Here is a 72089-nt window from a genome sequence, read left to right as displayed (position 1 = left end):
ATTGTATTTTTTTTAATGCTGGTCCTAACCCATTAAAATTGATTTCATGCCCAATGGGTTGTAACCAGAAGTCTGAAAAGCACTGCCATAGAATACTCGACACCAGTGGTTCTCAGCCCTGGCTGAACATAATTTCTGGAAGCTTTTTTAAAAATACCAATACCTGGGCCCTGCCCCAGACCAACTGAATTCAAATCTGGTGGTGAAGTCTGAGCACTGATGTTTTATTAAAGTTCACCTTGTGATTCTAATGAGCACTGAAGGTTAGCAATCACTACTCTATGTAATGGGAAATATTCTTTTAAAATGATAACTACAGTTTTCACCATATAGGTAATATGTGCACCTACTGAAAAAATTTAAATTCATATTTATAAAATAAAATCTAAGTCTCTGACTTCACTCCTCACCCCTCATTTTTGCTGTCTAGAGGTAAATATTATAAATAGCTTTTTGTGTATCCTCCCCCAAATTGTTGGGCATATACAGGAATCTACATCATTTTCATAAGTTTTGTGTTTCCAGAGAACTTTAATACTACGTTGACAAGCTATAAAAATTCCTGTTGGTATTTTGATGAGGATTACATTGAATTTATGGATTGATTTACAGTAAACTGATGTGTTTACCTTCTTGAATCTTTTTATTCAAGAATATGACATATCTTTTCATTTGTTCAATTTTTTAACATCCTTTAAGAAAGTATTAGTTTTTTTAATGTCTATGTCTTACACATTTTTTATCAAGTTTATACCTAATGTCCTATCTTTTTTATGCTATTATAAATGAGATAACTTGCCTCATTCTATTTTATAGCTAAATACTGTTTATTGAAATGCTACTGAATGTGGGTATTAATTTTGAAACAAGTCCACCTAGCTGAATTATCATCTATCGCTAATAGAATTTCCCTCAATTATTTTACATTTTCTATACAAACAATGACATAGTCTGAGTATAGTAATAATTTGTCTCCTCAGTTGAAGTATTGACACCGTATATTTTTCTCTTATCTAATTGCATTGAGTGGTACTTTCAAAACAATGAATTTTAATTTGGGATGATTCCAGAAAGTTATATCTATTATATAAATGACTTAAAGCTAAGAATTATGTACATAATATATAGGCATGTTAAGACTGAGGAAAAAAAATACAGAGAACTTGGTAAAATCACTTTCAATAATTTTCTTCAGTTCCTTTTTTCTTTAAAAGTCTGTCGGGGCACTTGGGTGGCTCAGTTGGTTAAGCGTCAAACTCTTGATTTCGACTCAGGTCATGATGTCAGGGTCATGAGATCAAGCCCCGTGTGGGGCTCTGCACTGGGTGTGGAGCCTGCTTGGGATTCTCTCCCTCTGCCCCTCTTCCCCCCACCTCTAAATAATAATAATTATTATTATTATTATAAATAATAAATAATCTGTCAATTTGGGGCAGAAGACATGAATGGACACTTTTCCAAAGAAAACATCCAGATGGCTAATAGACACATGAAAAGATGCTCAACATCACTCATCATCAGGGAAATCCAAATCAAAACCATGATGAGATACCACCTCACACCTGTCAGAATAACTAAAATTAACAACACAGGAAACAACAGATGTTGGCGAGGATGTGGAGAAAGGGGAACCCTCTTACACTGCTGGTGGAAATGCAAACTGGGGCAGCCACTCTGGAAAACAGTACGGAGGTTCCTCAAAAAGTTAAAAATAGAGCTACCTTATGACCCAGCAATTGCACTACTGGGTATTGACTCCAAAGATACAAAAATACAGATTTAAAGGGGTACAATGAAGCGTACACTGCAATGTTTACAGCAGTGTTATCAACAATAGCCAAACTGTGGAAAGAACCCAAATGTCCATCGACTGATGAATGGATAAAGGAGATGTGGTAATGAAATCTTGCCATTCTCAATGATATGGATGGAGCTAGAGTGTATTAGCTTAGTGAAATAAGTTAGTCAAAGAAAAACAAATACCCTATGATTTCACTCATATGTGGAATTTAAGAAACAGATGATCATATGGGAGGGGGGAAAAGAAAAAAAAAGAAAAAAGAGAGAGGGAAACAAACCATAAGAGACTCCAAAAGATAGAGAACAAACTAAGGGGTGATAGAGGGAGGTGAGTGAGGAATAGGCTAGGTGGGTAATGGGTATTAAGGAAGGTACTTGTCATGATGGGCACTGGGTATTGTATGTAAGTGATGAATCACTGAATTCTACTCCTGAAACCAACATTTCACTGTATGTTAACTAGAAATTAAATAAAAATTTGAAAAGAAAAAGATAATTTATAAAAAGTCTGTCAATTTTCATTTCTGCAAAGAAGACATCCAAATGGCCAACAGACACATGAAAAAGTACTCAACATCACTCAGCATCAGGGAAATACAAATCAAAATCTCAATGAGATACTACTTCACACCAGTCAGAATGGCTAAAATTAACAAGTCAGGAAACGACAGATGTTGGCAAGGATGCAGAGAAAGAACCCTCCTACACTGTTGGTGGGAATGCAAGCTGGTGCAGCCACTCTGGAAAACAGTATGGAGGTTCCTCAAAAAGTTGAAAATAGAGCTACCATACGATGCAGCAATTGCACTACTGGGTATTTACCCCAAAGATACAAATGTAGGGATCCAAAGGGGAACATACACCCCAATGTTTATAGCAGCGATGTCCACAATAGCCAAACTATGGAAAGAGCCTAGATGTCCATCAACAGATGAATGGATAAAGAAGAAGTAGTATATATATATACAATGGAATATTATGCAGCCATCAAAAAACCCCGAAATCTTGCCATTTGCAACAATGTGGATGGAACTAGAGGGTATTATGTTAAGCGAAATAAGTCAATCAGAAAAAAAACAATTATCTTATGATCTCACTGATATGAGGAATTTGAGAAACAAGACAGAGGATCATAGAAGAGGGAGGGAAAAATGAAACAAGATGAAACCAGAGAGGGAGACAAAGCATAAGAGACTTTTTTTTTTTAAAGATTTTACTTATTTATTTGATAGAAAGAGAGAGAGCACAAGTAGGGGGAGCAGCAGGTAGAGGGAGAGGGAGAAGCAGGCTCCCCGCTGAGCAGAGAGCCCAATGCGGGACTCGGTCCCAGGACCCTGGGATCAGGACCTGAGCCGAAGGCAGATGCTTAACCAACTGAGCCACCCAGGTGTCCCAGCATAAGAGACTCTTAATCTCAGGAAACAAACTAAGGGTTACTGGAGTGGTGGGGGTGGGAGGGATGGGGTGGCTGGGTGATAGACATTGGGGAGGGTATGTGCTATGGTGAGCGCTGTGAATTGTGTAAGACTGATGAATCACAGACCTGTACCCCTGAAACAAATAATACATTATATGTTAATTTAAAAAAAGGGGGAAAAAAGTGCCAATTTTAAAGAAAAATGTTATTCTTTCATATTTGTTAATATCAAAGTTAAGATTTCATCATGGATATTCATAACAGAATAGCCCATGTCTTTTTTATTATCATTATCATGTTTGGTTTCACTGTGTTGCAACTTTATAGTAATAATTTAGGAGCCATTACTCTTTTTTAGGCTTTGGAATAATTTTAAAAGAGTTTAAAATATCCCTTGGAAAAAAATAAAGTATCCCTTGAATTTGATTTATATAATTCACCTGAAAATATCTTGTCTTGATGCTTTTTTAGCTTTTGATAAGTTCCTCATATTTTTCCATGGTAATTTACCTGTTTTAACAGAGCTTCCAGATAAAATGTAGGACATCGAATTAAATCTGAATTTCAGAAAAACAACCAATAATTTTTTAGTATAATATTGCATGAGACATACTAAAAAAATCTTATTTATCTGAAATGCAAATTTAACTGGGGTGGGGGCCCTATATTTCTGTTTGTTGAATCTGATGACCCTAGTTAAAAATCCTGTTGTCGTGTGAACTTTGGTAATATTTTCCTAGAAAGTTTTATTTTTCACTTCGGTTTTCAGAAGGATCAACATAACTTTGAGCAAAGTGATCTCCTGAAATATTTCCTCATTTCTAATTTTATGTTTTCTCCTATTTTTTTATTGGTGCAATTAGTGGCTTATTCTGTTGGTTAAATGAAAAGCAGCTCTTGGAATTATTATCAGTTCTCCTGCTTTTCTAATTAATAAATTAGAAGTGTTTATATGTTAATGTCTATGGATTCCTTCCTCATCCATTCTTTGACTAATTTTGCCATTCCTTGACTAGGAGAGATCAGGCTGGAGAGGAAATTCTGGAATTCCCAGACAGTAGCTCCTACTACTCTGAGTAGGTAGGGGATGAGAATAGGTGGGATCCTGAAATGCCAACATTTATACCCCTAGTAGAAAAGAATGAAGTCAAAAGGAAGCCTGAGAAGTAGTCAGTTGAACCAGACAAGAGCCAGAGAAGATTAAATCTTAACCACTCTAAGCTTCAGCTTACTCACTCATAAAATGGGAATAATGGTATCTGCCTTATCATCTTACTGTGTACAACATTCCCTACACATAGTAGGTGTTCAGGTATGATTATTGACAGCCAGTCCCTCCACAGTGGGGCTGCATCTTCTGGTGCCCAGGTCCAAGTTGGAGTCCCGGTCATTTGTCCTCACCCTCCTGGGGTCAGACCCTGTTCTTGTTTGTTGTTTTCAGGGGCCCTCTGACTGCACTCTGCCCCTGACATTCCATCATCATGTCTTAAGGACCCGCTACCTTTGAATCTAGAGAAGTCACCACTGCACTCAGCACCCTGCTCTTGGCCGTCTACACATTTCTCTCCAGAACCTGCTCTCCCCGCAGCTCTTTTTCATCTGCTGTCCTCTCTTCTTGACTCAAGGCTTCCCTTTTCCTTTGGTCTTTCGACTCAGCACAACTACTGAGCCTCTAAAGGACTCTGCCAGGAGCCTGGCCCCACAGCTAGAAGATAAGTATGTCCCAGGGCTGTGATGCCCAGCATGCTGACTGTAGCTAACACCGCCGTGTCATACACAGCAAGGTGGTTAAAAGAAATCCTATGAGTTCTCATCACAAGGAGAACACTGTTTTTCTTTTTTTCTTTCTTTTTTTCATATTCTGTCTATATGAGAAGATGGATGTCAGCTGAACCTACTGCGGTCATCACTTCACACTCTATGTAGATCACACCGTCATGCTGTGTGCCTTAAACTTACACAGTGATGTCCGTCGATTATTTCTCAAGAAAACTGGGGGGAAACCCAAATATCCAGAGTATTGGCCACATAAACGGCTGCTGTGCCTCAAGAAACTTGCTCCCCAGAACTTTTAGACCTTGTGCCTCTTCCCTTTTCCCTGTTATGTGGATGATGCATTCAACCCACAATTGTGGATGCTACTTGCAGTTTGATATTGCTTTTGTTTCTATATTATCATCCAGTATAGAGTTTACATTTAATTGTTAAAATTAAAAATTAGTTTAAGTGTAATTAAAGTGAAATTAAAATAATTCCATTTCTCACAGTAGCCACCCCTCCAGGGCTCAGTAGCCCCCACGGCTAGTGGCTGCCATCTCTCCAGCATGGCTTACAGAACACTTCCGTCCCCGCAGCAAGTGCTACTGGGCAGTGCTGCCCTAAGCTATCACTTGGCACATGGAGTCACGGACTTTGCCCAGTCAGCCTTGGAAAGGCAGAATCGGGCAGATTAACCCCTGGGTCCTGCTCTTCTCATTTCCAGGAGCCACATCAGTTCACTGCTACTGGAGATTAGAAAAACCCAAAGCTGTCAACGCAGAAAACAAGATATTTGATTCAAAATATTTCCCTGTGGAGAGGAAGAAATCATGGGGTGTCAGCTGGACTGTGTTTCCAGAATCGCCTCTACATTTTTATTTTATTTTTTGTTGTTTTTGAAGATTTTATTTATTTATTTATTTGACACAGAGAGAGACACGGTGAGAGCAGGAACACAAGCAGGGGGAGTGGGAGAGGGAGAAGCAGGCCTCCTGCCGAGCAGGGAGCCCCCATGCGGGGCTCGATCTCAGGATCCTGGGATCATGACCTGAGCCGAAGGCACCCAGGTGCCCCTGGCCTCTGCATTTTTAAAGAGAAAACAAAAGAGGCAATAATTCCTGTTTTCCATTCCGTTTCTTCCGGGTCTTGGAGCTGAGGAAGCAGGTGTAAGAACAATGCTCTTGTCGCTGCATCCAGCCCGCCCCCCAGCTTCCAGGTGAAAGAGAGGACGGTCACCTTGTCCCTGCCAAGATACTTGCTTCACGTTCTACGGACCAAATGTCCGGGGCGGGGCAGCGCGGACTCGCGGCGGGGGCTGGAGCCGGCGGGGGCCGCCGACCGACCGGTCCGCCCCTTCCCCTCGGCCTTGGCTCTCCGCTCCTTTCTCACGCAAACAGAAAGCTGGCCAAGCTCCTTCCCTGCACCCGAACTTCTTCGCCGGCTCTTGTTTCCCGGAGCCCGCGCCCAGCGCATCACTGCACAGCGGGGAGCGCAGCCCGGCAACTGCCTGCCCTTCACGAAAACAAAAGTAGCCAAGTCCCTGGCTTCGCATGGGACACAGCCTCCCCCCCACACCCCTACCCCGGTTCCTCAGGCCTGAGCAGGGCAGAGTCCTGGGGGAAGTCAGAGACGGGACCTCCCGGGGTCTCGGGGTCGTCGCCGGCAGCTCAGCGGCTGCCACTGCTGCTCAGGGTCGTAATGAGACGGTCACACGTCTCACTCATCAAGGCCTCAGTTCCCACGGAAACGCGGGGCGCCCGGTCCTTTTCCCGTCCTCACCGTCCGGATGCGGAAACCTGCGCGGGGAGGTCAGTTCACCTGCTCCGGGTCACACAGGCAGCAAGCGGGATCTAAACCCAGGTATTCGCGGCCTGCCGGGCCCACTCTTAACCACTGTGCTCGGGCCTGGCAACGAAGTGGTGCTCCAGAAACCCCGAGAGAAGCAGTCAAACAAACGGGCGGCCTCCTCCCCTTCTGCATTTCCCATGTTTTCTAATGACCGGGCCCAGCTGCAGTGCTAACAAAGCCCATGGCGGCCAGTCAGCCTGGCACAGAGAGACTCCGTAAAGACAGCTCTGTCACACCGCACTCCCAGCTTCACCCTGAGGTGGGACACAGTGTGGAAAGCGTGGTCCAAAGCCTCATGCGCCTCGGGGCCATGAAGTCACACTGATGAGTGGCCAGTGCTTTCCGAAGAGATACCCCTGTCCACTCCTCTGTTTCGCCAATACTGGTTGAGGACCCAGGATGTGCTGGGTAAGGCGCTGGGCGTTATGGGTAACCGACATCCATTTCCAGGTGACCAGGGGCTGGCGCTGAGCCTTATGTCAGCCCCCTGCATGCCTTGTATGGGCTTACTCTGTGGGCATCCCTCTGATGGCTCCTCTTGACACCATCTCTTCGGATGACTTTCCCAGGTCAGACCACATGGAGCTCAGCAGCAGTGACAGTGAATTGTACAGGGCTGGTGCTCCACGAACCATTCCTGAATGACTGAATGACTAAGTGATCGGAAATATTTCGGTTGCCTCCTGTAAACAATAACGTCCCAGGGTTTTTGGTAGCAGCTGCTCTGGAATCCATCACCATCCATTTCCCACCCCCAGTAAGATGGGCCTGAGCCTCTGGCTCCTGGCTTTGAGAACTGCACTGCAGGGTTTCTCATTTGCAGGCTCCCTCCCCCACATTAGAGACAGAGAGCCAAGGGCATCGAAGTCCATCTTTGAAGGGCTGAGCATGCCGTCGGTTGTGGGCCCAAGCTGCAGGGGCATGACCCCACAGCTTTAGAGATTATGTGACATCTGGGTCCCTGAGCCTGCTGAATCTGTGCTCTACCTGAAGGCCACCCTGCCTCCTCCAGGCCAGTGTCTGCTGGCACTGGGCAGTCTGAAAGTCATAGCCCATGATGGTTTCCAGCCATGGGATCCCCCAGCGAGGCTTTTCCTGCCCGGGCAGGGCTGGTTTGCTGAGCCTGTTAGGAGCCTTCATGTAGTGTTCTTGTAAACCCAGCATGCGGGCATCCTTCACACTGGCCCCCAGGGAATCCCACCTTGGCACATAGCTGAAATGGCTGCCGATGACTTTTCTGTTGAAACTCAACCATCCATGAGACATTTTAGAACATAAAAATACAAAACAATTTTGTATGTGAAAAGCAATAACAAAATTAACCCTGGGAAAACATACTAGCTTTCAAATACAACTTCGTAGGGGTTATGATATATAAATACGTCTTCAAAATGAGTAAGATGATGACTAATATGACATAGAGTATTGGCCAAAGGACATAAATAACAAAAGTAAAATTACACATTGTCATAAGAGAAAATATTCAGTATCAGTAATCAGATAATGTCAAAAGTTCATATAAGGCCAGACTATATTTTGACACAGAAACGTCTGTAAAATGATGCATAAGCCATGGGATCAGTGGACAGTGAAACAGACAGGTTCACATTTTGTTCTCTCTCCCACAGAAGGTCAAACCTCTCGAACGATCTGTTGAACCACTTGTCTTTCTTTTCTGCCCGCGTAACACATAACACCCAGCAATATGGCACCCTCTCCATACCTCAGAGAATCTGTGCTACCAAAGATGATCAGTGAGTTCCCTGTAGTTAAAACCAATGCAGACTCTTTGGTCATCATTCTGCCTCACTTACCAGCTGCATTGTGCACTGATAACCAGCCCCTCACTTGTATACCATCATGCCCTCTGCCTCTTCCAGCCATTCCCTTGTACCTCCCTCCTCTTTGGGCTTCTGGTCCACTGCCTTGAGTCTGCTGACCTCCCCACCACTCTGACCCTAGAGAATCTCACTGGACCATCTTATCGACCTGGATGGCAGGCTGTGTCTGAGGCATGCGCTGCAGTAAGGCTGATCGTTTGTCACCCCTTCGAACAAAATATTCTCTAAACAATTGCTTGACGTTTACTTAAGGGAAAGCATGCATGGCCCACACCAAAAAGCCAAAAGGCCTACAGCTGGTCAGACACCCTCTTCAGAAAGCAGACTATTATCTGCTGGTCCTTGAGGATTTACCACCTCACCCCATCTGGCTTATCCGAATATTCCTCCCTGATGAGGGTCCTTGCAAATATAATTGTTACTTTCTTGTCGGAGAGACTTAGCCATCTTTCAAGGCTGGAGTCCTGGCCTCCTCATTCCATCTCTGTGGATCAATGACTCTTGAATGTATTGTCTTCAACCTAGAGTTCCTCCAGACCTATGGATATGAGCGCTCACTTTGTTTCCACTTGTAGTTCTTCTTCACGTTTTGGATGTTCAAAACCAAAGCCAGGACACCCAGTCCCTGCCCTCTGTACCCCTCCAGCCAGATCCTCTGCCCATGCCCCCTTTCTGCCCAGCTGGCACCGCCACCCACCGAATTGTAGACATCCAACAAACTCAAGAGCTTCCATCGACTCTGCACTCATCTGCTTTCCCTGTATCTAATTGGTGATTAAATTCTTTTGATTGCATTCCCTAAATAACCTGGAAACTATCCCTTCTACTCTCACTGCCATTTCCCTATTTAAAGGACAATTTTCTCACCTAGACTACTTCTGTAGCCTCCCCACTGACCTCCCTGTCTCCGGGCTCTTCCCACCTTCCATATGCTCTCCACTTGGCAGTGCAAGTGACCTTTATACAATGCAGATTTGATCACTTCCCTCTCCTACTGAAGACATTTCAATGGCTCTTTATTATCCCCAAGATAATGACCAAGATCCTCAAATGCCTCAGAAGAGTCGTATAATTCTTGTTGGTCCCTCTAGACTTGTGTCTCTGACACCTTATAACTCAGCATTATTGTGCTTCTTTCGATAATCTTCAGTAACTTGCATGTGCCTGTACCGTCTCCAAAAATCTTTGTGCATTCTATTTCTGCTGCCAAAATAGTCTTCTTCATCCTTGCTGTCCCCGGGCCTCAGCTTGGACGCCACTCCTTCAGCAAGCCTCCTGGCCCCCAGTGGCTCCGTTAGGAGCTGGTTCTATTGTCCAGCAGCACAGGGACCCCCCAGGTCCTGACACATGGGGCACCATGTTATAAGCACTTCCTACCTTTCTCTGTCCCCTGGGAGCATATGAGCTCTCTGAGGGTTCTGGCTGGTCCTTCCTCCTTCCCTGATAGTCCCAGAGCCTGGGACAGAGCCAGGCACTGCCACTGACCAGTATGCACTGAAAGAATAAAAGGACTATGTCACAAACTTCTAAAATGTGCATGTCCTTCTGAGAATCTATCCTGATAATCACAAATATGGTTTCTGATTTCTGGACAAATATGCTTGTTTAAAAATTACTTATGATAGAAAAAACACTAGTAATAACAAATGTACAATGGAGGAAGAATGGTCAAGTTAATGGTGATGAATCTACGTGAAAAAATGCTAAGTAGCCATATTATATTTCTTGTCATATAATATTAAGGGAAGAAAATGTAGAATGCAAAATTGTGTATTGCAATTTAGTAAAAAGTAGATTTAGTGCAGGAAAAGATAGGAAAGGAATTAGGCAATATGGTAATAAGTTATACCTCTAAGTGATGGGACTGTGGGTCATTTACAGTTTTTCTATGTCTTTTTCTATATTTTCCAAATTTTCTTTTTTTAAAAAAAGATTTTATTTATTTGTCAGAGAGCGAGAGAGAGCACAAACCGGGGGGAGCGGCAGGCAGAGGGAGAAGCAGGCTTCCCGCTGAGCAAGGAGCCTGATGCAGGGCTCGATCCTAGGATCCTGGGATCATGACCTGAACTGAAGGCAGACGCTTAACGACTGAGCCACCCAGGTGTCCCTGTTTTCCAAATTTTCTTAATTGAATGTTTATTAGCAATACTCTTCTAATTGGAAATACACGTGGGTATGCTCGTGGGCACCATCAAAAGCATATCCCCTCGGACTTCCCAGCATAGAAAGATCCAGCTCAGTTGGTAGGACTCTGGGTCCCACTTTGGGAATGACTCTGCCAGGGACAAGCTATGGTGCTCCAACAGGATGTGTCCATCACACCAAAATTCTGCCAAGCACCTCCTCTGGCTTCCTTATTAACTTCCAAGGCCCCTATCAATATTTTATTCTGCCCCTCTGTACCTGACCACCCAAGGCCTCTGTTCCTCATCACAGAAACTTCTTCCCTCTTTCCAGCAGCCTCATCCAACATGCAAGCCGAAGTGCCTCCAAGTTTTTGGATTGGTCCTGAACCAAAAGTGCCTTCCTATCAGATCTTTACCTTGTATGTACACGGTTTGCAGACAACCTTTTGCCCTGAACCCAGTGAGCACCTGGCTGTATGGGGACTAGGGGAAGGTAAACTCTGAGAGCCGAAAAGCACCTTCAGATTACCTTTATCAACTCCCTATTTTGCAAACAAGGACACAAAGGTCACACACAACAAGAAAGAGCAAAGCTTAAACCAGATCATGTGCCTGGGTTACATCTGCTGACATATTATGTAATGGTTTCACATGGTCTCTAAGTTTTATATATATATTTTTTGAAACATCTGATTCTTTGAAGATCTGAAACTTTAACATGCGGATGAACTATGTGTCATTAACCCTGGGTGGGCCTGAGAGAGAAATGGAGCACGGGGGGCAGTGATGTTCCACTCCACAGAGAGACTCATGAAAATGATATGCATGGGAAGGCTGAAAACCAGACACAGTGAGTTACTTGGGGAACCCTGGAGAGGTGCCCGGACATTCCCAGTGAGTTCTGCTGGGTACGGGTACTCTGGGGCACCAGCCTTCCTCTTGCTCTCCAACTCTGCCTCCACCATTGTGGACCCTAAAACCAGCAGTCACGCTTCCACCCCTGCTGAGGGGCAGACTGCTGACCACAGCTGGTACCCTGTAAGGCCCGCCGGGAGTGTGCTGATGTCCACTGTGGAAAGGCGCCTCCCAAGCTGAAGGTGAGTCCCTATCTTGCTGGCCTGAGCTCCAGTCCTTCCTCTTTGAAGGCCCTGGCTCTTTCATTGTCATCTGTTCTTGCACTGTAGTCTGCTCTCCTCATGAAAGCAACATGAGTCTGTGGGACCTGCCCGATTCAGAATCACCCGCCCCTCCGAAGCCTGCCTGGTGACCTCCATCAGTGTGTCCTGCTCAACTATTCCTTCTCTCTGCCTGCATTTTTCTTAGTCAGGGCTCTCCCTGGTTGTTAATCCAGAGACCCTTTATAGCTGTAGCCTGCCCCAGGACTCCAGTTCCAGACATGTCTACAGCCTGAGTCGATTCAAACAAGAATGCTTGCTGTGTCATTATACTATGATGAGTCAAAAATTCTGAGTAGAGGGCGCCTGGGTGGCTCAGTTGGTTAAGCGACTGCCTTCGGCTCAGGTCATGATCCTGGAGTCCCTGGATCGAGTCCCGCATTGGGCTCCCTGCTCGGCAGGGAGCCTGCTTCTGCCTCTGACCCTCCCCCCTCTCATGTGCTCTCTCTCTCATTCTCTCTGTCTCAAATAAATAAATAAAATCTTTAACCAACTGAGCCACCCAGGCGCCCATAAATAAAATCCTTAAAAAAAAAATTCTGAGTGGATGAGTGTCCTCAGCATCACCCCCCACCAAGTTCACCTTCTCCACCTGCCCTCTAGGGAGATTCTGTTTTCACCAGCTCCATCCATAACTTTGTGTGATGCAGAATAAGGAGGGGTGGGGGGGAGAAGAGGCACCCAGGTTGGAATTGGGAAGAATTTACTGCTGGTTGAGAAAAAGAAACTTAGGAAGAGTTACTGCGGGCAATTTGAGTTATTTAAAAATTTGTTTGTCTCATGATGTGTTTCTTCTGTCGGGTAATCTCTCTTGTACTAGATCATGTGTAAATCATGTGGATCATAGCTTCAATAAGGCTGCATATTATTTTTGTGAAAAATACTAGTGAATATGGCAAATGGTTTATCCCTGGTCTTTTTCCCCAAAATTTATCTATGTCAAAGAATGCACAGTAATATGCCATGTCTACCAATACTTGTATTTGGGGCAACATATTAGAAACTAGGATAAAACAAATAACCTTCTTTAAAAAAATCCTAACCCTTTTGCATGTTAACCATCTTAAAGATGCTACTGAATATAGCCAAGAATGGGAACTCCAAGGCCGGCTCTCTGAGCCAGCAGGTAATTCACTGTGGTCTTGCTCTTCTCACCAACCAAGAAGATCAAAGTCACTAAAGTATCATATAGGGATTTATATTTTCCAAATGATTTCTTATGTATTAGCGAATCTGGATGTTCAGAACCACCTGGGATGACATGGAATGTAACTTTACCCCGATTAGAAGATGATAAAACTGAAGTTCACAAAGGCGTTAAGGAGCTTGCTCAAGGTCATGTGGCCAGAAGGAGCAGCTGCTGCTGATGGAAAAAATTGTCCAGAATCCAGATGAGCCAAATATCCCTGAAACCCTGATGAGATTCAGTTGAATGATTCAAAGACTACTGTCAGAGAGTGGGAGTACTTATTAGTTGATTGTTAGCAGGAAAGAAGCTATTTAGATTATGATAGATGTTCAGCCCTGAAAATGAAAGAAATCAGGTTGCTGTTCATTTAACGACTTCATACAGCGATTCTGTGATACTTAGGACTCCCTAGGTCCCATGCTGACAGCTCCACCATCCCAAAGACATGGGAAAGTGTTTGAATCACTCAGGTAACATGGGGTCTTGACAATGATTCATAATGGTGGAGCGAGATTTCAGAACTTCTCAAGCAGGCTGGAGGAGGAGGCTGAAAATTCTCAAGCCAGGAACTTTGCAAAGTTGCTGACAATAGACTTTAGACCAAAGTCATTTGAATCTGCATGGACAAGGAGAGGAAAAACTATTCTAAAAATTTCTCTAGTTGATTGGTACAAGAATATACCAAAACCATGCCGGTGAGTGTGGTATCCCATGCTCTGTGCCGGGAACAGCATGGCAGCGACACTCTTCCATTGGTTATTGTTGTTCGGGCGCCAACAAGGCAGCAAGAGAAACTCATGCTTAGCTCTCCTTCAGATACATTGTCATCTTAAAAATGTTTGCAAAAACTCTTCCACTAAACACATTAGCAGTTAGAGCCCAGGTTAGGACCCAAATACCTGAGGTGTGACCCTACTTCTATACCCTTGGAGATGTCCTGAAAATCAATCTGTCTTTTCCTTGATCCACATGAAACACAGACGACTTGTCCTCTTTGTGGAGAAGAGAAAAGGTCATGGACTCAGGGTCATTTTGAGAAAGTGGAAGTACACGATAAGATGAAAAGCAGGAGACAGGTACCTGCATATACCTGGGCTACCGCCCTCTCACAGGGGGACCCTGAGCCTGCCTCAGTGACTTGCCCGCCGACAACACAGAGGAGAGAAGCACCCCACGGATCACTCCCTTTCCCTTCTCTATTCTGAGACCTTCCACTCATTGGCTCCTCTCTCCTTAAAGCTTTCTCCTTTCCGAAATGATCTTTTCATCTTTCTCTCACCTTCTGAACTTAAAGGTACCAACGCTTTGCCTCCGATTTCAAATATTCCTTATGAGACTCGTGGAACTGTTACCTTTTATTTATGGCAGACATACACAACATCCTATGAAGCTCTCTCGAATATCTTGAGAGCTGGGGGCATACCAGCAGCACGTGGCCTGAGAGGGGAGGACAAAGAAAGTCAGAGAAGAAAAGAGAAGGGAGAGACATGGATGGATGCTATGGTGATAATTTGGGGAAAGAGAAACAATATTCAAAGAGGATTTTTAGAAAACTTCACTTTATGATACAGGACGCAATTCCCACGTTTGTCTTCTGGAGCCCACCCTTCAGAAATTTTTAGTAAGAACCTTTCACAGCTTCCCTTGCGTGTGCTTATTTGGATGCAACAATGCCCTGAGACTGACCTGAAGGTGGAAACTTACTGGATACATTCAAATTATAGAGTGTTACAGAAATTCTCTTATGTAACTTTTCATGTGTGTATGCCCTGCCTCTCTAAATCACATACTTCCTGAAAATAATAATTTGAGGCTATACAATTATTCTCTGGATCTCTAGCATATTACCCACCACTGTGTCTTACATGTGATAAATACTCATTAGATATTTTATTTCTTGATTGACAGGGAAGGCATGTTGGCAAGAATTATTATAATTTGGTACAGTGAGGAGCCAATATTTGACAATGTGAGAGAATCAAGAGCTTCGGCAAAAGGACACATTTTTGTTGGGATTTTTTTTTTTTTAAGATCTAGGCAGAGGCTAGTCGAGGTTAGGTATAACTGTGTTCATATTAACCTCGGACGAAAAAGTTTAGTGCTCAATGCTAGCCTCAGAGAAATACAAATGCCTATCAGCCACTGTGTGCTATGGGTGGTGTGACTTCTCAGTCGAATTATTTTCAGTAATTGTCAAGACAAATTGCCAAGCAGAGCAGTCTCTGATAGGACCCTGCCTCAGGCTTAGAAAGGTTGTCTTAGGGGAAGTGAACTAGGGACGAAGAAGATTCTGAGCAGTGGAATGCTGGTAAGTCTGCAATAACTTGAATAACTGGCCCGTAGTCTATGCCAATTTCCACGGTGTAAGCACTCTCATCATGGCCGATTTCATGATGTCGTGGAGTGCGGAATTGCAAAGAGATGTGCATAATCAGCTCTTCAGAGCCAGCGTAAGTCAGCTCCAGTGCACCATTGATCCTAAGGCTGTCCCCTTCTGCACACCCAAAGAGCAAGTCTGCAAACACAGGAGATGGTGGGGCTTTTGTGGGGGAGGCGTTCTTTCAGAAACATGAGGTTGAGACTCAGAAAAGTTACACAAGGCACCAGGAATTATTTTTAAAGCATTACAGAAAGAAAAAATACATAGAGAATACAAATATAAGTTCAGTCAACCAGCTAATAAAGTATACCCTCTTACAACGAGCATTATATTTGCAAAGACCTCTCAAATTTCATTACTTCCCTGGGCTAATATGAGTATACCAGGAGGGCCAGAACATCAGAATTATATACTGTTAAAACCTTAGAGGTAAAAAAAAAAAAAAAGACAAGAGATAACAAAAGCTAATGTGGAGAAAAAAAACAAACAAATAAAAATAAAACCTTAGAGGTCATCCAACTAGCTCCTTTGAAGCATGTGATTTTATTCTGATGCGCACAGAACAAGGAATATGCCAGCATCTGAACTTAGGTCGATCATCTGAAGATTTATCCTCTGTTGGCCCAAATCCTTTTGCCTCCAACACTCCATTAGAACTCTCTTCTGTGTCTTGTTTCCCCCAGAGCCTAACTAAGATGTGCTAACATGCACAGGTCTGGTGACCCACAAAACTGGGAACAAGCTTAAAACAACTGAGAACCTGTTGTAAGTCAATTTTTTCTGTTTAAAGCAATCTCATCCTGGTATGTGTGTCGCAAGTGGTGTTAAGTGTGTGAGCATGCATGCACCTGCACGCCCACGCTCCATCATCAGTGCCCAGCTACCCACTGCCCAACCCCCACCTAATCCCTGTACCTACCACAGAGAGAAGAGAGACGGATAAGGGCTGGCTAAAGGTTCTTATCTATTCTGATCAACTGGCCCTTTTCTAAATAATTAATGAAAAGACCTACTCTAAAAAGTTATGGACACCTCACTGTTAGGACTCATGCACAGTTATTCTTATAAAAGCTACCAAAAAAGCTTCCAGGTTTGAGTCTGTAAGCCTGATGAGGTGTATAATAATACTCTCCCTTTTAGGCAAATGAGGTCGCAGACTGAACTGGATGAGGGGAGGGTATTCGTACTTCACGTGCTCATTCTGATTCATATTTCCAATGATCTCTGTTACCCTTACCCCTGATTGTCTGTCCTTGACCCAGAGCTTGTTGGATTTTCAGAATTCAGCCTCTCAGGACAGAGAGCCAGGATCAGAGAGCTCTGAATGAATTACTAATAAGCATTAATAACAATACAAAGGGGTCACACTGACTGAACTTATACAGTTTACATACTTTCATTGTCCATCCCATTGTCATGAGAAATGTCAATCTTGTGCCAGAAAAATGATCGAGAACAATCTTCTGCCTCTAACACTGGAACAAATAGATATTTTGTGGAAGAGCTTAGTTAATTCGAACATCATGGGTTAAGGATGTACCAAAAAATGTTCCTAAATAACACATTTGGCTTTGCATTTCCCTTATCTAACTAAGCTTTTTGACCATATTTATTTTCTTCAGTCAAGATGGACCATATCAGCCAAATTTTAACATTCTCTGTAAAAAAAACAGAATTTCCTTACCAGTCCACCCTTTAAAACACTAAGGGTGGGCTTAGCTGAAATTTAATGTGTTGAGTTGAATAAAAATAAAGACCATGGATGTAGTTTTATAAATGTTAATGATGTCTTTCAGCTCTAATCTCTATTTCAAAAAGTTCACAACTGTTATAGCATCTGCTCTGATGATATATTTTGCTGTTGTTTTATTCCTGTTAATGCTTTTTTCCTTTAATTCTATCTTGCCCTAGCTATCTTTTAAAATTTGGTTACTAAATAATTACCTGGTGTACCTTTTTTGTTGTCCTTATTCTCTACAGATCTGTATCATTTTGTTTTACATACATACATTTCTTTAAAGTAGGATACAGTTGAATTTTGTTTTTTGGGTTTTTTTTTTTTAAGATTTTAAGTAATCCCTCCACCCAACATGGGGCTCAAACTCACAACCCCAAGGTCAAGAGTCCCGCACTGCTCCGACTGAGCCAGCCAGGCACCCCAGTTGAATTTTGTTTTTTATTCATTCTACTAGTTTCCGTCTTAAGCTAGTAATAATCATGCTTACATTTGAACTAATACATCTCAGGTTGTGTTTTCTTCATCATCTTTTTTATTCACTTCTTCATTTCCCTCTTCCTGCCTTTTATTGAATTTATAGGATTTCCTATGTCCCAGCTTTTATCTCCCATGGAAAGTTCGGAAAATGGAGATTTATATTATTTTTAAATACATAACATACATATCAAACTATAACTTTAACATATTTAACTATTCAGAGGGCTTTTTTTTTTTCTTTGCTTTACTAAAGTCATGGCCCCTACTTAGTTATTTGTATTTTGTAATCTATTGTTGCTTACATTTACTGACATATTTTACTAATTGCTCTCTTTATTGCTGTGTGGCTTTTTTCCTATCTCATGTCAGGTCTCTTTCTTCCTGATGAGATACAACCTCTAACAGTGAAGGCCTCTGATTGGTGAAAGTCTGTGTCTTTATTTGTCTGAAAACGTCTCTATTTTATATTCAATCTTGAATGATAGTCTGGACGGGTATCAAATTTAAAGTTGATAATAGTTTCCATCAGTATTTGAAGTCCATTGTTTTCTGGCATCTGCTGCTGCTGAGAAGTCCCTCTCATTGTCATGCCTTTGCCAATAACCTGTCTTTTCTCCCTGGAAATCTCCATCATATTCTCTTTGCTTCTGATATTCTAGATTTTTACTCTGATGTCAAGTCAGAGATATATTTTAGTTAACTATATTAGCATTTGTTGGTTGCTTTCAATCTGAGGACACGTGTCTTTCTTTAATTCTGGAAAGCTTTTAGCCATTAGATCTATCAGTTTATCTACCACATGTCTGAACTTCTGTTTCGTATTTTTACTCTGGTCTCTTGATGCTGCATTCTGGGTAATTCTTCAGTATTGGCCTTCAGTTCATTGATTCTCTATGTCTAGTCTAGTGTTTAAATCATTTATTAAGTTTCTAATGCCAATAACCTCTTTTATTTCCAAAGTTTTAAATCAATTCTTAGTCATGTCTACATGGCCTTGTTTTATTACTGCTTGGTTTTGTTTCCCAATCTTTTGTTCTTGTTATGAATATTCTTCCTATACTTATCTCTTTGAGCATCTAAACTTACCTATGTTAATATGCTTCTCAGATTGATAACCTGTTTTGACTCCTGGACTTCATTCACATTCATTGTCGATTTTGTTTTCTTTCTTAGCATCAAATATTTTTGTCTGTTTTACAAACCAAAAAAGCCTTTTGAAGCCTATAGATTTGTAGGATCATTTTGAGGTGTTTATTTGGTTCTTTGTTCTGTTTTTATGTCTCCCTTCCTCTGTGTTCCAGACTCCCTGCCCCTAAGTTTGGGGGCTGTGCTCATCCACCTGCCTGTATCCCCTGCTAGGGGTTAGGTCTTGTGTCAATATTCCGCTCCCCCCGCCTCCCCAGGAGGTGATATCTGCCACACTCTTGGTCAATAGGAGGCTTCATGAGGCTCATTGCCCCACTGTGTCGGTGCTCTCCCTTGGTCTACCACTTGGTCTGTTAGCGGCAGTTTTTCACAGCTTCCTCTTCCGAGCCTGCTGCCAGCCCCCACGCAGGTGGAAGGCTGTAGGCTGCCTTCTCCTGCAGGAGCCAAACTGCTCTGCCCTTGCCTGCTTCCAGGCCCAGAGAGCAGCAGGCCCATGGCTCTGCCCGGTCACTGTTTTGCATCATGGCTCCATTTCTAGTCTAGAGAGAGGTTTATACTAAATGTCAAGTTAACTATGGGTATTCACTTTTTTCTTTTTTAATCAATTATTGCTATATGCTTGAAGAATGTTAATACTTCAAACTGAATTTACTGCACCTTCCTGTCCATTTACAACAATAAAAATGAACCTCCATTAAATCCTTATGTGCCAGGCATTGTGCTAAGTATTTTCATATCTTACCTCATTTAATTCTTAAAATACTTCTAGGAAGTGGGTGCTCTTCTGTATCTCTATACCAGAAGAAATCAACACTCTGTAGAATTTAAGTCACGTGTTCTCTGACACATATATATTCTGGCAAGGACAAAATGGGATTCACACCCAGTATGCCTGACTCGAAAGCCAGAGCTGCTGACTTTGCTATGGTAAGGAAAAGAAAGCATCTCTTGATAATACTCTGACATTACTAGCTCCATGACCCTGGAGAAGAAGCCACAAGAAGAGGGAGAATGTGGACTGGGCTTCTGTGGTGTCGCCTTCTAGTTCGAGTTCTTTTACTAACTACCACAGAGACCTGGGGAGTCACTGAAGCAGGCTAAGTATTCTCTATAAAATGAGGTTATTAACAATTGCTTTTTCTCCCTGTTTCCTTATGAAGTATATATAATCAGATCTAAAACACTTTTTTAAAAACATCATTTTAAAACATGAAATACCACATATTTTATATTTCATATTGGTTTCAAGCTTTTTTTCCTGTATTGAAACTAAGAGGTGTCATAAGCAAAGTTTACATTATTTTCCTTGAATATATTGCCTTATGCTTGCCCACACTAGAGCTCATTTGCTATTTTGTTACCCACTCGTGAAACCTCATGAGATCTTACAATGGTTTATCCCTATTTGACATTTCACTTCCATCTTTAATTTTGGAGATCTCACTGTATACTCTCAGATCCAAATCACTTATAACACTATTAAATAAACTCCTAAAATTTTTTTTTTCCATCTGGAGAAGCAACTATTTTCTTCTACCTTTTATTTCCTATTAAGCTAATTCTTTCTCTACAGCAAAACAGATACGATCCCCCCACCCCGATTGGTGGCCAATGTCTTGACTGTTTCACAGCTTTTTATCAGCATTTGTTCTCTTATCAAGGGGGAAACATATAATGGAAAGACCAGATTATGAAGCAAACCCACCTTGGGCATCTACTAGTAGCCTGACTGGGGCCAGTTACTTAGCATCCTTGACTGGCACTTTTCTCATCTGTAAAGTGAAGGTAACATCAATCCTGAAGAAAGGATGCAAGGACTTTGTAAGACCAAGTATCCCAAAGGCCAAGTAGGTTATCTGACATAGAGTAGATTTTCGATAAATGCAGATTATCCTTATCACTATCTGAAGCCTGAAAGTATTTCTTTGCAGCAAACTCATAGAAAAGCACATGTTGACTACATTAACCATACTCCAGTGATGCAAATAACTTGCTTCTTTCTTCATTTTTATTGCACCGTCAAGTTCTATAAAGCAGCAACTCACCTCGATGTTCAATGTTGCCAAATAATGACGACTCATTTCAAACTCCAACAAGCACATAGGCTTCATTTTCCACAAAGTGGTGGTCCTTTAAAGTGACTCTGAAGTCTTTGAGAGGAAAGAAGTTCAGGATTCTGAGTACAGATGGTGACTGTGAGGAAGCCTGCAGAAGGGTCAGTTCCAAGCCCTGGGACCATCAGTGACATCCTTTATAAACTATGGACAAGTGGTTTGTGTGACTCACTGGTGGCTGCAACGTGATGTCCAGCCAAATGCACATCTATCCCTAAGAAATCACTGAACTTGGCAATCATGTTTCATAACCTATGTTTCCATAGGTGGTAGACGGAAAGAGGTGCAACCTGAATAGAACTTTTATGAACTTTCTGGTCCAGCGTTTCCTAGGCTGAGCAAATACTAGTGTGTGTGTGTGTGTGTGTGTGTATGCACACGCATATGTGTAGGGGCTCAGGGAAACTGGAACTAACTGAAACTAACAGGAGAAGGGAAGATGAGAAAGACAGGAGGGAGAAAGGGGATCAGGGAAGGGAACAGCAGGGAGTCTCATCACTGTCTCCATTCACCTTCCTCTTAACCAAGTATCCCCATCACAAATATGTGCTACTTTTCTAACTGTGTATTTCCAGAAAGTTGTACTGTCAGGTTCAATAAAGCAGAGAATTCTCTAATTTTCAATGCTGATAGCTAATGATGACTCATTTCAAACTCCAACAAATATGTAAGCTTCATTCTCCACATAAGCAGTGGGACCTTTTACAGCTAACTTGCTAAATGAATATTTCTGCATATTTCCAGAAAGTTGCACAGATTCATATTATTGTTATTCTGTACTATAGGAAATAGCATAATTTCTTCCTAAAGGGAAGGAGATATATTTGAAGCCTGTTCTTTCATAAGTATATTTATTTGCACAGTAGATTTCTTTCCAAGTCACTGAGTCATATCTTCCCAGACACAAAACTGAAACCTCCTTTTCTTTTTATCAGGAGATTGACATTCTCATATAACATTTCATAATAAAGTGTTCAAAGGTCACATTTAAAATATATGAAATAAAGTCATTGAGATCTGGAGGTATTACAAGCCTCAAGTTAACAGGCTGGCTTAATAAAGAACCACATTCTGGGCTTTAGTCTAGCCCAGAATGAAGCCCCTCTCTCACTTTTTATATGTTTGACTTCCAGTATTTTCGGGTGTTGCCCAGGGAAGCATCTTTAACCAGATTACTCCAAAACTAGTATTTTCCCACTTAAAAATGTGCTGTGTGGAATAAATAGCCTCACATTTAAAATAGGATGATTTTAGGGGTGCCTGGGTGGCTCAGATGGTTAAGTGTCTGCCTTCAGCTCAGGTCATGATCCCAGGGCCCTGGGATCAAGCCCCACATCAGGCTCCTGGCTCAGCGGGGAGCCTGCTTCTCCCTCTCGCTCTGCCTCTCCCCCTGCTCGTGTTCTCTCTCTCTCTCTCTGTATCTCTCTGTCTCAAATGAATAAATAAAATCTTTAAAAAAATAAATAAAATAAAATAGGATGACTTTATATCTGTTGTAGCCACCTTTTATACTACTATGGGTTTGGCACAGTGCTGAAAATTCCAGTAACTTCCTGAAAGACTAACATCCTTCTGCTTGGCACTTACTGTTATTTCTCCAATGTTTGTGAAACCACTCTTATCTCATCTCAGGGAATTTTCTTCAGGGAAACTAAATTTATGTTTCTTTTATCCCTGAACATGTGCAAAATTTTGTAAAACGAGAATGCAAAGCGTTGCAGGACTGGTGAGCAGCACTGAAGCTCTGTCCTCCAAATGAAGACGTTGTGTAACAATAAGAGAAAAGCTATGGCTTCCCAGTTAAATATTACCCTCAGCTAAGCACCAACAACTTTCATTATCAGAAGGCACAAAAATAAGCCCTTCCCTACTTCTTCCCACCCACACCCCCTGGAAGCTTCCAAGGAGTCATAACCCAGATGTCACTGTGGCTTTCCCAGACTCTTAGGAATTGTATTAGAATAGGTTAAACTCTCTGTAGAAGCATAAAGCCCAGAAATCTGTGATTTCCTGAAACTCTTAAATTCTTAGGGCCACCTTTTCACTGGTTCTCTTGCTAGACAGATGTGAAATTCAGCTTCTTCCTCAACACACACACACACACACACACACACACCCCCCTCATTATACAAAACCAATATTCTTGAAGGTTGAAGGATCATGAGAAAAGGACATGTATTCAACATATTTCAAATGACATAGCATCCCATTGTTCATGTGGCTGTCCTTAGACCTTCTTTCGGCCTTCCTCTGTCCACAATCTCCATCAAGGAGGTTCCTCACTGACCCTTTCTCTAGGCTGCCTCTCCTCATCCCCTGTACTTCCTGGACCACCCTCTGAATTCTCCCCCCAGCTCCTCCTGCGGGGTTGCAGGGCAGTTCCACCCCAATCCAGGTCCCTCTCCCAAAGGCTCTGGGGTGCTGGACAGACAACAGTGCCACAGGGTTACAAGGACCCACTCCCTTAGAAAGACAAAGTGGTGGCACACATCCTTTTCCCAATACACAGCATACATTTTCCCTAAATTTTGTGTCTTTTTAAAAATTAAAAAAAAAATTTTACATCTTTTTCACTTTTTGCCAGAGATCATCAAATACATTTGAAGCTTATAAGGCTTTAGTCTCATCATTTACTGACATAACAAATAAACTTATTTGCTCCCCCAATGGAAATTTTATAGAGGGGTACATTCTCTTTCACAATTTGACTGATAGTTAAATTGCCTGCAGTAAGACTGATAGTAATTTTCTATTCTTTATATGTCCTGATTGTGTTGCCATGAAGCTTTCTTGGGTCTTGATGAATAAATGCAGAGTCTCACGTGGCTTTGTGAAGCTTAGAAAAACAGACTCTTCCACATTTGCGGGGTAAGGAGCTGCCATTAATCAATGCCAGACTCTGTACTAGGTATTTACATCATTACGTTATTAAAGTCAGCTTGTAGCTGGTTTTGAGAAATGCTCTAAATATATATGTTTAATAACTATCTCAGGATATACTAGCAGTACCATTTTTAGTATCAAGTAGCTTTTTTTTAAAAAAAAATTAAGTGACCCCATTTAATAGTTATTTTTTCTTTCATACTAAAAATCATCCTTTTTGTAACTTTTTAAATATCAAGACTAAATTTTATTTTATTTTTTATTTTTAAAGATTTTATTTATTTATTTGAGACAGAGAGAATGAGAGACAGAGAGCATGAGAGGGAGGAGGGTCAGAGGGAGAAGCAGACTCCCTGCCGAACAGGGAGCCCGATGCGGGACTCGATCCCGGGACTCCAGGATCATGACCTGAGCCGAAGGCAGTCGCTCAACCAACTGAGCCACCCAGGCGCCCTCAAGACTAAATTTTAATGTCACCCACTTTCATGGACCCCTGCTAATTGGGAAAAAGTGACCAAAGCCTATTATGCCTTCAGGAACATTTTCAAATTAATGTGCATTTTGTTAATCACAATGATACTTATCTTAGCTACCTGGTCTCTGTAGATTGGATCGTCAGGAGAAGCCTCTCTGAACTGAGACATGGAGAGACTGTCATGGGAAGATCAGAGGAATAGCAAGTGTCAAGGTCTTGAGGTAAGAACACACATGGGATGTTGAAAGGAGAGAAGAGGCCAGATGGGCTGGCGTACTGAGTGAGGGCCAGTATTCAAGAGGCTGGCAGGGACCAGACGCCACAGGGCTTTGAAGTCAAGGCAAGAAGGCCGACCTTGACAATAAGTACAATGGGAAGTCATGAAGGGATGGAAGCAGGGGAGTGGTACTGATATCATTTCAGTCTTTACTAGATTGCTCTGTCTGCTGTGAGGAGAAAGACTGGAGGGGGCCAGGGAGCAAGCAGGAAACCCATAGGGAGGCTCCTGCCCTAGTCTAGATGAGAAATGATGGGGGTTGGCCCATTAGAGCAGATGAAGATGGAGAAGGGCAGAATGGGGATATATGCCAGCCAAATATATACCATACCACACCAGTACCAAATCAAATTGCACCACAATGATGTTCACACATAGCAGCAATGAGATCCATTTGATGTCATTGGTTATTTGTATGGAAACATAGGCTCCTTTCAATAGTGCCAGGTCCCTCCTTGAGAACCACTGCTTTAAAATATTGCAGGTGGCATGGTGGGAGACACATTTGCTCCTTTACATCAGTAGGAGAACTTTCACAAGTATCGCATGAACTATTTTCATCTGCAGAATATTGGAGGTAATTCTTTCGCATCAGTGCCTGATGAGGCTTAATTAGTTAATGCTTACAGGGTGGTTAAAAATGAAAAGTGAAAAACGTTTAAATGTCAACTATGACTCTGCTTAATTGTATTGTAAGCACTTAGCTTGGAAGCTTGCTGAGAATTCCTCTTTGAACCAACGGCTATTCTCAAGGGACAGTAAGAAGGCAGGAGCAACCCTTTCTAACTGCAATCAAAAGTCCATCTATCACTTCACATTCTTTTCCAGAAAGGATGTAGGAATCAAGTCCCATGGAGAGGTTCTTCATTATCTTCTAGAAAACCATGTCAGAGGGTCATTTTTATGAGAAGGCGATGCCCAGAAATACCACACAATTCAGTATTATTAGAGAATAAACGTTTCCAGAAACTGTCTACCTTGATGCACCAAATCCTTTTTATTTTAACTAATTCTGATGTGTATCTCTCTTAAAGGTCGGGCACACTTCCCTACATGTAAGGAGGTATATTCCATATGACTTAATCTTTTTTTCCACATTTCGGGTTCACGATTCCAACAATGAGTACTGTGTCATGCTGTGAGCAAGTGATACCTACAGGAGCTGTCACTCCTGAGTCACCACTACCACTAACTGGTCTGCCCCTGTGGCATTTTTGGTGTATTTTCCATCTTTTACGGTCAAGCCATCCATTGTCCCTTACTATAACTGTCATGTTTGCTCCAATGATTCCTCATGTGGTGTTTTTAATCTGCTGCAAGCACAGAATTGTGTGTGAAATAACAAGGGAAGGGGTTTAATGGGAGGAGATGAGGCTGCTCCGTTTTGAGTTTTATGTCCGCTGGGACCATGCGGAAGACTATAGAACACTGGCATTACTTTATAAATGGAAAAGCAAATTGAGAAGGGATTTATCATTACCACTCATTCTTGCTGTTCAGTTTCCTGAGGCAACTGCAAAAATGTACTGTAGACATACTGGCTGAGAACAACACACATGTATTATCCTACAGTTCTGGAGATGAGAAGTCCGAGTGGGGCTTCCTAGGTTTGGGTCAAGGCGTCAACAGGGCTCTTTCCTCCTGGAGGCTCTAGAGGATTGTGTGCTACCTTGCCTTTTCCAGCTTCTAGAAGATGCCGCTTTCCTGGGCTTATAGTTTCTTTCCATTTTTAAAGTCAGCAGCAAAGAGGGGCACCTTGGTGGCTCAGTCGGTTGAGCATTCAACTCTTGGTTTCCGCTCAGGTTGTGATCTCAGGGTCGGGTGATGTAGCCAAGCCCCGCATCAGGCTCTGCGCTCAACCAGGAGTCTGCTTAAGACTCCTTCTCCCTTGCCCTCTGTCCTTCCTCCCCTGCACTGTGTGTGTGCATGCTCTCGCTCTCTAAAATAAATAAGTATATCTTTGGGGCACCTGGGTGGCTCAGCTTGTTGAGCGTGGGACTCTTGAGTTCAGCTCAGGTCATGATCTTAAAGTTGTGAGATCGAGTCCCATGTCAGGCTCTGTGCTCAGTGGGGAGTCTGCTTGAGATTCTTTCCCTCTCCCTCTGCCCCTCCCCCCCTAAAATAAATAAATCTTTAAAAAAATAAAGTCAGCAGCAAAGCATCTTCAAATCTCTGACTCCCCCACTTTGCTTTTGTCATCACCTCTCCTTCTCTGACCCTTTTTAAGGACCCTTGTGATGTCATCAGGTGCTTTCAGATAACCCAGGAGAGTGTGCCCATCCCAACGTCCCTAACTACGCCTGCCTTGTAAGGTAACATCATTGCAAGTTCCGGAGGGGATTAAGACATGGACATCTTTGGTGGGCTGTTATTCCGTCCACCGTACTTGCCAAACGTGAGCCTCTTTAGTATTGTGTTGGACATGGCACATGGCATTTTTTAAATTACCAATTTTCTGAAAGCTTCAAAGGATCTAACAATCTAAACCATTTAAAGAAACTGGAAGGTTTATTTCCTTTCTGTGGAAGTCAAGATGTAGGAATTCAACTATACCAGCCATCAGGGCTAGAAATTCACCTTCCCTTCCTGTCAGGGATAAGAATTCGCCTAAACTTCTGGTGCACCATAGGGACTCAGAGGACTCTCTTACCTTTATTACATCCTTAGATGTCCAATCAGGGAGGCTCATCTACACCCAGGTGACCACCGTTCTATTTGGAGTGGTTCCCAGAAGCAAACCCTTGACTACATTACAGGAAGAATTTGGTGCTGGACACATGCTCCTTCCTTCAGATGATTGGCTGGCTGGAAGCACCTATCTCTTGTATTCAAAATATATCTGGCTCCTTTTTATACCTACATGTGGTATAGAGATAGAATATGTACACCTGTGTTAATAATCTGTGTTAAATGAATAATGAGATTCTTATAAAAGTTAAGTAATTAAATAAAGAAATGTTTGTATTTACTCTGAAAGAGGACAAAAGTTCAGCTACACAAATCTGGAAATACACTTTCATTTATTCACACATTCGTGTGTTGAGAAATCGAGATAAACAAGAGAGATGAAATCTCTGTCCTTAGTGGGTTTATATTCTCATTTGGAGAAGCAGATTCAAATAATCAAAACAAAAAATAAATTAATGTGATTGGAGATTGTCATTAGGACCATCAAATAAACTGGGCTGGGCTGGCCAACTAGTTGAACTTCAGGAAAATCCTCTCTGAGGCAGGACAGTTACTCTGAGCTCTGAACAATCAGGTGGCAACCATGTGGAGACTGCTATAGGCAGAGGGAACAATACAAAGACCTCCAAGGCAGAAAAGAGCCAAACAAGTGGAAAGATTAAAAGGTCAGTTTGGCTGGAGCATAGTGTGTGATGGGGTAAGGTTTAGGGGCAACAGGACCCAGATCACATAGGGCCTGTTGGTTTCAGTTTTATTTGATGATGAACAGGAAGCCATTAACGTTTCAGGCAGACAAATGATGTGAAGGATGATGTGAAGAATGACATTTTCTAAGACCGTTGTATGGAGATTAGATCGATAAGAACAAGAATGGAAGCAGGAAGACCACTTAGGTAACCAGCACAGACCCCAAGGCAAGACGGTGGTGCCCAGGGTGATGAACCAAAGGGGATAATATATGGCAAGGTCATGTTCTGAAGGTGGAATTGACAGGAAATGCCCATGGATGAGATGTGGTGAGGAGGAAAAGCAAGGAGTTCAGAATGATTTCTCCCTCCTTTTGGCTTATTAACTGGATGGCTGGTAGTGACATTTATCAAGAGGAAAAGCAGAGGGAAAACAGGTTTGTGAGGGAAAATTAAGAATTCCCCTTTGGATATTTATTATTCACAAGCCTGCTAGACACACAAGTTGAAATGTCAAGTAGGCTGCGGGATGGAGAGTCTTTAGCACCAGAGGAAACCAAGCACAAAACTGTGTTTGCTGTAGCCCTGTCTCCTAGGACAGGATTCCTCCTTCCCCAGGCACCCCTCTTGGCCCTTAGAAGTTTCTGAGTTATCCCCCTTTTCGGGGTGACCCAGGTTTGCTACTTGATGACAAAATATCCCCGAGTGGTTAAGAATCTGATTCTTAGACCTTAGAGTCTGCAGTGGTCACCAGAATTAATGGAACATCCAAAGCTACAACTGGGTACTTACATACAAGGCAAAACGAAACCAACCAAGTGTGTAGCACAGAGAAAGTACATAGAGCCTTGGTGAATGAATGATTTCCTGTAATGTCTTTGTTTTTTATTGGGGTTAGCAAATATGAGTCTAATTTTCCCTCAGATAAAACAAAAAGTTATTTATGGGTCTGCACACTAGACCTCTGCTTCTCAGACCCTCATGAATTGGAATGACTCTATATCATTGGGGGTCTTATTAATAACAAGGCAAATTCTGATTCAATCAGTCGGGGCAGTGCTTGAGATTCTGCATTTCTAACAAGTTCCCAGGTGTTGCCGAAGCAGTGGGCTCTCAAATCACACTCTGATGAGCAAGGGAATACACTCAATCTCTCTCCTTCTATTCAGCAGCTTTTCCTGAGATGGTCATGATTAGATGGGCAAGACCTCCATAGCCAAGTGTGACTATGGGCGCCATTGTCTCCTATGGGCTCTACACCAATTATTTTTTATTTTTATCATTTGACTCCCCACATTTATTGCCGTACGTTGTTATTATCATTCCTCGCTGGCTTATTTTCCAAACAAAACTAAAAGTGTATAGAGAGCAAGGACAAAGCTCTGCAATTTTTTATTACTAACCCCAAAACTCCATTTTTATACCTACACAAGGTAATGGCCCAAGCAATATTGGTTGACTGATTAATGGATTTCCCCAGTAGGGATGGACCCATTAGCATTAGCGAGACTCATATAGAAATAGCAATATGGCATTTTCTGTGAAGCTTAAAACTGAAATCAGATAGATTTATAGTTATACTTACATGTAATAAAGAGACAGAATGTGTATGTCTGTGTTAATAATCTGGGTTAATTGCATAACAAGATTCTCCTAAAAGTTGGATAACTGAATAAAGAAGTATTTCAGAGCACCTGGACCCCCTAACTGCTTCTCAATTACAAATGGATTACATAAAACTGTACATCCATATTGAAAACAAATTGAACAATAATCATGAATATTATCCAAAATAATAAAGTGAGTAGCTGCTTGAAGTGAATTATCAGGAACATTTTCATGATTATTCTTTAATTAATTGCTCCATAATCTGAAATCTTCTCTGCCTCTCAGTATGCATGGCAGCATAATATTGTACTTCCTTCCCCAGAACTCACTAACAGCTGAACAGTTTGTTCGCTATACCATGGCAATGAAAAGAACATTTAGTTATGTGGGAAAACAATCTCTGGGTGGCTGCCACTTGGGATTCAGTATGAATTACATATTGCAATTAATATGAAGACCATTGTCTGAATGACCGCCGTCTCTCCCAAGGGCCATCACTTCCCCTTTGTGCTCCCTGGGCACAGGGTGCCTGGCTCAGCAAGACTGCTCCAGACCGATGAGGACAGCCAGCTCTGATCTCTGCCCGGCAGTGTATCTCAGAGATGCTGCTCTGAGGGGTGGCCCGGTCCCAGGAACAGCTGAGAGGAAGTATAACCACAGATGACTTTTCTTTCCATTTTTCAGAAGTGTCAATTACCCAGTCAATCATTCTTTAATAAACACTTTCAAAGCATCTATTCTAGGTTAAGCACAGTGCTCGGCTCTAGATAGAGCTACGAGGACAGACGCTCCCTCTTTACGTGCTCCTAATCCACTAAAATGTAGCTCTGAGAGGGCTGGAGCTTTATCCGCCTTGCTCACGCTGCAGTCCCCAAATTCAGGAGGGTGCTTGGTTTATAATAGGTCTTCAAAAAATATTTCTCAAGTGAATGGAGGGATGAAGGGATGGGTTTAGTGGGGAGCCGAGATACATAAATGATTACCTTCTGGTTCATAGAGTACTTTGCATAAAATTATACCAAAGCTACAATTCGTGGAGCCTCCCCTAAGCCACGTGCCAGGTACTGTCCTATCAATTCCTCACATGACCTATTTTAATCCTTACAATCACCTCCGTGTAGCTGTGATCATCACACCCCTGCACACGCGAGGAGCCAGTGTGAAGAGTAGCCATGCGCTGTGCCCCAGCTCACACCGTTAGTGAAAAAGAAAGAACTCAGATTTAGGTCTGCTGACTCTGGAACTCTTAACTGCTACACTATATTGCTCTCTCTCCCAACTCTAGACAGCCAAGCGCTTCCAAATTGTGGGTCCAAATTTAAAAAGGAAAAAAGGAAAAGTGTGAGTAATTTTCTGCCATGGGAATGCTCAATGTGATAGCAAAAAAAATCTCTATCCTGTAGTAAGATTGCTCTGCTTCCCTCAGGGTTTTCTTACAGTCTGAGCTCAAGGAAGAAGCAGGGAGAAGACCCGAGCTGACTCATCCCGTGGCTGGACGAGTCAAGATGACAGAGCTTGCCTCCAAGAGAGTTCCAATTTTCATTAGCAGGCAGAAGTCAGGTGGGACTCCTTCTTTAGGACAAGCGACTGCAGAAAACTTTACCTTCAGCAGTTTCTAATGCAGAGAAGCTGCTATTGACAGCACAGTTGGAGGGTGAGGGCAAAAAAAAGGTCCAGATTTTTTAAAAAGTGACTTTTTCCCCATGTACTAATTTCTAGATAATATTGCAACATACAATTCTATGTTAAATGACAGAGGAAACAAGCATATATACCACATATATTTGAAATCAGTCACAGACTTGCAAATTCCGAAGATTTCCTTTTCAGATTACTTACCCACCTTGGAAGCCGGGAGCTGATGGTAGCTGCGGATGTGCTGTGGAGGGAAGGTGTGTGGACAGCAGAAGCTGGGGACAGTCAGAGAACCCCCAAAGTCCAGAGCTCTCAGGAGGGCAGAGAGACAAAAACTTAGGTGGAATGACATCCAAAGCAACTGTTATCCCCCTTAAAATGTGCTGGGGCTGACTCTCAAGACACTTTCAAATCCCTTTCCTCTATACTCCCTGCAAAATTCTCAGGCATTGGCTGCATTCTGTTGGACTCCACAGCTTCCTGGCCTTCAGTGAAGCATTAGGCCTGAGGAGCGTGGGAGCAGGAGGGGTATTTAACGAAAGCAGTTTAGAGCTGTGATTCTGAGTCAGCCCGGATCAACAGCATCTGTGAGACCAGGGGTCTGCAATTTTTTTTTCTGTAAAGGGCCAGAGAGTAAATATTGTTAAGCTTTGTGGCCAAGAGGCAAAAGCGAGGATATTATGTGGGTACTTACATAACAAGAGAGGAAATCAACATTCCACAGTTTTATTGATGAAAATCAAAGTATAATGAGAATCATTTTTGTAATACAGATCTGCTAATGAGAAGAATGTAATTCTCTTTGTGGGGGGGACATTCTACTTCCTTGGGGTTCAAAGCAAGTGTTCCCTATCATAGACTCAAGGGTTTCTCTGTAAGAACCATTACCGGCTTGCTGAGCTTACAAACACAGGTTGCGGCACGGATCTAGCTCCTGGACTAGCCCTAAGAACTTGTTAAAAATGCAAATCATAAGGCTCGACTCCATACCTACTGGATTAGAAAACGTGGGGGTGGGGCCAATTACCTGTGTGATAACCAGCCCTCCAAGTGATTCGGATGCACCCAAACATTTGAGAACTACTGGTTTAAACTGCAAGTAGAAGGGTTAGTTAGCCCCACCCACCCTGCTGTCACCATGGTAACGGCCATTTCCCAGTCCTAGACTTCAGCCCTACCTTCCTACTGATATTATTTTAATGAGTTGGGTATGTAGTTTTATTTCAAAAAAACCTTCTGGGTCTTAGGCAACTCATTTTAGAAACATGGCCCACCCATGCCTGCTCCGAGATTTCTGAGCAGAGGAGCAGGACTCCTCCAGGAAGAGGCTCAAAGCCGGTGAGTAGAAACCACTTCTAACCAATGTGCCAGAAGGATAAACCCTCAAACACTTTGTTTTCCATAGAGATCCGTAATGGAAGTTTTTCCATGACTTCCAATGACTTCATCTTTTTAATCGCTGCTTCAGAACTAGCTTGGGCCGGGGCACCTGGGTGGCTCAGTCGTTAAGCGTCTGCCTTCGGCTCAGGTCATGATCCCGGGGTCCTGGGATCGAGCCCCGCATCGGGCTCCCTGCTCCGCGGGAAGCCTGCTTCTCCCTCTGCCTCTCCCCCTGCTTGTGATCCCTCTCTCGCTGTGTCTCTCTCAAATAAATAGATAAAATCTTGGAAAAAAAAAAAAAAGAACTAGCTTGGGTCAGTGAAAAATAAATGGAGTAACAACAGTATAGATGCTGTTTCTTGATTGAATTGGTAGTCTCAGTGTTGTAACCATTTCACACAATCCAAAATAATATCTTTGTAGCAAAGTCAGAGTGAGAATTAATCCAGGGGACAGTCTCTATAATTCTTCCCTCTGACTTATCTTCTCTAATAGACTGCCTCAGTTTCTCCATGCATACAATGGACTTGATCAAACTGCACTGACAGGATTTTCTTGAAAATAAATGGATTTGTGAAGGTCTCTGGAGTTGACAAATGCTGAGAATTATTATCAGATATTATTGTCCTAACAAACTGACAAGATGATGTTTATGCTGACTAAGAGTACAGAGAACCTATTATTCCTGCAGTATCTCTCCTGTGGCAAAACAGACCGCTTCATTGTCCATCTGGCACTTTTGAGGCATTGGGAAATTTCTGCTAGAAATTCAAATAGCTCTTTAGACCCATTGGACAGGATAGCTCTGCAGACATTTTAAATAAGTTCCCCACTGGCCTGATCCTACCTTCATCCAGTATCTGAAATTCAGATCAGTGGAGTCACTTTGGGGTTAGACATCAAAAGAAGAGGAAGGGATATTGTCTCCGGAAGGGCTTTTGGTAAGTCTTCTAGAAGCGGCTTCCAGATATTTCCCATTAATTGATCAAATTAAGTGGATGACTAGGAAGTCATAAAGAGCCAGACCCAAGTGGACAAGAGGTGGGATTTTAAGTTTCCTGTTTTACAATTATGGGGATAAGCCAGGAAGGCTGTAGATGTTTGAGGGGAACCCTGTGTTCTCCTACTTTTGAACATTTGCCTGGGACAAGCAAGGAACTCAACTCTGAGGGAGCTAAGCATCCTGTTCCTTGTCAGGAATCCTACTCACTCAGGCTGAGCTTCAGTTCAGTAGATGCAAAGGAAAGACACATACACCCAACGATGCACACAGCTATGTTGGTGGATGGATTGAAGGCACTTTTAAAAGAAGATAGAAATGAAGAAGGTGAGGGAGAGTTTAGAAGATATATCCCTAGGCAAATATGTTGCTTAGCATCTACCTTAAAAATCTAAGACCTAAGGGGACAATTTGTTTTAACGAGCACTGAAATGAAGAAGGAAATAACAAGAAAAAACATTACTGATTAGAAGAAAGCAAACCTTGTGAAGAACTCCATAGAATCAAGAGAACTATATAATATTTTAAAAAATAAAGATAAAATATGTTCAGGGGTGAATCCCCAACTGTCTCAAAAACTTTTACCTTGATAGATGATACTGTCAATTTTTATTCCTAATCCCCACTTCATGCTGTGCTGGTACTTAGATTATTTGTACAGTGATGTATATTTTTCCCTTCTAGTCTTTTGTTATGAAGCCAGGAATTTTAAAAGGCAAAATACTTCAGTTTATTTCCATAAATAATCCAGGTGGCTTTTAGATGTTAACCAGTTGAGGCCAGTTCCATCAGGTGCTAAGTGGTCCTTGAGAACATCCTAGCCCCGAGCCTCAGGTAAACAGAGCGGTGACCAGTGACCCGTAAGTCATGATCTTGTCTTATTTTGCTTCTTAACATGATTTCAAGTAAGGATAGAGGCACTGGTTAGAACTTACTTCTAGAAAAATGCTTTTGCTAGAACTTACTTCTTTTCTAGAAGTTCTAGGCACAGGATAAGTAAGCTTTGCCTCCTCCCCAGCTTCAAAATCCTAAAATGACTTTGGCTGAACTACAAAATTCCCTGTGCCTCCATTTCTTCTTCTTTTCTTTTCTTTCTTTTTTTGGGGGGGAGGGTGGGGAAGCGGTGGTTAAAAACCTTTTTATTTTGAAATAATTACAAATGCACAGGAAGTTGCAAAACAATGTATAGACAGCAGATCCCATGAGTGCTTCCCCATCCTCCCCCATTGTTAAAAACTGCATCACTATATCATGATATCAAAACTAGGAAACTAACATTGGTTCAATGCACAGAGCTTACTCAGTTTACCAGTTCTATATACACTTGTGTGTGTGTGTGTGTTTCTATACGCAATTTCATCACATGTGTAGTTTCACGGAACCACCACTACAATCAACAAGCTTCACTCCACCATCACCAGAAAGTTCCTTTGTGCAACTGCTTTGTGGCCACACCCACCCCTCTGCACACCATCTCTGACCCCTGGAAATCACGAATCTCTTCTCCATTTCTATAATCATGTCCATTTCTTCATTCGTAAATGGGCTTGGCATCTCCTATCATCATTTGTTCAAGAATTCTTTCACAAGGGCTGTTCTTATTAATATTTTCCTTTTTACTGTAATTACAAGAAGTACCCATGGTCACTTTGGAAATGATTGACAAAAAATAAAAATACACAAAAAGAAAAGAAATGAGAAAAAATTACTCCTGGAATCCCATCACCCAAGAGATAAGAGTCTGCAATTTTGACCTGTTTTTCCACACTCTCCTTGATTCTGGGCTCCATAAAATGGAAAACTAAAGTTCTCAGAAGTCAGGGCTTGTCTGAGGCAACCTTGTTAATGTAGAATTTCCTTTCCATTTCGTATGAGTTAAGGAATGCATATGGATGCACATTACAAAACACCCAACCAATAATGGCTTAATCATATCAGGGGTTTTTGTTTCTCACATACAAGAAATCGGCAGGGCAGGAATGAGGCATTGGCTCAGAGATGCACCAAGGACTCAGGCTTTTCTTTGTGTTCTACTGCCCTGAGCAAGTTGGGTATCATCCCTAGGCTTATAGGTGCTTTTTCATCAATAACGTTAAAAGTTTTCTCATGAACCATCCTTTGTAGACTTCTGCTTAAATCATGTAGGCCAGAACTGGGCCACACAGCCGCGCGGAGCTGCAAAGCAGGATGTGATGCCTATCTGTTTTCCCGGCCTCTAGAGAAAACAGCAAGGAGAGGGAGGTTAGCAACAACTTCTAGGTAGCCAAACAGCAGTATCTGTCACATATTATCAAATTCCAAAATCATTTGTATTTGAACTTTAAAAACATGGTTACGTGGACTTGAAACAATTCTGGTCTGCTGTTTTCACTTACTATATCATGAATATTTCATGTCAAAATCTGATGCAGTTACTGTACAGCAGGGATCAGCAATCTATGCCATTCCAGGGTAAAGCCATCCCACTCACTGCCTAGTTTTGCAAGCAAAGTCTCACTGAAGTACAGCTACACTCATTTGTTCCCATACTGCCAGTGGCTGCTTGCACAGAAAAAGTTTGCTAACCCTAACTCGACAGCATCTTTACTGGGTGCTGATTTTCAGTACAGTGGATGAAGAGCCCCTGAATTATTGAACCAGTTCTCTACTTTTCAATACTAATGTTAGTTTCCATTACAAAGAAAACAGCGATGAACACCCATGCACAAAATTTTGCAAATATCTTTATTTTTTTAAAAAGATTTTATTTATTTTGTCAGAGAGAGAGAGAGAGAGAGAGCACAAGCAGGGGGAGTCGCAGGCAGAGGGAGAAGCAGGGTCCCCGCTGAGCAGGGAGCCCAATGTGGGGCTCGATCCCAGGACCCTGAGATCATGACCTGAGCTCAAGGCAGAGGCTTAACCGACTGAGCCACTCAGACGTCCCTAAATATCGCTATTTTTATAGGAAGAGAGAAAGTATAGTGTAATAGTTAACAGCATGTTCTCTGAGGCTTGACCACTGTGTTCAAATCCTGGCTTCAGCAATCATTACCTGCGTGACCTTGATTAAATGACTTAACCTTTATGAACTTCAGTTTTCTCAACCACAAAACCTACCTCAGAACTGTTATGAGGATTATATGAGTTAATACCTGCATGGTGCTTAGAAAAATGCCTGGCATAAACTAAGTGCTACGTTTATTAGCTATTGTTGTTGATGTTAATTTTTTGTCATCATTATCATTAGCAGTAGGTTAAATCCCAATGGTGGAATTGCTCAAAGAGTAGACACATTTTAAAACTTACATTACATTGCAAATATGTTTTCCTATTTCTGAGCAACAGTGAATGTTATGTTTTAGAAAAGAGGGTTTTTTTCTTTTTTGCCATATTAGAAGGTGAAAAATTGTATCAAAATGCAATTGTTGTTCCTAAGTCTGGTTTTTCTCATTATTGGTGAAATTCATCGATTTTTGCCTATTCGCCATTTGGATTTCTTATGAATTGACTTGTTTTTTTCCTTTTATCCATTATTTCTAATTAAGATCTTTTTTTTTTTAGGTATTGGAAACATTTTTATATATTAAGGATATTAACTTTTTGGTGCCTACATTGAAAAATTATTCCTTGTTTTGTCTTTATTTTTTAATTTTCTTTTTGATATTAACTAAAATATTAAATTTTATGAGTGCAAACTATCAATTTTTTTCTTTATGATTTTGGTCTTTGATTCCTGATTGGAAAGATTCTTTCTATCCTGGGATCAGATATATATTCACTCACATTTTCTTTAATTTTTTAACAGTCTAATTTTTTTACTTTTAAATCTTTAATCCACCTGGAATTCATTCTGGAATGTAGTGAAAAGCAGGAACCTAACTTTTTTTTTGAACTGAATAGCAAACTTCATAGGATTTGTTAAAAATCTTGACCTGCTGACCAGAAGTATCACCGTGGACATATAAAAAATCTCTTTCATTGCTTTACCCATCTATGTGCATGTATATATTTAATTTATCTATTCTCTTTTAATTATTAGAACTTTAATAATTTACTCATTATTATGACTTTATAATACATTTGGGTCTGCATAGCTATTTTTTCTTTACCAATTTTTTAACTTCTTATTTTTAAATAGTTATAGATTCATTAAGTTGCAAAGAGGTTAAGTTACAGAGAATTTCCATGTACCTTTCACCCAGTGTTTCCTAGTGGTTGCATCTTACATGACTATAGTACAAGATCAAAACCAGGAAACTGACATTGTATAACATGTGTATGTAATTCTGTGCCATTTTATCACATGTGTAGATGTCTATAACCACCATGGATGTGCAGATTCTTGTAATCAACCGCTGCAATCAAGTTGAAAAACTATTCTATCACCACAAAGATCTCCCTTGTTCTACTACTTTATAGTTACCCCCAGTTCCCTTCTTCCCCACCTGCCTGACCCCTGACCAACATCTCTAGCTTCTGAAAACCAGTAATCTGTTCTCCATTTCTACAATTTTGGCATTTAGAAAATGTTATAGAAATGGAATTATACGATAGGAACCCTTTCAGACTGGCTTTTTTCATTCAGCCCAATGCACTTGAGAGTCATTCAAGTTGTTGCATCTATCAATAGTTTGTTCTTTTTTTATTGTTGAGTTGGCTTCCATGATAGGGAGGTAGTGGAACTTAACTATTTATTAGTTAACTACTTATTGAGGGATATTTTGGTTGTTTCCAAATTTTGGCCTTACATATAAAAGCTGCTATAAACAGTTGTGTACAGGATTTTGTGTTAATATAAGTTTTCGGTTCTTCAGGATAATGCCCAGGCATGTGAATGCTAGGTCATATATCAAGGGTATGTTAATTTTTCTTAAAAGCAGCTAAATTACTCTGAGTGATTATACCACTTACATACCCAGCTGCAATGCATGAGAGACCCTGTTTCTCCTCAATGTCATAGGCACTTGATATTGTGACTATTTTTTTTTTAAATTTCAGCTCTTTTAGGAGAAATGTAGTGGAAGCTCATCACAATCTTAATTTGCATTTTCCTAATGACTAGTGATGTTGAACATCTTTTCATAGGCTTATTTGTCATCCATACATACTCTTTAGCAAAATGTCTATTCATGTCTATTGCCCATTTTCTGATTGGATTGTTTGGGTTTTTTAAAACTGTTGAAAATGAAGGGTTCTTTATGTATCATAGACATGAGTCTTTTGTCAGGACATGTGATTTACAGATATTTTCTTCCAGCCTGTAGCTTATCTTTTTATCTTCTTAATGAGCCAGTTTTCCACAGAGCAAAAAAAAAAAAAATTAATTTTGACAAGGTCAAGTTTATTGACTTTTTCTTATATGGATTGTGCGTGTGCAAGAACTCTTTACCATGTCCAAATTTGTCCCACAGAGTTTTCTCCTAAACATTTTATAATTTTACATTTTACTTTAAAATCTAATATATTTTAGGTTACATCTTATTTAAGGTGTGAAGTTCTGACCCAGGTTTATTTGTTTATTCTCAATACAAATATATAAATTTTGTTTATTCAATTATTGTTATTATTCCTGTTGTGTATACCCTTTAATCCAGAAATTCCCTAAGACTTTTCCCAAGAGAAATGATTTTTGTCTTGTCACCACTTTTTGGTCAGAAGTGCTTTGGCTCCTCATACCTCCCTATTCTTACATAAATACTTTAGAGTGTTCTATGTTGCTTTATGGAGATATAATTTACATAACATATAATTCATCCCTTTTTGGTATACTATTTATTCAGGGTTTTTTTTGTAGTGTATTTACAGAGTTGTACAACCATCACCACAGTCTCATTTTAGAACATTTTTATCACCCCCAAAAGATAAAAAGATTGTGCCCTTTTTTTTTTTAATTATTTATTTATTTATTTGAGAGAGAGAGAGAGAGAGAAACAGCATGAGAGGGGATAGAGTCAGAGGGAGAAGCAGGCTCCCCGCTGAGCCGGGAGCCCAATGTGGGACTCGATCCCAGGACTCCGGGATCATGACCTGAGCGGAAGGCAGTCGCTTAACCAACTGAGCCACCCAGGCGCCCAAGATTGTGCCCTTTTATAATCACTCCTCAATCTCACCACAGCCCCAGACAACCAGAGCTCTACTTTCTGGTTCTGTAGATTTATCTTCTCTAGACTTTTCATACAAACAGAGTGATAGATTCAAATATGTGATTTCTTGCACCTGGTTTCTTTCACTGAGTATAATGTTTTCCGGATTGTCCACTTTGTACCATGTCAGTTCTTCATTCCTTTTTTTAAAAGATTCATTTATGTATTGGGGGGGAGGGGCAGAGGCAGAGAGAGAGAGAGAGAATCTCAAGCAGACTCCCTGCTGCGTGCAAAGCCTGAGGTGGGCTCCATCTCAAGACCCTGAGATCATGACCTAAGCCGAAACCAAGAGTTGGATGCTTAACTGACTGAGCCACCCAGGCGTCCCTTTTCATTCCTTTTTTTGCTTGATAGTATTTTCTTGTATGGATGCACATTTTGGTTATCTATTCACAAGCTGATGGGCATTGAGTTGTTTCCACTTTTTAGCCATTATGAGTAATGCTGCTATAAATATTCATGTACAAGTTTTATGCAGAAGTGTATTTTCAAGTCTCTTGGGTAAATCTCTAGAATAATGTCCATAGGGTAAAAAAGAGAACTCCAGTCAAATTTTTATTGGAATTGTATTAAGCTAAGGAAATAATTGACATCTTTGCAATACAAATCTTTGCAAATCTTTGTCATTACTTCCATAAAAATGGTGTTACTACATTTATTCAAATGATAGAACCTCCTTCCAATTCTTCCACTTATATAGGCTCCTTGATTAATGGGATGCTGTCTAATATTTCTAATTAATTTTTGTCCACAAATCCATTCACTGTCTTTACATGGAAGATGCATGACAGGTAATTGCCAGTCACTTTCTTTGGTGTTTGGGATGCAGCAGTGAACAGGATCAAGTAGCTGCTCTCATTGAGCTTACTTTCTAGACAAATGAAGGGACAATTGTCCAGCTGATAGGATGGTAGCTCGAGTTACCATAATTAGTAAGCAAGACTGGGAAGTGGCCGGGGCGAGGCGGGGGGGGGGGGGGGTTGGCGGGGTAGTTAGTGTTCCAGGCAGAGGCCAGGCCACCTTTCCAATGGAGAAGACATTTGAGATGCAAATGACCCACAATTTTTAGACTAGTCTGTGCCTGAGGTTTCCTCCTAAGCTGTCAGGCCTACAGTGCTGGGAAAAGGCCCCTGATGAAGAATAATGGATCAGTGCAGTCTTGCTGGTGGTAGGGCAGGAGGGGAGGATGGGTGAGCCACACTCTCAGAAATAAAATAACCTGCGACAAAACCAATGGGACTTCCATTTACAATCTCATCAGTTTGTAAGATCCTGGAATCCCTGTAAATTCCTCGGGTGTATTATTTATATTATGCTGGCTATTGGGCCATGTGATTGACAGCAAAACTCTAAAAAAATGCTGGTACATTTGTTTAGAGCGAGTGAGAAAGGTGATAGTCAGGAAGAAACACCCCCCTCTGAGCATGAGTTTGGGGACAGCAATATCCCAAGGAGGAGAGAAGAGGGATGATGGTGGCTACTTATAGAAGAAGGCAGATGGCATCCCTGAGCCCTGCTGAGCTGATGGCAAGGAAAGCCCAGAGAGGCTGTACAGACAAGGAAGGGTTTCCAGCAAAGGAAGAAGAGCTTCCTCTAGAGGCACAGGGCTCACGATCCTTCTGCCTGAAAATCCTAGGAGAGTGGGGGTGGGAGAAGGACCCACCAGGAAAACCGCCAAGAGGATTTTGCAAACACCTAGTCCATGAACATTAACCTTGTACAGAAATGCTGTGAGGAGAAAGTGTTAAATAATCTACAGAATCAACACTCGTGATACAACACCTGAGATGGAAATGCAGAGGAGTGTTTGAATGCAACCTGAGTTTATTACCTGATTTACATTGAGAAATATTTCATGTGAATGTTTCTTCCAAAAAGGATTCAAAGTGGGTTGAACTCTTGCTCTGTCTTAAAAGAATATTGGTCTCTAGGTACTTCTCCCTCTGAGAATAGTGAGGTTCTGAATACAAATAACCAGAGAAGAAATTCCCCTGGTGGTCCTGAACCTTCTGTGAGTTCACTAATGCTCAGGAGAAGGGAGTAAACAGTACCCTAGCTAGTGGTGAGATAAACAAAGCAAGTATTCTAGACGCCCATAAGGATAGAGACCAATAGCAAAAGATTTGCTTGGATAAAGAAAATGTGCTAGGGTGAAAAATACGAGGTTCAACTGGGGGAAAGTGCCAACTAATACCTCTGGGGTATTGTCCAGAGAAACAAGGTAGTTAATGAGCTAGGGAAACCTGAAAAGCAGCTTTGCTGAAAGAGGCCAGAACAGAGAGAGAGAATAAGAAAGCAGGTAGGTGTTTGCTGTGTGATCCTGAAGGTCAATACCTTAAGTGGCAAAAGCAAACAAAAACCAAAAACCAAGAAACAATCAAACAAAACCCCCCAAGACCCCAAGAAGGCCAAAGACAAAGATCTTTAGTTATCTAACCATCACAGTAGCTAAGACCATCTTTTCAAAAGTATATTCTTGGAGAATACTGTTGTTCCATAACTAGGTCAAGTTGTCCCCTGGCTCAGGTAAATGACTGTGCTTTTTGTCCAATTTTTAGGATGTGATCACACAAGAGTTCCTACTTTTAAGGTTTTCTTCCATAAGCATTCCTTAAAATATTTGCTGCTTACTATATTCCTATGTGGGAATCTATATGTTAGATGATTGTGATCCAATCCCAAATCATAAATTTATTTTAAGTTCATTATCTCAAAATGTCCCCAAAAGAGCCCTGAGGTTTTCAAGTGTCCCACCTCCTGAAGGAGTTGGACGGTCACTCATCCAAGCGAGGGCCAAATCCAGGGTGGTATAAAGCCAAACTCAGTAGCTTCTCTATGTTTCGGAACATTGGAATTTTTAGTGTGTTTTGTACAAACCGATGTTTTTAGGTTACACAGAGAAGTAGAAAGTGCAGTGGCCTCTACTGACTTACATAAAGGACCTGTCTCCAGCTTCCACAGCTTTAAGCAAGAGTATGAGGGATTGGAAGACAGGGAGGAATCTTTAAAAGCCATCTAGTACTTTCTTCAAATCACATCATTCAATAGCAACTATTCAACATTATGCATCATTTAAATAGTGCATTAATATGTATTGTGTCCAAGAGGTTATGCAATATGCCCTTGAGATTTTTATGGCTGCAAAAGCAAAGAAGGAATCAAATTATCTAGTTGACTTTCTACATCCTTTGTATAAATAGGACATTTCCAGTCTCCACCTCACCTTGTGAGGCAAAGCATCACCCAGGAAAAGGGTATGAAAATGACCATTTTGAGGTGGTTTAGAAACCATCTTGCTCAGAGTTGGAAGACTACAGTGACTTTGGATGTCTCCACATGCTAGGGGAGACGGGCCCAGATAATCAAAGAGCTGGTGCCACTGATGAAGTCCTGGAGCCTTTTAACTTCCTCCCAGCTGAGAAGCTGGACTCGTGACCCCGCCCCGACCCCTGCTCCCACCAAGTGCCCCCTGCTTTAGCAGATACTCCTGCAGAAATCCGTTCACTGCTTACAGGGGGAACTGGCAGATAGCCTCTGAGTTCTAAGACTTCTAAAGCAAGCCATTAAATCTATGTTCTAATGTACAAGCTCTTACAGCGACGGCTGCAAATTACCATCTCTTCTAATTCCCCTCCCTTGGGTCGCAGATTCTCAGTCTTGATCATAATATATTTCTCTCTGTAAATGGGGGAAACATCGTTTCCTGGGGCAGGGGGTAGAAAATGGAGCCGGAACACTGATTGGTATCAAAATCTTCTATCATTTCATTAATATTGATGTCATCAAAGCCAGAAGTTTTAAGTGATTGGGAGGAATTTGAAGGAAATGTGGGACACAGCTTCTTTGCTTTTGTGAGATGAATACATTAAGCTCTCATGATTTGTGTAAATACACAGAACGCCACAGACCTTTCTGTAGCCAAACCCTGATCTTTGGAGCAAGTGGCTTTGGAGAATAATAAAAACCGGGTATATTCTGAAATATTATCTCTGCTTTTTCTACATATCATTTTCCAAAATACCATACCAATATTTTACCTCTATAAAAAAGCTGTGTAATCACTTTACCTCGCCTGTCAAGAAGTGATGTTGGCATCTTTCTTGACAGAGAAAATATGTGTGATTTTTTTCTGAGGCAATGATCCTTCAATCTTCTTCAGTATAAGGAAGCCAGCTTAAATTGTTATCACTTAGATTTTACAGAAATTCAGAACTAAGCTTAGTGTAAAAACTGTGGTGTTACTTTCATTCTTCAGAAAGAAAACTTTTATCAATATTACTTTGAGCCCATTTTAATCATTTAACATATCTTTTGTGGTTCTCACTGGATCAGAAGAGTTTCATTGGGTACAAATATGCCATCAGTGCTGATTTATTGGTTTTATGTATTAGACATATATATGCTTTGTGATGGTAATTTGGGCGATTCAATTTTCTATTCTTGTTATGACTTTCTACCCTCAAAGAATAAAAATGCACTGTAGATGTTACTATGGGTTCATGTGAACAGCGTGTGTAATAAAAGAACAATTGGGTGGCACCCTCTTCAAATGTGAAATTTAATTCTCCATGTGGCCCTTTGGTTCCTGCTGATCTTGAGCCCCAAACATAAAGATTCCCTGTTCAGTAACTCAGCAGTGGGGATGCCAAAACACTGGGGAGCTCAGGGAGGCCCACCGCCTGAATTCCTAGTAGTGGCACAAATTGTGGGACTCGCATGATGGTCGCATTGGCACAGTTGGGAGACCGAGGAGACTCAAGCTGACTTCCAAACACAGTTACCCTAGGGGTGCTGAAGCTCCGAAGGTAAGGGGGTGACAGGGCGGAGGCCAAGAAGCCACTGCCACCTGCCTGGGACTCAGGCGGAACTACAAAGCGAGTTGAGGAACATCTCCCTGTCTTTTGGATCTGACCCGAACTTCATAAGTAGCCTTTACCCTCCGCTGCATCTCCAGTACCCAACACATGATGAGCACTCTATCACTGTGCACCGTCATCACCACAACCACTGACATGTGAATACCGCGCGCAGGCCTCGCTGCCTGTACCCCAAGAAACACCTACGGTGGTGGCTCAAAGATTTCTCTACGGCACGTGCTCAGGGCCGGTGACGTGGTGTGATGGGGAACACTGACATGGCAAGTGCTGAGTTGTTGCTGCTATACGTTCATTTAGGGGTACTTTCTGGGGAGGGAGAGGTAATGGGGGACCAGGGCACCTCTTCCCCACAACTACTCTTCCAAGCTGCCGCTGATGACCTCATTTCTTCCTCACGACAACCTTAAAAGAGAGGAGTTATAAATCACCCTTTATAGACAATACAACTACATCCAGATGCTTAAGTAACTTGCTCAATATCACATGGCTAGAAGGGGCCAAGTTACTTCAGTATAAGTGGTCTTAAGCCAAAGGGTAATCCAAGAGCGGAGTCATCTGATCTTCTGGAAAGCTGGATTCGGGACTCAAATCCACCAAACTGGTTTTTTCCATAGATACATAAACCTGCAAAGTGACCAAGTTTTAACTTGCTTCTTCTATTTGAGCTAAAAACCAGGCTGGTTGCCCTATGTAAGAAATGCATATTTGGGCACAGATGTTATACACCTCTGGGTTCATTACTGAAACTAACAGTTAAAAGCAGAATTCTCTCCATGTCACGCATGCATGCACACATCATGCAAAGATGGGGATGGGGTAAATTCTGGTCCCTCATCCCTAAAATGGGAGGTCTGAACTAGCACAGGGTTTCACAAAGTTTGCTGTGCACACAGATCATCTGGGCATCTGGTTAAAATTCAGATTGTGATTCAGCAGGTTTGGGACAGAGCCCAAGATTTTGCATTTCTAGCAGGCTTCCAGGTGATGCTGTTGCTGCTGGTCCACAGACCACACATTGAGGAGCAAGAGCCCTGAGTACCTGGAGGCCCCTTCCTGTTGAAAGCATCATGGCAGGTCCACCAATGGCATTCTTGGCCCCTACTCCCAGAGAGGTCATGTCCATTACTGCTCACCTGTCCAACTCTGTGCCTTCACTCCATGTAGCCACTTAATCCAAATCTCTTCCAGGTCCAGGGTGGGATCCGCATCTGTTAAGTATTCCTTAACTCTTCTTTTTTTTTTTTCTCCCCAGTGATCATTTTCTTCTAAAGTCTTCTAGCATTAGAGATTTACTCTCTCTTGCCTGGTGTTGCTCACTGATAATTTTGGATGAAATCTAACTGAATTATAGGCTAGTAAGGCCACGTCCCCTACTTTCAAATGGTCAGCTTTTTTTTTCAGCCTCCAGTCCTCAGTGTACATGTCACTCCTTGGTGGCCTTCCCTGAATACACAGTCTAAATGACTCTCTTCCAGCTCCTTCTGACCAGTCACAGCACCCGCTTTGAATTTCTTTGTAACACTCACCAAATTTTGAAATTGTCTCCCTTGTATGTGTATTTGCTCATTTTCTGCCCACCCCCCTCTAAGAGAGAGGGGCTTTGTTCACACCGCTCCCCACTCTATCCCCTGTGCCTAGAATGGTAACTAAACATAGTAGGTGCTCAAGAAATACCTGTTAAGTAAATAAACGCAGGAATCCAAGAGCTGGGCACACAAGCAGTGTTTCAGAAAATGCTTTGTGGATGAATCAGAGACATGTCACCTGAGCACCGATCTTGGACTCTAACGTTTCTTTATTTTTGAAAACCACTTCCTTGTCTGTGTTTCTTCTTTCCTGCTGGGTACCCACAGCAGCTCACATCACAATTAATTCTGAAAGGAGATCAGACATGTGAGTTCCTATTAGTTCTCAGTAGGACAAGTCCATCTCTCCATAGTGCTTGTAGATGATAAGAAATAAGAGGAGCGACCTGAGTGTGGACATTTAGGATAACTTTGGGGAACGTAGGGCAAATTTAGCCATCAGCTGTCCTTGGCTATTCCACGGATGGAGCCCCCTCTGCAAAGCCCTTTCCTAGCTCATCTTTGATCTGCTCTCAGGCCTGCCAGCACACCCCAGTTTCTCATCTCCAACCTCAATTATTTTATAAGACACACACTCTAGCTTTGATAGTGTACATGGAAAATGGTAGAAAATGCAGGCTGTAGGGGAAAATGGAATGTACAAAAATGAACCCACTTATTAGAGAAAACAACCCCAGTTGGCCTCTAATCAAGAGCCTGGTGATCTGTAATGTTAAGAATGATCGAGGCTGAAGGCAGAGTGTAGGCTGCTCTTGCCACATGGCCACCTATCCGGAACGGAGGGAGAGTCCCCCAACTGATGGGTTCTACTGAATGCTCTGTAGACTTTTCATCATTTTCTTTCCTGTGTAGTGACAGCTTTTGGGCTTGAACTCTTTGACACCTTTCAGAAACACAAGAAACAGGCTTGATCATGACCTTGACGCTAGCATGAGTTTACCCTGTTTCCAAACTGAAGTTCTTGAAAGTGCTGCTGAGTTCTGTGTCTCAGAGGTTCACCTGTGGGCCTCCAGGGAGTGGATGGGGAGGCAAGCGCCCGTCCCTCTGGCAGGGCGGGTTTCCATGCGCAAGGGCTAGAAACAGGAACTGTGGAATCTCGAACTGTGAGAAAACCCCAGGCCAAGAGCAGCCTGGCTGTGGAAAAGCTGCCCTTACACTTCCAAGTGCTCTTGATCCATCCAGGCTCTGCTCGATGTTTTTCTGCCTCTCCTGTTCCAAAGGGAATCTGGTGAGGCTTTCATGTCCTGTTGCAGCTCACATTTTCTTTCAGGCTCTTTCCTCCTTCACATGTGCCATGGAAACATCTGTGAGGCTACCAAGGGATGTTGTGTTGGAGTTGTAGGTAAGACAGGAGGCCCAGTTACATCTGAATTTCAGATCAACGACAAATCGTTTTTAGGTTTATGTCCCATGCAATGTTTTTATTTGCGAAATCTATTGCCTAGTTTATTGCTTTTTTTGGTCATGCTTTTTCCTGTCATGTTGCTTCTTCCTGGCAGGGTATGAAGCCACAAGGAAAGGAGGAATTTTACGTCCTGTGTTCAACCTTGGGATAAACAGGTTCCTTCTTCTGTTGTCGAAAAAATGGCTTCAGAGTCCTTTCTGGGAGAGCCTCAAACCTTCAGGCTGAAGGATGTTCTCTTGGTTGCGTTTTCACAGACTTTCAAATTTGACTGCAGAGTGACGAGTTTGATAGCGGGGTTCTCCAGCAGAGTGAGATGAAAGGGCCCTGGCCAACTGCACAGTGAGGAAAGCAGCGATGGGGAGGGTGTTTTCATCCTCCTGGACAGTGGGCTTTGGTGAGTGGCACCGGGCCTCCACCACGCGGACCGGCAGCAAAGTTCAATCACAGCAGCTGATTCCATAACCCCATTCCAGAGAGATTAAGTGCGGGTACGGTCCCAAGTGGATCCTGATGAATAGGAATAGGATGGGAGAGTGATGAAAACAAGCTCGGAGAGGATCTTAGGACTAACAAGGTTGAAAGCTAAATTTAATGAGCCTTTACCGCATGCTAGGCATTGATTTACAGGAACTTTGTTTATCCTCACAAGAATGCCATGAGGTAGGGATTAGTGTCATTGTCCCAATTACAGATGAGGAAACTGAGGCAGGCAAGATTAAGTCATTTACTTACTTAAATGAAGTAGTTAGTTAGTGGAGGATACAAACTGGATTCCAGAACCCACTAAACTAAACTACCTCTGGTTCTGTAGCCCAAGCAATCTGTGACAGGGGGGCTTGCAGAGAGGTTGGCATTGCTGAACTGTTGAGGTAAGCCAACCCTTTCCACCTGCAGGCTCCTGGAGACCCAGAGGGGTCTCAGTGGACCCATGGCCGGTCAGCTGCTCCCCCTCGGCAGTGCTGGGAGCCCAGGCCGGGGAGCCAGGCCACATTGATGAAATGATCAGGGGAAGCAAATGGGTTGTGAATAATTTATGAAACTGAAAAAAATTACATAAGGATTGTTTTTAAGAAAGAGCAAATGAAAGGTTTCAGGTCACAGTTTAATCCAACTAAATGAAGCTCATCTTTTTCCTCTTCTTTTTTTTCCCCAAGCCTTCATTGCTCTCTGACTACAACATGTTCCAAATGTTGTCCTGAGCTCCAAGTTCTTGAGACACTAATGAATGATCACGATTAGGTAGTCTTAGCCCTTTGGTCCTTAGCAGGGACTTAGTATCCCACAATCCCAGAAATCATCCTAACTGAAATGGCCAGTGGAATCAGAAGGAAAATAACTCCGGGGGGGGGGGGGGCAAATAAAATAACTCTACGTAACTCAGAAACCCCTAGGAATGTATGTTGATACTCTATTATTACAGAGAGGATAAAGGACTCCTCTGGAAACAGATGGGATCTGTCTGATTTCCTCTGATACCCTGAGCTAAAAACAGAGAAAATTACTGAAGGTGGTAACACTCAGGTTAAATAGAACAGCTCAGAGTTCCAAAGAGCTCAGTTTGGAAGGAAGCCTCTAAGTAATAAACCATAAATCTTATTGTAGTCATCAACATAAAAAACAAAACAAAACAAAACAAAACTAGCTATGTCCAAGGCCTGTTTATCTAGAAAAGGATTCTTTTCTTCTCCAGATCCCTCAAGTGAGTTTTAAAGGTGCAAACAATGACTATAATTTATGCAGAAATTAGAAACTGTTAATGACTTAATCCCTCTAAAATCCTAATGAAGTTCTGCAATATTATTCTCTTTATACAGATTGGCAAACAGAGGCCCACAAAGGAGAGGAGGTACCACCCATGGCCCCTGGCAGCCAGCTGTGTAAAGAAATGAGATCTCAGATCCGGTCTCTGTACAAAACACCAGATTATTATTGAGATTCAAGAAATCTGGAAGCTTGGAGCCAAAAAACCTTTACAGATGACAGCTAGACCTAGTTATTTCTCCTTTGCAGTGATTTCTCTAAAAGGAAACAATCTGATGTGGAATTTAAAACTTTCCCTATATATGGCTTGTTTTCTAGCATTCATAATCTGAGCAGGAATAGAGAAGTGGAAAGAGGTGGGTTCTGAACACCCTGATCATCACCCAGATTCACTATTTGCTTGAAAAGGGTGACAGGGGTCACCTTGCAAACAGGCAGGTGCAGAGTTTCCTTTTAGGAAACATTTCTCCTTCATCCCCTCCCATCTCCCCACCATCTCCATCCCCACCTCATATAACATGGCCCACATTTATATCACTGCATCTGTAAATGTTTGTGTCCTTATTGTTCTTTTTGAAAAGTGTATGCTTGAGCTTTAAACACAAGTGAAGGATGTGTGTATTAGGGAGGAACAATCTTGTAACTGGAACTGTGGCCAGCAAAGCCCTCCTGTGGGGATTCTGTGGATCCTTAAACAGCAAAACTCAGCATAGACAACACCCACTCCACCCCACCATCATAAGATTTCTGTCTGCACCCCAAAGTTCAGACAGCGCTTGTTTCGTCTGCTCTTCTCTTGCTTTATTCCTGAATCCTGGCTGCCTCACTTCAGTAGATAATTAAAATCTTTCTTACTTTCTCAATACTCCGTGGGGAAATTCCACTTTGAAATTCTCTTTTCCCTGTCATTTTTACTTTACAGTTGAGAGGACAGGGATGAGCTAGGAAACAGGCTATCTCTCTCTCTCTCTACCTCTCGCATTTTTAAAATGACGTAGGGACTTTGGACATCCTCCCTACCCCCACCTCCCCATCTTTGATCCTAACCCGATTCCCGGAGAATTATACTTTTCCTTTTAATGCTTGCTGATTACCGCACGGGGTGGGAGCAAGAGGGGCTGCCCAAGGAAGCGCCCCGGAACCGATTCTAATCTCCGCTGAGCCCCAGCTGCCCCGAGTGCCGGGGAGACGCGGCGGTCCCGAGGAGGCCGGTCACAAAGCCCGGCTCCGCTGGGGCGCGAGGGCATCACACACTGGCTGCCCCGGGGCCCGCGGTGCGCTCAGCGCGGCGGGGGCGCCTCCACTCAGCCGGCCCGAGTTCGCTGGGGGACAACTTACTGTGCTCGCTGTACGTCCACACCGCAAACTCCCAAGTGGGAGGGGGAGAAACAGCCCAGGCTGTCGTGTCCGAGAGTGGAGGCAACAAAAGAGGAGAGGGAAGAGGGAGGAAAGGAGGGCGGGAGGGCGGGAGACGCGGACACTGCCCCCTCTCGCGCCCCAGAGCGCCCTTCGGACGCTGGCGAAGAGACCCTCCGGGAGTGACGGCCCTTCCTTTCGGCGCCCTCCGGCCCGCTGCTCAGACAGGTAGTTAGTTGGAGGGAAAAGAACAAAGCTCCCAGCCAAGGCGGGCGGTGGTCCGGGGCGCCCCGGGGGCGGGGAAGGCAGAGGCCGAGGTGGCGCGCGCCCAGCGCTCCCCGCCGGCGTCCCCCGCCCCACGCCCCTCACCTCGCGCCCCTCACCGTCTTCACCCCCCAACCCCCCACCCCGCTCCGCCACACTCCGCCTCCCCTCGCGCCTCCTGGTCCTCTGGGAAGCGGTTCCCCCCGAAGGCACCGGCGGCGGGCTGCGGAGGAAGTGGGGGGAGCGCGGGGAGGCCGGCGCGGAGTCGGGGGGGGGAGTGGAGCAGTGCCTGGGAGGAGGCGGGGGGCGGGTGGGCCCCCGAGCAGCAGAGTCGGGCCGGTACCGACTGCCATCCTGCCGCAATTTCCCTGTGTCATGGCTCCAGTCTCTTAGCAACAGCCGCGAGTCCGGCCGCCCAGAGCCGCGCCAGCCGCCGCCGCCGCCGCGGGCTCAACTCCACCCGGCGGAGCCCGGCGCGCCGCAGCCACACAAAAGAGGCGCTGGGGCCCGCCCGGGAGCGCCGCGGCGGGGCTCGCGGGGAGGCGCAGGAGGAGCGGCGGCGGGGAGGACGGCCCCGAGGCAGGATGCGGGCTGCGGAAGACCTGACACTTCTTGGAAACTCTTGGAAATGGCTCCCGCCACGGCAGCGGAGGGGGCTGCGAACCTGGGGCGGGCGCTCGCCCCCGCTGGGCTGCTGAGCCGCGCTCGGCTGGTGGGCCCCGAGGCGCTGTATCTGCGCCTCGCCGTCGGCTCGGGCTGAAAAAGTTTCTCCATGGTTCCTTTGTGTCGCCCGAGCGCCCGTTCGCCGGCCCGGAGCTGCCCCAGCCTTCCCGGGTAAGTGAGCGATATTGGTTGCTTATAGTGCTGCCATTTTGAGCAATTCTGTGAGTCCCTCGGCCCCCGAGCTGCCCTTCCCCACCCCTGCGGCCCGGAGCCCCGGTGCCCCGGGCTGCTGTTCCGGGAAAGTCGTTTTCCTGGGCGGGCTGCACGGGATGCGCTGCCCAGAAAAAGCGAGCTCAGGATTGCCCTCACTTCGCTCCTGCCTGTGTTCTTTCTAGAGGTGGACTCCCAGCGGCTGCACTCATGTGACTCCAACATAAATAAGCAGACCAAATAGCAGGGCAAGGGGTTCGCTGTCCTGCCCATTAGGGAGTGCGGGTCGAGGATCTGGATTGAGCCCCGGCAGGGCAGGGCGCTCCCAGCCTATGGGCTGGGAGCCTCAGACGCCGAGAGGGGCTTAATCCATCATGAGCCGAGAACTTGAATGTCTCTCTTGGAAGCAGTTGTATTTTTAGGCATCCTTCCTTTGCTTCCCCCATCCTCCATTCCTTAACCGCGGAAAGACCAGCATCAGGCAGTAAATTGCGAGGTCAGCCAACCTCGACTGCTAAGTTTGTTTCCCTTCATTATGTATGAAGAAAAGCCTCGAAGGTGGGTCTTCCTTACCATCTGACTTTTGTCAGTATTTCACGTCAGATGGCAATACATTATAAAGGAGTTCAGCCTTCAAGGGAGCTGAAGGAATAATAAACTAGGGAGTTAATTACTAGCTATTAAACTAATTTTAAAGATCTGTAAACGATTGTTGAAATCCATTCCAATTTTCCTTACATTCTGTCTGCCAAGAGCCAAAGCTGCCTTACTAAGGAGAAATGCATGTGGGTACCTTCTTTCCCAAAGATGCTCAGCATCGTGGTGCACCTTATCAGTGCCCAACAAAATGTTAGCCCTTCCCTCTTCTGGGAGAGCCACCCTGCCAACTGAGTCTGGGTTTCTTTCTAAAATGTCTGGATCCTGAATCCTTAAAATAACTGCAGATCTCCAGATTATTGCATTAAAGATGCTGCAGTCTAGGGATCACTTAAAACAGCAGTGTCTATGTTACAACTACACAATAAATGTGCTTATTTTGGGGGGTGACAGATGAACAGTAGCTACTCTTTTTTTTTTTTTTTTTTTACAATCTGTACTTACTGGTGCAGCCTCTTCTTAAAACAAAATTTTAAAGGCTTATAGATGTATTCTCTCTACTAACTCCTCTCTAACCTACCTAGTATTTCTCTCTACTGAAAACCAACTAAGTTCCAAGGAGACATTGATTTGCAAACATTGTAAAGAGCTGATTACGGTTTGCTTTTCCACTGCTTTTCCACCAGTGGAGAAAAGATTCTGCCTGTATTGATATAATGGAGGGGATCAAGGGCCAAAGCTCTTTACCCAGGCACCAATTAAAAGCAAAATTCTTCCTAAGTAATCCCACATTTTCAAAGGGTAATTTATTCTAAAACATGAATTATTTCATAAAGGATAAAATACCAAAAGGCTTCTGAGTGATATCTGAACCTTTCAAATTCATACAATGCCCTTAATTTTAGCATCTCTATTATAGGAGGGAACACAACCAATGGAACAGAAAATGTTTTACTCTGGGGATCCAGGAGGATTGAAATTTTTAGAAGCTCACAGATATCCACAAAGACACATCTGTGCATTTACCTACCAGGCTTTATTATAAACTACTAAACTTCCTATAGGATAGTGCATTGATTGTTGCCACCTTCCCTTCTTAAAAATGACCTCATGAGAGAAAGATGAAGAAAACAAGCTCTCACTTAGGGGAGATGTCATTCTACAAATCATCATTATTATGTGGACTGCTATACCTAGTTAATTGCCTTCTCATTTGAATATTAGGATTCTGAAGAGTGCTGTTGGCACATTAATAAGGGGTCAGAAAGCTATTATGGCAGAGTGGTTGGTCTTCTTTTTTTTTTTCTTTTTAAGATTGTAATTTTCCCACAGTAGGAAAAAAAAAATCTTTCTCCTAGAGATTCTAGGGGACTTCTCAAAGTCCCTGATGAGATTTAGCAGGATACCTTTAAGGGAGTTCCTCTGAGGGAGGAGAGGAGGCCAGAAGGAAGAGCTCAGTTACATAACCTAAAACTAAATATTCCACCCCAAGAAGCTGTCCAGATGTTGCAAGAAGAGATGAGGAAAAATGCTGCTTGCCTTTAGCCGCAGGAACAGTAATAGGTCGGAGACAACTTTGTGAAGGGATTTATTGTCAGAAGACTGACGTAGTTCTGGTGTTCTCCCCGAAATGAACTCCCTATTAATTTTCTGCAGTAAATAAGCCGTCTGCCTGCCAGTATGTGACCTTTATTTTTCATCCAGTGATGAAAATTGCTTTTGTCTTTATAAAATAGTAACTTTTGTGACTGTTTTAGTGACTAAACATTGACAAATTCCTCTGCTTAGAGACTTGAACCTCCTGTACAGCTCCCTTGGGCAATCTTCTGATTCCCATAGGACAAAGGGAAAGGCTTTTGCCAGGGAAATCCTCAACCACCACTTTGAGTCCCCACATTTGGTTCCTACTAACGGTCAGCACTCCTTCAGCTGCCAGCTGGGAAGGTTTGAAATGAGCGATGCTGAAATATCACCTACAGAGTGTGTGGGAAAGGGGCTGGGGGGGGGGGGGGGGGGGGGGTTCCCAAAAATTTTTTTATCCCCTTCTATCAATGACTACAACAGCGTTTCTCAAGCCCTAATCCATCTACCCCACCCCCTGGCCCCTACATCCGGCGGCACCTCACTTAGTGGGTAGCCCCGGGGTGGGGGGTACACATGTGGTGGGACCTGGAAGCGTGGGATGTTGCTGCAGCCAAGCCTGTACCCTCTGACTGTCTTCCTCTGCTTTGCAGCAGCAGGAGGTGGCGGAGCAGCTAGTGGGCAGCCGGCGCCCCCACTACACAAGCCTCTGCCACAGAGACTAGCCCCGCGCGGCACCGGCTCACCATGATCGCCACCGGTGGCCTCCTGAGGATTTCCGCCAGAAAGCAGGATCCCCTCCGCCCCCCAACCCAGGTCCCCAAGCGCAAGCGGAAAGCCAAGAAAAGGCGCAAGAACGATGTAGTGGTGGTGAAAGGCAAGCTAAAGCTGTGCTCCATCTCGGGGCTCATTGCCCTCTGCGGGATCCTGGTGCTGCTGGTGGGCATAGCCATGGCGGTGGTGGGCTACTGGCCCAAGGCCAACGGGACCAACAGGGAAGGGGGTAAGCAGCTGCCGGCCGCAGGCAGCGGCCACCGCGTCCCGACCACGGCCAATAGCGGCGGCAGTGGCAGCAAAAACCGGTCCAGGAGCCCCCTGGGGGCTCCGGGGGGTGTCAACTCTAGTTTGATGGGCGCGCCCCGGAGCACACCTCCAGCGCGGCCCGCCGGCCCTTCGTCCTCTTCCACGTCTGTGGGTTTCTTCTTCCGCATCTTCTCCGGATACCTGCACTCTGACAAACTCAAGGTCTTCGGGCCCCTCATCATGGGCATCGGCATCTTCCTCTTCATCTGCGCCAACGCGGTGCTCCACGAGAACCGAGACAAGAAGACCAAGATCATCAACCTGCGGGACCTCTACTCCACCGTCATCGACGTGCACAGCCTCCGCGCCAAAGACCTGGCGGCTGCGGCGGCTGCGGCGGCTGCCGCCGCCTCCTCGTCCTCCGCCCCCGCCTCGGCGCCCCCCGGAGCCCCGCCGCTCAACGGCTTCCTCAGCTACGTGCAGTCGCGGGGCCTGGAGCTGAAGCCCGGGAGCTGCGGCGGCAGCGCGGGGGACGCCTTCGGGGCGGCGGTGCTGGCCAGGGGCTCGTGGTCCCACCCCGCCGTGCTGGGCGGGGGCGGCGGCGGGGCCAAGGGCGCCGCGTCCCCGCCCGACCTGGTCTCGTCCCCGCGCTGCTCGCGGGAGCCCCCGAAGCTGGCGGAGGCCGTGTACAGCATCTACCGCGAGCGCTCGGGCGTGGCCAGCCGTCGCCGGGCCGCCGCCGCTGCCGCCGCCGCTGTGGCCGCTGCCGCCGCCGCCACCACCGCGGTCGCCAGCAGCGGCAGCAGCCCGGCGCCCTGCAGCCCACCCGAGAGCTGGGGGCGCCAGAGCACCACCAGCTCCCTCGTGGGCTCCTCGCTGAGCGCCTTCGCGCTACTACCCTTGCAAGGGGACCGCGACGGGGATGGGGACGCGGAGGGCACGAGCTGCAGCTGGCAGAGGCCGCCTGGGGAACGTGGATCCCGGGAGATCCCGCGGGGCGAGCTCGACCTGGGCTTGACCGACCTCCGCGGTGCCCCGGGCGGCTCGCGCTGGGCGCCCAGCGAGCTGGAGGAGCCCGAGGGCGCAGCGGCGGCGCGCACCGCCAGGGGGCAGGGTGGCCGCCTGCCCAGGACCGGCAAGTACGCGGCCCTGCGGCGCCGCAGCACCAGCGGGCTCCCGGACTACCGGGCGCCACCGTCCCCCGAGCCCCCACCCTCTCCGCGCAGCGCGGAGCTGGACTCGAGCCTTCTGGCCAAAGCTGCCTCCCCCTCCCCGCCCCTGCGGCTGGAGGACTCACCCCCAGGCAGGCCGGACTCGTCGAATGACCCATCCTGCTGCAATAAGGGCTACACCCCGCTGCGGGAGGCTGGCACCTCTTTGGAGTCGGTTGTGGAAACAGCCCGTGAAAGGCCAGACTGTGAGGCCGCCACGGCCCCGGGGGCGCAGCAGAGGCCCCCGGAGGATCCCAGCCAAGGGTCACCACCCGCGGCCCGGCCACCTCAGCTGGTGCAGAGGCAGTTTACAAACAAGGAGAAACTCTTCATGATTTCCCGGTCTCACGCAATAGGGGTAGAGGATGGAGAACTGGAAAGTACTGGCATTTAGGAAAAGAAGGAGCGAGAGGGGGCAGAAGAGTCAGAGATTTGGGGAAATGCCCATTTGAATCGGTGAATTTAACATTTCCCTATTTCCTTGTGGACTTACCGGAGGAAATCATCCAATACCCAAAGAGCTGCAGAATGTTATCCTTGAATTGCGTTCACAAGATTCCTGTAGATAACTCCAAGCAATTTTTTTTTTAAAAGCAAACTAGTCTTTTATGTCCGATGGTGATTGTATGTTCCATGAAAACCAAATGTATTAAAAGGTCAGCAATCTAATTCATTAGATAAAATTCTCTTAATTTTCTTAGGATCAAAATAATATATTTTTTTGACAGTAACTGTGCACTTTACTCCAACTTTTTTCTCCCCCTCATTTCCCTAACCCTGTTCTCTGCCGCTGGTTTTGTCCATAGCTGCTTGTGAATGACAAGCTTTCCTTCTCCTGTGCTTTTGTGGAGCATAGAAGGGTTTGTCGAAGTTCTTTGAGAACTGACCTTACTAAATGAAGTCAAAGCCAGAAGCAAAGAGTATGTCAGGAAAGAGCACTTTCCTTGCCCTGCCCTACTCTGCTCCAACAGCTCAAAGGCCTCTTTATTTTTTAAAAGGGTATTTACATTTTGCTACTAGGGGATCTAATGGAGGAGGGGATGGGCATCATCTACATGGATTGTTACATTCCTAAGTTCACTATATCAAGTTACACAATACTTTATTGAGTATTATCACACCTGTATTGCATATAGCATTATTAAAATCTTTTTTAATAAAAGAAGTTTCCAAACAAACAGTTAAACATAATATCGCTTCATTTTGCCTTGGAACTAATGCTTCTAATACACATTAAACATTTAACAGTTCAGCTGGTCAATCTAAAATATTTTGCTATGACACTGTACTATGATTGTAGCTATATCCTCCCCCAAAGTGCTCAGTGCTATCGTGACTCCATCCATTTCCAGTATATTTTTAACTTTTAAATATAGGGTAGTATTGAACATTTGGGAGTTTCTCTTTCAAATAGAATGAAACATTAAATAAATAGTAATTTTCTATAATACTTCTAAGTTTACCTCAAAGTATTAATTTACAGAACACCAGGCTTAATGGCCCCTTTTCATCCTCTTGGATTTGACTTATTTGGTTTTGATTTTAAGTTCATGATCTTGAATCCATGGCCTACGTAGTCTAAAAAGGTAATGTTTTAATAATTTGGTACATTGTTTACACTTGGTTTTATTAAAAGTCAATTATTAATTACTCTTCAAGAACAGTAAACGATGTACCTTTCTGATGCCCTCTTCTTTTGAATGTGAGGACTTAGAAGTCAGGAGTGGTATTACTTTCTTTTGACCATTTGGGCATGAGACTATCATTGTAGGAGGCTCAAATACTGATTTTATTTTATTTTATTTATTTTTTAAAGATTTTATTTATTTATTTGACAGAGAGAGATAGCGAGAGCAGGAACACAAGCAGGGGGAGTGGTAGAGGAAGAAGCAGGCTTCCTGCCGAGCAGGGAGCCCGATGTGGGACTTGATCCCAGGACCCTGGGATCATGACCTGAGCCGAAGGCAGACGCTTCACGACTGAGCCACCCAGGCGCCCTCAAATACTGATTTTAAAGGAAAACGAGCCAAAGATGTGGTTATGTTAGTCCCCATGGGTGAAGCAATGGGTCTAGGGGAAAGAGTACAGATTCAGGAGTGAGACTAGACCCCCAGCTCTCAGCATTTGCTAGCTGTATAACTTTGAACAGTCACAAATGCTGTCTCAGTCATTCGATCTATAAAATGGGGATAACTAGACAGACCTCAGAGAGATACGAGCAGGTGGGCAAGGAGTTATATGTACAGAGGGGAGCAGAGTACCTGGCTCAGTGTACTGGGTAAATGGTTATTGTAATTATTATTATCATTATAATAAGTTGTCTGCATGCACACTGCAGAAGAATAAGCCTTCCTTCAACTTGAGCTCAAGAAAGCCTGGGTAAAACCTGGAATATCCACTTACTATCTGCATAACCTTAGGCAAATCACTTATCCCTCTGGGCCTCTGGTGGACGTTATAATCTCTCTGATTGCCTTCAGCTCTAGAAGCTTCACTTCATTTCAGGGTACTTGTTCTGTCCTGGATATAATCATATTTGTACATACAACTGCAAAGTGAGTATACTTTGTAATCTACCATTTAGTGTGACATTCTGTAATCAATTTAAAAGGACCTAATTTATTTCCACATTGGATCTACATTAAGCTATTAACTTACTTAAAGCTGTGGATTAATTTATTTGGCTCTTCTGTATAGCAAAAGTGAGTTTCCATTAGTAAGAGTCACAAGCAAGTGTAATGATACCTCCAGGTAGTGTTAAATTTCATTGGTCTCTATTATTTTATCATACTTCCCTCAAATTTCTAATTTCCCTAGTTTCTCTTCTCCATTATCTTGCATAGTGGGCCAGGATTTATACAGAGTTTTGAGGATTATCTGGACCTGTTGGCAGATGCAGAACCAAAATTGGCATTTCTGGAGACCATCAGAATATTTTCTACCTTCTTCGCTTCCTGCTAGATCCTTTCCTGAAGACTGTTCTTAGAGACTTGCAGAGAAGTGTTAGGATGCACAGCTAGTTTAAAAGTTGGAATCTGTGTTTAAGTCTTCAGGCTGGCATAAACAAGGTTTTTCTCTATGTGACTTGGCAAGGTTTGTTGTACCCAAATCAATAGGACTATTTGAAGGGATCTTAGAGATCACGGAATCCCTACCCGCGTTATTTATAAATGGCGTTTGCTAGGAATCAGAAAGATGGGACAATTTGTTCAAAGGCAAATAGCAGTGGTAGGACTAGAAAGCTAAAATAATTGCAACAGTTGGCATATGCATCTCCCCTCCCCCACCACCCAGTTTTCCTTACCCTGTACAAACTAGCTGGGTGACAATGGGCAAGCTACTTAGCCTCTCTGTGTCTCAATTTTCTTTTCCATACAATGGGAATAATAATGCTCCCTCCCTCTCAGGACCTGACCAAAGATTCAATGAATTACTATCTGTGTAGACAATTTATGATAGGCTTGGCACGTGGAGAGTGTCATGGAAAGTTTTATTTAAAATAGAATTAAGCTGTTAAAACCATTTTGTATGACCTTCCTTTTTAAGAACAGAATAATTTCAGGTTTAAAAATCTAAAGTATAAGGCAACACAGCAGAGTGGCTCAAAGCATGACTTGGAGAGGCACAGAACACTTTACCTGGGTTTCCACATCTGTTAAATAGAGATAATCAAGAGCAACTGACTCATGGAATTAATTACTTAAATGAGGGCTAAATAAACTAATAGACTCAAAGAACTTAGAACCACTCCTGGCACAAATAAGCCTTCAGTCAATGTTAACTGTTATTATTAAGGCAAAATACAGAAAATTAATTAGTAGGCTAAATTTACTACTCAGTTGCTAGGGACAACCATAAACTTACTGTACTGAGAAGTCTTTATAGTTTGAGTATATTAGAAAGAAAAAATTAGACCTTAAGAAATGAGGATCTAGGCCCCTGCAATGTCCTCAATAGCAAGTAAAACTACTGAGAGCTAGGTATGGGCCCTCATGGTCCCATTGTCATAATATCATATAATTACGAATGTGGCCGCAAACTGCTTCCATGGCTATATGAGGTCACGGGTATTCCTTTTCCACAACGGAGGCTGGTTGCATCAGGAAGGCCAGGCTAGCCCTGTGGTCCAGGCCCTTTCTGTCAGAGGCGTGGCCTGAAAGAAAGGCTCCAGGGAAGACATACACGGGGCAAGTGCCTGTTGATCCATTTACATTTTTAGACAAAAGTTGTTTTTTTTTCATACTAGTTTTCTCTTTAGTCATTTTGGGTTCTTTTTAAAGACGGAGTTTTGAAAATTTCCTCTTTGAATTTAGGAACTTTAAAAAAAAAAAAGCCCTCCAGCAACATAAAATTAGAACAAACTAAATCTATGAATTCATATTTGGTCAAAATAGCATTTTTGTCAAGAGACAAAATAGGATTTTGTCAAGAGACATAAATAATTTTATAGTCAAATAAAGAATAGGATGGATATTTGTGGAGTTTGTTTTCTATAGATCCAGACTATTTACTTTTTATTTTTTTGTCTAAAAATCATTGGGTGAATATTTAGACTAAGTTTTTGAATGACTAACTCTGAAAAGCATTTGGAGACTTTTTTTTTTTTTTAATCCTTGGGAAATCATCTGAGGTTTTTTTCCTTCAAAAAAGAATGAGTGTCTTTAAATGGAGGTGCAAATTATATGTGTTTTATATTAAGTCACTACAAATTGGGGGGTCCATGTGCATTAACAACTTTAGTCAAAGACTGCCTGCCAGTCTCCAAAACCGGATGAGCTCCTTATTATATGTGACATCTATTTCTTTATGAGGTCAGGAAAACACTGGGCTCGTGGTGGGTCTATATATGGGCATGAGCCACAGTAGGAGTTATAAATGCCTGCCATCCTGGGAATTCCTCCTTCACCCCTGAGCCGGGGGTTGCTACCATCTGAAAATATATATTTATTCAACTTTCAACTGACTCCCAACCCTCACCCCATCCATCATGCTAGCCTGTGATATGGCCCTGGTGGACAAACAGGATGGTTGGCTCATTCATTGCTAAAAGTACAGAGTTTCTTCTGCTCATGATGTTGTCAGCAAAAAGATTTAAAAAAAGCTTATGCAGATTCACCTGGAATATCATGAAACATGTCCCTGTCTCAATAACCTGTGTAGCTTGACCTTTGCTTCAGACCTTGCCCACTAAGGGCAAGAAGGTTGGCTGTCAAACACAAGGGAGGAAAATGGGGAGCAGACCCAGAGATGGAAGAAAAAGAGAATCCTGTGGGAAAAAAACAAAAGATAAAGTTAGATTAAAGTCACAATGCCTTTTTTTTTGTTTCACAAATGAGCACGTGGTCATTTGGTTTGGAGATCATTTGTTTGTAGATAAGTGTCTTAAAATGAAACATTATGGTAACTTTTGTTCCTTAGAAAATATTCTTTCAGCAAATGCATGGCTGGACATTAAGTTGTATATTTTTTAATATTTAAGAAATTCAACATAACACTGTGTTGTTGACACAAATCCACTTGATTCTAAGAATTGCTAAACATCTAATTATGTTCAATAATGGAGAGGAAACTCACCGGCAAATTCACAAAGAATTGCTTTTGCGTTGAGAAATTTGAGTACCTTTAAGCTATGTCTATACTTTCAAAGAAAGAAAATATGCCAGTTATCAGTTATAACTGGTGTATTAGGTCAATTGAAGCAAGGCAGGTCAAAAAATATTTTGTCTTCGTGTAGGTCTCTGGCCATTGCTTTGTTTTATGTACTAATTGCCTTATTACTCCATTTTTCATAGATATAACTTAAAAGAAAATCATTTCACCTATAGGAGTAAACAGCTTTGTCTGAAGCAGCTGCCCTTTTGGTGAAATACACAATTCCTTTTGGGTTAAATTGTTTTATCTCTTTTTCAAGATACATTTTTAACTGCCCATCGTAAGTCAGGTAGGCACCGTGCCAGGTGGAAAGGATGAAACTTTAAGACACCATTCCAGACCATGGGTCTTGCAGATCTCCTTGGTACAGGCACACAACCAATAATTTCAATATAATGTAAGTATCACAAGTATCATGATGTGGGCCCTGCAGCTGAATCTTGAGAAATGCAGAAAATATCAGCCAGGTGCAAGAAGGTGGGAAAGGTGTGTCAAACGGTGGAATCAGCATGAGCAACTACATGGATGCAAAACACAATTCAGCAAGCTAGATTTTCATAAGACAACTTATACGTGACTTCTCCCTAGAATCCCCACAATTTCAGAGTGACATGTTTACTTGGAAAAAAAAAAAAAACCCATAAAACAACAAAAACCCTATCCATCTATCTCCTTTTATAAGTAGTAGAAACATATATTAAGATGAAAGTGATTTGGGCATTAAAATGCTCAAAATGTGTATTTTTTACCATTAGATATTTAATTATTCCCCATTTGGAGCTGGCTTCAATGAGCAAGAATTCTTTACTGAAAGGTATCAGAACAAACCATATTCTCATTGGACCTAAACTGTCTTCATGAGTAAGAATGATTTTTGCCGAATTATATACTGCTTTAAAATAATTTAATTTAAATGTTCAAGTGCTGGAAACCATTTCTCTAGATGTGGTATAAAGGGCTAAACCTGGGTGGGGAATCTACCACTTGTCAATGCTTTGTAGGTTTCTGGTATGCTGGATAATGTTGCATTGATCCATGTGCTGTGAGGATTGGAAACAGCATCACCTTGCGGATATTTTGGCAGGCTATAGGGCACTTTTACAGAATCTAGACATGATAACTGAATGTATTTCTATGTCAGTTTGCAACATTATTTATATAAGATCAAAAATAATTTATCTTTGTTAATAAAGCATCCCATTTGGATTTTTTTCTCACACCCATGTTCCTGGCAAAGGTGAAGATTATTTCAGGCCTAGTTGTTCTGTTGCAAATGTGTACAAGAGATATACAAGTATTCTTTATGGATTGGGACCAAAAAGACCATGCTTTCTAATTTCTAAACAGGCAATGATTTGGGGGTAGTTACTGAAACCAGACTCATCCAGAATAATGGTTCGGCACTACTTAAGTGCAGCCTAATATTTCTTTACCTACAAAGCTGCCAACTAAAAGATAGATCCCCTGCCTCGAAAAATCTACTTTTCAATACAAATATTCTATTAAAGTAAAAAAATAGTATTCTTCTGTTTTTTGGAATTCCCCACATTTGTTTTCTCCAAAATCTTTTTAGTGCTTAAAACAGTGAAGGCAAAAATATAAAACGTGTTTATTCTTTTTTCTAATCTACGAAAGTGAGAATTTTTCAAAAGCACTTTCTGTTGCACATAAAGTTCAACAGATATTATCAGTTGCAGTTTCATTGTCAGAGCCACTAAATAAATTCTTCATAGAGATATATTTATGGGTAAGAGGCTTATAATTTAGAAATACTGACAGATAAAGTACTATGGTTAGTACAGCATGGTAAATGATGTCAGGAAGCAAAGTGAATTCTTGATAGAGCAAGAAAATTCAGAAGACTAATTTGGTGACCCAACTGCTAATCCTTCTGCGTGTATAACCACCCATCTCAATGTGTTTGGAGGACAAAGTATTACCTCAGTGCTTACACATTTGATTGTACAATTTCTTCCATTTGTATTCCTAATTTCATTTCAGTTTCATGCCTGAGAACATTTCTTGATTTATTAGTCTTGCTTGCTTGGGATTAGTACTTCAGAAAAAAAAAAAAAAAAGAATGCATTTATAATAATAATAGCAGTAGTAATAATAATAATAACAATGGGCTTAAAGGAGACCAAAAAGTAATTCGAGTGCTTTACGAATAATATAGTAATCGTTCGCACCTAATTTTTTATATCTTCTCAAATAGAGAGTAAACTGGACCATATCTTCTTGAAACATGCTACCAAAGGCCAAACCACACTGAAAGTGCATGTTTGCAACCTCCTCTCTTCTTAAATCCCACAAATGTTGGACGCTAAAAAACTTTCTTTTGTTTTTATGGTGTATTCTAAGTTGGGATACGGGAGTGAATGTGTTCCAAGATTTCTTTAATACAAAGTGAATGAAAAGGAAATTTAATAATGCTATAACTGCTTTTAAAGAAAGATGCCAGTTTTGATGAAGTCAATGGCAATTAAACATAACACAAATAAATTGAACAGAGCATCTGGCTAGCCTGTAAGTATGAATCATCTCCAATGGAAGTACTGACTACTAGTAAAATAAATAAATAAAGTGATACAAAAAGAAAAAAGAAACAACAACGTATTTCAGGCATGATTAGAGCCATGAGTAAAAATAATCCAAGTTGATGTGTAGCAATTTCTAATGCAACATAATTTTAGAAAATTATTTAGTGATTGTATAAATGTGATATGCCTGGAAAATGTTAATTAAACTGGTTTACACAATGGTTGAGATGTATAATTATTTAGCCATGCTTCCACAGTCATTTGCAAGGAAATTGTAAGCTCCAATTCTAAAAGGCTATTGTGGGTTGTAACCCCTGGAGCTGGTGGTTGAATGCAGAACCTTTTCTAGCCACTGAAAATGAAGAGGTCCTAGAAGTGTCACAGGCCCACCTCATTCTTCTCTGATTTCAATTACACATGTTAGGAAGAACAACTTTAATGGCAATCCCCATATTGTTTTAGCACACTTCATTCATGGAAGGACAGCAATAAGATATTAGTTGGGTGTCAGAATGGATAATCCAGCCACTGGATCTTTTGATTCATAAGCATTCCATAAAGTCTTAAAGACAGGAAGGAGAGATTGTTGAGAAGATGAGCCAGAGAACCTCAAACTCTAGAACATTTTTACCGTAATGTCTTAAAACTGATATGAATACCTGAGATTGATTTCTGGATCTTGGCCTGGAATTACAGATATGGGAAGCAGGCTGTTGAAATGAAAACTGGGATTGATCATGGAAGCATTAAGTGGAAGGATACCTGGGATTTTGAGTTGCAAAAGTTACAAACTGAAGGAGATCTCCATGTGTGCACATGTCCATCCCAGTAAACACGAAGCAGCATAAAGCGAAGTCATCTGTGCAACTCACTGCCTTACTTTGAGGTCTGTGAAAAATCACATGGTAGGAGAGCACAGCACAGTAAGAAAACCCTGGCTTCCAGCAGATCATAGTTCTCTGACACAGACTGCAACCTTAAACAATCAACAAATACTCAAACTTGATTTCTTTGTCACAGAATTCTGTTATAGACCAGGCTCATATTTATACTAGCAAAGTAGATACATAAGACTCAGTGAACAATACTGTGGTTGGTTTTTATACTATATTTTGGTTTTCATACGGAATAGTTCACATTCTCATTATGCCCTCTATCTTCAATATTATGAGCATAAGTGAAGACCCAGTTGCTTGAGAGCTCCGCGCCTTGCCAAGTGGGCTTCATAAGAGTAGAAAAAAATCCTGAACGTGAAGCGAACCAAACAAATGTCAATTGTACAGGCACTGGAACTGGTTTCAGACGAAATTTGCAAACTTAAAATGGGAATAATTCATTGTGCAACTACGTTGCTCGGTTTGTACATAGGATTTTTTTTTTCAAGACTCTAATTAGAAAATTCAGATATGGTCAAAATAATTTTAAAAGAGTTTACATTTGTTCTGATGCCAGCTGTGGGTATTTGTAAGGGCAAATTTGCCATGGAGAGTGTTCAAAGAACTCTTCTCAAAGGGTAACACCATAAACATTCATTTGTGGTGATATCATACACTTGAAGTGAACTAGATTCTCTCTAGTTTAGACTTCATAGAACTAGACTAGGAATGTCTTCTTGAATTTCAAAGCAGAATATAATCCTTGCTCACAAAACAAGCAAAATATAGCAATAACAATGCAAATTTTATCTCACACTCTATTATGCCTAGGGAAGCTCACTTAAATAGTATTTTTCACTCCAATTTTGGTTTTCCATAGACAGAATAAAGGGCTCAAGGTTGGGCCTAATTAGCAAAAACATGCTGGGAATTTTACCACTGTTAAAGAGTTAATCAGTTAATTTAGATTAAGAACAACCTATTCTGTGTTATCCTTATTTGAACGCCTCCATTGATCATGGCCAAATCTTCCTTGAACTGTGGGCTGCAACGCCAGAACTCTGGCGAGCAATTTCAAACCATTTTAAACATAAGTCAGTATTTAAAATATATCAAGACCCCATTTTCAGACTGTTTTGTGTAAAATCACTTTCTCATGCTTTTATCCCTAGATGACTCAGATATCTTCACGCTTTTTATGGTCAGCGGTCTAAAATTTTAGATTTCCCTGCATCTTGCTCCCCCTACTGTTGAAGAGGTATGTACTCCTTAAAGTAAAAATAAATGTCCTGTTCAAGGCACATGCTTTTTTCTATAAAATGAATGCCGTTCCTAGTCGCCCTCTCCCCCTGGTTAAAATGTGCGATAATCCAGATAATAAATATTTCTATCCCCATTATTTCCATCAATAGCATAATCTCATTCTATTCTTTCTGAATTCTTTTATGTAGCTGGGCTCACATCCTAGAAATGTGAACAATGTCCATTGCAAGGCTCCCTGCCAATTTTTCTTGACCAGAGTATTAATGCTGTCCACATCTTCCACCCAGTTCCTTTTATTTGTCCATTTATTTAGCAAACATTTATCATAAACCTTCCTAATTTTCAGACCTTGTATTTAATAATGAAGATAGTAAAATGATATACTTCTTGACCTTGAAATATCATACTCTAGTGAAGGATACTGATATGCAAAGGAATAATTTTTAAGAGGAATTTTATATATAGTAGTTAAGAACATGCACTTTCAACTCTGAGCTAGCCCTAAACATTTTTTCACCTGCAAAATAGGATGATAATTGTACCTACCTCAGAAGGTTTGTATGAGGAGTAAGTAACCTAAGGTATATAAGGCCCTGTGTCTAGCACATAGTAGATGCTCAACAAATGCCCACTATTACTATTATTACTGACCAATAACGGTACCATAATCATGAGCATTAGCTAGATTTCCTGGAAAAGGCACTTCTCTCAAATATGCACTACTCAGAAATGTCTTCATCTGGTTTGGTACAGAATTTTGAACCCGTCAGAATTCAATCAGAAAGGAGGAGCACAAGAATTATGGAGCAAGGGAACTACTACAGGAAAAAGACTTACCACGTTGTAGGAGGGGCTGGGCAAAGTGAAGTTCCAGGAAGGAAATTGGAGTATCAGAGAAGGAGCCACCAGCCTGGGAAGCCAAGCATGTCCAACCACCAAAATGGGACTCCAAATGGAAGACTCCTGGGACTGCTTTGAGAAGCTGTGCTCCTGTGTAGTCCCATCTCCTTGGGTCCACCACCAAGCATCTGGGGGTGGCCCTAGCGCTGCTGTTATTTCAAATAGTCATCAGTTCGTGGAGCAGAGGAGAGCAAAGGCAAGCTGGATCCCACTGGCCCTCTATGTCTGCTGTAGCCCCATCTAATCTTCCAAGAGTAATGACTGCTGCTTTGCTTCTTCCTTCTGCAAATTGGTCTTTTGGCCAACTCTAATTCAGAACCATACAGGCTAATATATGCTGAGAAAAGTAGATGCAGCTTAACTAAGTTGACACAGTTTAAAAAAAAAAATCAGTGTCCATCTGTCAGCAACTTGGCATCCATATACACCCCTTTAGCCATATTTAACTTCCAAATAAAGACATAAGAAAATCATGTTTCTACCCGACATGATACAACGATCTCTCACACAACTGAAAACACACTGATTCTCTCTAAAAAAAAGATCATAAATTCAGTGTGTTCTTTGAGTGATGTTCATTTTTCTTATAAGTCACATCCAACCCTCTGCGATCCTGTAACTTAAATATTGATATATGCCAAAGTTAACCCCTGTTAAGCTATCTTAAGTTAGACAATGAAGAGCTGGAGTGAGGAAAAAATGGAAAAAAGGTGTTTATATTTCATATTTCCTTCACCTTCAGCAAGCACATTGGCTGGTTGGGATTCCCTTCCTGGTGGGTGACCCAAACCTTCATTCCTGAAAGTTCTGTGCCAGGGGCATTCCTGCCTATGTCAGGTTGTTGTCATTTTTCACGACAGGATATGAGAATTCAAACAGGCACCATCAGGATCTCCTGTGTTCCAGATAACCTCGTTGCTGTCATTGTGTAATAGCAAATTTCTCCTTGACAGAATTAACAGCATCACCTAATAGAGTAACTCCCTCCTTCGCCTGTAGGTTCACTGGCACAAAGCGCCCAAGAGACCACATGGCAATCTTAAGTTCCAGTTGACTGGAACCAAAACTGTGTCCTTTGTTGAAAGCATTCCTTCCTTGGGAACTAAAATCTTTAGATTCAGCAGAACCCAAATTTGCAGGCTGTCAGAAACATAGTAATAATGACCTCATAGAATGAGTGAGGAAGTTTTCTATTCTTCAGTTGTCTTAGGAAAGTTTGAGAAGGATTGGTACTTGTTCTTTAGATGTTTGGTAGGATTCACCGGTGCAAGCCATCAGCTTCAGGGATTTTTTTGTTGTTGTTGTTGGGAGATTTTTGATGACTGATTTAGGCGTATTTAAATATCTATTTCTTCATGATTTAGTCTTCGTAGGTTTTGTGTTACTAGAAATTGTCCATTTCATCTAGGTTATCCAACTTATTGGTATATAATTTTTCATATGACTCCTTTTTAGGATCCCTTATAATCCTTTTTTTAAGTCTGTAGAATCTGTACTAATGTTCCTACTTCCATTTTTTATTTTAGTAATTGGAATCTTCCCTCTTTTTATCTTAGTCCATCTAGCTAAATATTTGTCTATTTTGCTGATCTTTTCAAGGAACGAACTTCTGGTTTCATTAATTGTCTTTCTTTTGTTTTTTAATTCCCTACTTCATTTATCTCTGCTCTAATCCTTATAATTTCCTTCCTTCTGTAGCTTTGGGTTTAATTTGTTTTTCTTTTTCTAGTTCCTTAAGTTGTAAGGTTAGGTTGTTGATTTGAGATTTTTCTTCTTTTTTAATGTTCGTGTTTATAGCTATAAATTTCCCTTTTAGCACCACTTTCACCATGTCACATACATTTTGAGATGTTGTGTTTTTGTTTTCATTTGTCTGTAAGTATTTTCTAATTTCCCCTGTAATTTCTTTTTTTGATCTATTGTTTGTTTAAAAGTGTGTTGTTTAATTTCTACAGTTTAGTTGAATTTTCCAGTTTTCTTTTTGTTATTGATTTCTAACTTCATCCAATCATGGTCAGAAAAGATTCTTTGTGTGATATCTGTTGTATATATGTATATATGATATCTTTTAAAATATATTAAAAAATAAAGTATATTGAGACTTAATTTATGGCTTAACATATGGTCTATCCTTGAAAATTTTCCATATCATCTGAGAAGAATATGTATTCTGTTTCTATTGATTGTTCTGTATGTGTCTGTCCGATCTAGTTGGTCTATTATGCTGTTTGGGTCCGCTATTTCCTTACTTATCTTCTATCTGGTTGTTTTATCCATTATTGTAAGTGGGATAAATTCATGCTTGGCTTCTCAAATTTACTGGTTGGTGACTTCTCTGATCTGCTAAATTACCTCGCAAGACTTCACTCCCCCCAGCTCCTCCCACAATTGTGTATAATCTACTTTCTACATAAATATCTTGTTCTATAAGTTCTGCTTCTCTCATTGAACACTGATTGATGATTATCAGCACAGGAAGTGGTTTTGGGGGGGAAAAGAATCTAAAGGATGAGAATCTGGAATAAGTTCTCTGGCTTGATTAGATTTAAAGGCATACATGACATGTTTCCAGAAGTAGAGGGAGCACTGGTAGTCCACAGCATTCAATGTCAAAATAGTTACTTAAATTATTACTTGTAATCACCTGTGATCAATTGCCTCTACCCATTTCCCACCCCCATGCATCAGTGCCCATATTCCTGGAGCAGCTTGCAAAGAGCTTGCAGGAGCCGTGGTGAGCTCCTCTGATTATCAGAGATCTATGTTCTGATCACTGATTGCTGCTTCTGAACACAGAGGGGCCAACAGAGAGGCAGGCAGTCATGTGACACCTCCTTGGACTGTTGCAAGCCCCCGTCAATCTGAGAAGCCAAGCATGTTCAGCTGCCATAATGGTAATGAGAAGGGATGGCTCTTGGGACAGTCTATGGAAAGCTGTGACCTCTTTATAGTTACTGCTTGTGTGGGTCTGCCACCAACCACCTGGGGCCACTGTTGGAAAACAGGGTCAGCAGCTGGGAAGAAGAGCTGAACACGGAGTAGAGGAAATCAAGGACAAACCCCAGAGGCTGATGGCACCACTACATCTGTCTGTTACCATATCTTCAATGACCTTCCAAGAGTAATGATGGATACTTTCCTTCTACCTTCTGTGCACTAGTCTTTAGGCTACTGTAACCTGGACCCGTACATGGGAGAGGATTCTAAAATATAATTCCACTTCTACAGAAGTGACAGAGTATTAATTTGTGACCATAAAGATTGTCCTTACTTCAAACCACTGAATTTTAGAATTTGTAACAAGTTGATATTTACCTCTTCTTGTCTTAGGACACATGTAGTTTTGTTGCCTTTTCCAGTTGAAGAAATAGTCCACGTTTTCAAGAGCAATTTTGAAGGCACTGGCAAGAATTATCTCTTTTTGTGTTACCAAACATAACACATAAAATGAGTCAGTGAATGGTTTAAAAATATCTCTTTAAAAGAAAATCCCTAGTAATATTTTTTAAATTCCCAAAGCATTTGGTTAACATGCAAGAATGGAGGAGTTGGATGAATAAGATTAATGTAGTAAGGAAGGTGTGATGTATTTTCGGATGGCAATTACAAATATTAGATGAAATTATTACTAGGTATCTTGATCTATTTATATTTTTTTCTCCCTCGTGCCATAACTGTAGTGAGACAAAACAAAGTCAACTACAGTAAAAGCCATGCTACCTTGTATTTTGTCAAGTGAGAAGTATAGAAACAAGGATATGTGGAATCCCCCATCTAAGAGATGGAATAGAGACTAGTATTATTTGACAGCAAGGGAATGTTTAATTATTTCATTTCCTTCCCTCCATTTGTCCTAAAATTTCCTAAGTAGAGATTTTCTTTGACTAATTAACATGACGCACTTAAAAAATATATTAAACTTCTACCCATGTTCATAGCAGCACTATTCACAATAGCCAAAAGGTGGGAGCAACACAAGTGTCCATCAACAGATAAACAGATAAACAAAATGTGGTCTATACATATAATAGAATATCATTCAGCCTTAAAAAGGAAGGAAATTCTGACCTTTGCTAAACATGGATGAACCTCAAGGACATTGTGCTAAGTAAATAAGCCAGTCACAAAAAGACAAATGATGTATGATTCCACTTATATGAGGTACCTAGAGTAGTCAAATTTATAGATGCAGAAAGCAGATTAGACGTTACCAGGGGCTGGGGAGAGGAGGCAATGGGAAGTTACAGGTAACAGAGTTTTAATTGAGGAAGATGAAAAATCCTGAAACTGGACACTGGTGATGGGTGCACAACAATATGAATGTATTTTATGTCAAAGAATTGTACAGAATTAAGTGACTAATATGGTAAATTTTATGTTATGTATGTTTTACCAGTTTTAAAAAGTAATAAAAAAAATAGGAGGCAATGTCATTCACTCCTCAGTATAAATTAATCCAGATACATTCATGTAAGTAGTGAGCATTAGGAATGGTGGTTATGAGTGAATAGGAGAAAAAGGTTGTAAACTTGAAGCATAGGACATTGGCTCTAGGACATTGA

General features: G+C 42.4%; 1 protein-coding gene across 1 annotated transcript; it reads left to right on the top strand.

Annotated features, from left to right (window-relative positions):
- The first annotated feature begins 51478 nt into the window (after positions 1-51478).
- TMEM200C (transmembrane protein 200C) lies at positions 51479-57397 on the top strand. Its single transcript, XM_034995691.1, has 2 exons — positions 51479-51846; positions 54717-57397. The coding sequence occupies exon 2, from the start codon at positions 54811-54813 to the stop codon at positions 56689-56691; it is 1881 nt and encodes a 626-aa protein (XP_034851582.1). The 5' UTR covers positions 51479-51846; positions 54717-54810; the 3' UTR covers positions 56692-57397.
- Positions 57398-72089: the final 14692 nt, after the last annotated feature.

The sequence above is a fragment of the Mirounga leonina genome, unplaced genomic scaffold (assembly GCF_011800145.1).
Source record: "Mirounga leonina isolate KUSES-001 unplaced genomic scaffold, KU_Mleo_1.0 Mir_93, whole genome shotgun sequence".
NCBI lineage: Eukaryota > Metazoa > Chordata > Mammalia > Carnivora > Phocidae > Mirounga > Mirounga leonina.
Note: the sequence above shows the minus strand (reverse complement) of the source record. Positions and strands in the feature narration are given on the sequence as shown.

Excerpts from the sequence above, each read along its gene's own strand:
- TMEM200C (XM_034995691.1), top strand. The coding sequence starts at position 54,811 with ATGATCGCCACCGGTGGCCTCCTGAGGATTTCCGCCAGAAAGCAGGAT.